The following is a 72,089-nucleotide window of genomic DNA, read 5'->3' on the forward strand; positions in this document are numbered from 1 at the left end:
GTTGGAGGACATGTAGACAGTACTGATGTTATCACAATAAACCAAGGCTGTGCAGCGCAGGGGGACATGGAGTTCCTGAAGTAACTGGCGCAGCTAGGTGACTTCAGCAACGGCATTTGCAACAGCTCGATATTCAGCCTCAGCACTAGAGCGGGAGACAGTGTTCTGGCGCTTGGAGGACCAGGAGATGAGACTATCACCCAAAAATACAGCAAAGGCTGAGGTAGACCTGCGGGTATCAGGACAGCCAGCCCAATCGGCATCTGAGTAGACCAGCAGTTCAGTCTGTGCGGAAGGCCGAAGTAACAAGCCAAGATGAAGGGTGCCGTGCAGTGCACGTAACAAAGAATGCACTTTAGAGCTGCAAGGTGAGGCTCACGTGGGTCGTGCATATCAGGCCGTGTGAAAGTGAGATACTAGAGAGCCCCTGCAAGACTGCGGAAATCTGTAGGATCAGTCACCGGATTACCAATAGTGCCAGACAGCTTGGGATTGACATCAACAGGGGTGGAACAGGGCTTGCATTCAGCCATGCCAGCGCGGTCAAGGATGTCAATCATGTACTGACGTTGAGATAAAAACAAACCAGCAACCGTGTGTTGGACCTGCATCCCCAAGAAGTGGTGAAGTTTACCAAGGTCCTTCATAGAGAATTCCTGCTGAAGTGAGGTGATGAAGCGACGGAGAAGAACATCGGTAGAAGCTGTCAGAACAATGTCATCAACATACAGCAGTAGGTACACCATATCATCTTTGCGGTGATAAACAAATAAAGAGGCGTCAGACTTGGCTTCAACAAACCCAAGAGAGAGCAGAAAGGAGGCAAACCGATTGTACCAGGCTCGAGGTGCTTGATTAAGACCATATAAGGACCGGTTCAGACGGCACACAAAATCCGGATGAGCAGCATCAGTAAAACCAGACGCCTGTGAGCAGTAAACTGTCTCAGACAAAGTCCCATGTAAGAAAGCATTCTTGGCATCGAGCTGATGTATGGGCCAGTTGCGAGAAAGAGCTAAGGATAGGACTGTGCGCACAGTGGCTGGCTTCACAACAGGACTGAAAGTTTCATCAAAATCAATATCAGAGCGCTGTGAGAAACCGCGGAGACCGGAACCGCCCCACGGGGAAGGCGTGCTGGAGGTGATGGAGACCCAAACGCAGCTGCAGAAGTAGCAGTGCAGTCCGCCGGGAGTAGACGATATTATCGAACCGCTGTGGAGGCGGACCAGCAGGGGCATGGTCAGCGGTCGGCGTATGTCCTGGCTAGGTCGTGTGCGCAGGTGATGAAGATGACGCAGAACAGCCCTGATGGGCTGAAGAGGACCCAGGAAAAGCGACGCGTTGGGCGCCTGCCCTGGAGAACTCCCTGGCGCCGGGACTATACGACACCCGGGTGCTGTTGCAAGCGCTGTAGAGCACCCAGGCGATGTGGTCATGTGGGAGGTGTGCCAGGCGTAGGTGGTAGAGGGGCAGGCGTGGCCACACGTGGCAGTGTGGTGGTCTCCGAAAATCCAACAGGTATAGAAAAATGTGTTATTCCAATTGGAGCAGGCACGATAGGGTTAGTGTCGAGTAAAAATTCGAAAGCCTCGACGGAAGGAGGTGAAGAATGAGTGGCAAAGGGAAAGGAAGTCTCATCGAAAATGACCCGGTTGGAATGAAGGTCGAGACAACGATACCCTTTGTGATGGTCGGAGTAGCCAAGGAAGACACACAAGGTGGAACGAGGAGAGAGTTTGTGAGGGGTTGTGGCTGATAGGTTGGGATAACAGAGGCAACCAAAAACTCGTAGATGATCATAGGTGGGTGGACAACCAAAAAGGGCAAAGTGGAGGGTGGAAAAATTTAGAGTTTTGGTGGGTAGAATGTTAAGAATACGAGTGGTGGTGTTGAGGGCCTCTGCCCAGTAAGAAGGAGGAACACTTGCGTGAAATAGAAGTGAGCGCACAGTGTCGTTGATGGTACGGATGATACATTCAGCCTTACCGTTTTGGGGCGATGTGTACGAACAGGACATCCGAAGATGAACACCATGGGTAAGAAAGAAAGTACAAGCGCTGGGGTTATCAAACTCGCGGCCATAGTCGCACTGGATTCCTTGTATGGTGGTGCCAAACTGAGTATGCGCAAAGGAGAAAAAATAAGTGAGGGTAGAAAAAGTGTGGGATTTAAGTCGTAAGGGGAATGTCCACAAATAATGTGAGCAATCATCGGAATGACTAAGTAATATTTGAACCCAAAAATGCTTGGGACGGGTGAGGTCCAAAGGTCACAATGGATTAACTGAAAATTTCGTGTGGCACATGATGAAGACACATGAAATGGAAGACGGGTGTGGCGACCTAACTAAAAATTTCGTGTGGCACGTGATCACTAGCAGTTTTATTACATGAAATCCCGGAATCTGCTAGTTTGGATAGGGCTTCATGACCGGGGTGCCCGAGGCGCTGATGCCAAAGTGACGAGGATGTGGTGGCATGGAAGGTGGAGGCCCGCAGCTGTAGAGGATAGAGCGGGCCGGAGCTGTCACAGCGGACGATCTCTCTACGGGTGCGTAGATCCTTCACAGAGCAGCCAAGAGGGTCAAATTCCACATAACAATTATTGTCAGAAGTAAACTGGCGTACAGAAATTAGGTTCTTGATGAGACTTGGTGAGACAAGAACGTTATTAAGACGAAGGGAGTCAGAAAGAATGGTGGAACCAGTGGAGGTAACGAGAATGGAGTTCCCGTTACCGACAATAATTGAAGAAAGGGATGATGTGAAGGAAATAAATGGGAGTACCAGCATCAGAGGACATATGTGTGGTGGCGCCGGAGTCGAAAAACCACTCGTTTTGGCGCGGTGGTTGAAGTGTCATGGTGCTGAAGCTGGAGAGGAGCGCCTGCTGATCCCAGGATGGAGTGGTGGTAGTCGGAAATCCTGGCGGCGATGGTGTAGACCATGGTTGTTGTGGCGCCCCTGGCCAGGGACCTTGAATGCCAGCGATCAAGGATTGAGGCAGGGGAGTGGCCGACTGTTGATGTGGCGCTGAGGGAGCAGTCGGCATCCTGGGTCCGGGCCACATCTGAATAGACCCGGACCAAGGATTGTAGAAGCTGGGCCAGGTGTTGGTCGATGTAGACCCCGGCCCATGTTGTTTGGTGGGAGGACCAGAGCGACGCCCGCCTTTCTTGCCGCCACGCGTCCCGCACTTGGGGTTGCTGGGGGGATGATGTGGAGGCGGTGGCTCCGGCTTGTTGGTCGGGGGCTTGTCGGTGGTAGTGGCAAGAAGAACAGAAGTTAGGACTATGGAGTGATGCGCAAAGGTGAGCTCCTCAAGCAGCAGATCATTCCGTACCTCCAGGAAGGTGGGGAGAGATCGCCCGCGTCGAAGATGAAAACCAATGCTGGCGAAACGCTCATTGAGACCGCGGATGACGTTGAGGACGAGAGTGCGATCAGGGACCGGCTCGCCGGGATCGCTGAGGGCGTCAGCCATCCCTTTGAACTTGCGGCAGTAGTCGGTGATGGAGAGGTCGCCTTGGCGGAAGTTGCGAAACTCCGCGTCGAGGAAGAGGGCCCATGTCTCGCGATTTCCGAGAAACTGGGACTCAATGGCAAGCCAGGCGCCGCGAGCAGGGACGTCGCAGATGAGCACGGCATCGGCAAGTTCGGTAGTGATGGTGTCAACGATCCACGACTTGACGACGCAATCCATCTGCACCCAATCAGGAGAGGAGGGCACAAATGTGTCGATGAGTACGTGGTCGGTCAGCGTGTACCTGCCGACGACGAGAAGGAAGTAATCGCGCCGTTAGGATCGGACTGGGTGGAGTTAACAGCACCGCCGTCGTCGAGAAGAGGCCCAGCAGCGGCGCGAGCCTGGGCTGCGCACGCTAGGGCAGCACGGATGCGGGTGTCAACAGCGTCGCGCTCCCTGGTGGCTTCAGCGGCTTCGCGCTCGGCCTCGCGAGCCAGCAAAAGAGTCGCGTCGCGAGCCCGTTGGGAGGTGAGGATGCGCAGGTCATCTTCGGGGCCACCAGTGGTGTCCATGGCAGGGACGCTGCTAGAGGCGTCGATGACACCAGCCATCGCGAGATAGTAGAGGTGCAGCGATGAATGTGGGGGCGCGTAGAGGGTTGCAGCGCTGGGGCGGCGCGCTAGAGAGCGAAAGAGTGAGCGGGAAGAACCCGGACTCGTGATACCATGAGAGAAGGAGATGTGTTGTGTAGGCAATGTATTGAGTGAATATGGAACCAGCCGGTTACAGAATATATAGGGAGGAGAAGCTCATATGGCTTATAGAAATAGTGGCAGGAGTGATCTCCTCAATCAATCAAGGATCAGACCTTCCTAATGTGTCTGATGTTGATTGATCCCTACATCAATCAAGGCATCTCCTACCATAACAGCCCTGGATCCTATCTATGCAATCACACGCCATTACAGGAAGGGAATGATGCATTACAGGAAAGGAATGATGCACTACTAACAAAAACAGTTCACGTTATCACAACATTTTATGGGAACAAATTCAATTTGTGAATTTTATGTAGAAAAAATCCTTTGAGCAGCCTTAAAAGAACGAGGTCTTGACAGAACAAGTTTTCTGAAGCAAAAAACAAAAGAAAAGAAAAGGAGATGGAGGAAAGGGATAATCATACATTGCCTCAAGATTGGCAAGAAATTTCTGTCCTGCGGTGACATTAGCCAGTTCAAAAGTCAAAAGCTACCAAACCGAGTAAAACAGTTTACTGTTTCTAAATGCCCAAACACGTCCAAATCTTTGGACTCAAACTACAGTGGCGCACACCAAGGTTTGTTTTTTATCTTTTTCTTCTTTTGAGGAATCTGGTCAAACCCAGCTCATTCGCTCACCACAAGTTGGCTATTTTCCACAATCACCGTCACTTTGAGATGCATCCAAAGGGGATAGATATTCCTAAAATAGAAACAGACTATTCTTCCTTTTTTTTCTCTCACCAAGCTCTCTTTCTCTCGGGATTAAAGACTATATTATCCACACGGTAGCACGATAGATTGTACTAAAGCAATTGGGGATTACCTCCTCGACGGCTTTCTCCCGCGCCCTCTCCGACAAGCGCAGTGCGCGTATCTCCGTCTGTGCCTCCCCAAGCTCCCTCTCCTTGTCTGACACCAGCAAAAACCGCACACAAATAAATCCTCGCTCCAAAACAAAACACTAGATACCACTGCAATGAAGAAAATCAAAGCACGAAATGAACAGACAGATCAATAAACCGACCCCTGAGCTCGTTCTCCAGGCGGGTGAGCTCGACCCTGACGGGATCCGAGCCGTGCATCAGCGCCATGAACTCGTCGGCATCGAGGCTGGCCCGCACAGGTCCCCTTCGGCGCGAGGGGGCCCTGGGCGCCGCCGCATTCCCGTCTTCGCCGCCGTCGGTCATACCAGATCTGAGCCCCCGGCGCCGCGCCTCAGCTCCCCAACCCGCCTCGCGTCCGCCGTCCTCGGAGACACCGATGCCGCGCCTCCGGCGCCGAAATCGAGCAACGGTTTCCGGCGGCTCCCCGGCCCTGCCGGATCAGGGAAACCCTAGCTCCGGCGCCCGCGTGGCCGCGTCACTGTGCCCGCCCGGCGGCTGTGTGCGAGAGTAGAGTGCGTGTCGGTCTAGCTGCTGCGGTTGCGGTTGTCTTGTGGAGCTGTTAAGATGCGGTTTAAAAAAAAACTCGGGTGGCGAAGGAGCAAGGGACGGGACAGGTGGAACTTTTTGGATTTATCTTAAGAGAAAAGAGTACTGTAGTAGGGCTTAGACAGGGATTAGGTCCGAGCTAATCAGTAATCACGAGTTCACGACAGGACTAGACGCATTTCCACGACCCACTGTTTGACTAGGCGCTTTTTTACTGTCGCTTGCAACATAAACAAGGGTTTAAAAGCACGCTTTGAAAGTTTTTTTAATAATGAAATAAGATTTCAGCTTCTACTTTCTTGAGGAGAAAGTAAACAGCTCTTCAAAACAAATAAAGCAAGGTTTCAATTCAACTCCACAAGTGTTCAAACTCCACCTAAAGAAAGGAGGAAAAGAAGCTAAGCTTTAATTCTGTATGTGAATTTTGAATTGAACTTTACAAAAACCTTAATGATTAGGCTATCTCCAATCACATCCCTTATTCCACCTCATATTTCAAACTACACTATGCTAATAGTGTCATTTACAGTGCAAAACAGTGTTTTACACGACCAAATACACGATCGGTTGGATACATCCTTACGAACCCCAACAATGTGCATCCATTCTTGAGGTTTGATCTCGCTTCTTCTTTATGTACTAGGGAACATTATCGAATTCAAACTTTTCCCCCGAAGATAACCTACAAAAAACATGTTAAATGTAGGATTATCAAATGTTGTATTATTTCTATTCAACCACACAACCCAACATAAAACCAATAACTCCTACATATATTTGGTTTCTAAGTTTCGAACATTCAACCAAGAACCAAACATGTTCGTAAAGCTAGAGAGGGACTAAATTTCAGAAGGTTATATAAATTGTATTCTAAATAGATCTTGTAAGGTAGTAATCGAAGAAAACATGTTGTATTGTTTCCATTAAACTAAAAACAACAATTAATGCACCTTACTTGTCAGGGTTTGGGAAAAGTCATACCCTCATATACTAACAAAACATCTTTCAAATATGCCAATAGAAGAAATTACTAAGAGGTTGGCTATTATCGGACGCGTGATGTGGAGGTCGTTCGTCCCGGGACCTATCTTGGCTACCTTAGCTCTAACTAAGGTAGGGGTCCACCAAGCTAGAACACTTGATGTCAGGGGGCAGGTATATAAGGTTGTTCTAGCTACCACATCCAAACAAACGGCTAAAGCCTAGGACTCTAGGGCCTCGGTACACTCTAGAATTCGGGTGCTCCTAGATTTAGCTCTCTCATTCGCTTGGGTGCTATTATAGGCCCTTAGGTCTGTAGGCTTAGGAATTACTACTAATGGCCTTATGGCCAGGTCTCGAGGCCCTCTCGGGCTCGGCCCATCTTGAGGACAGTAAAAACTCTTAGTTCAGCCAATCCTGAGATCAATAAAAACTCTTGATTCAGCCAAGTATGGAAGCAATCACAAAACAAAAATAATATGGTTGGCCCCTACCACTAGGGCAGGATGACCCCTGAAGGTATGGTGTTACGTTCAAACTCTACCCTAGACAACCTTGTGGATGTGGTGGTCGAGATAAGGCTCTCATCCAACACATTGAATGTGATGGATGATGTTATAGTCAAATAGGCACAGTGTTGCCATGACATAGGTAGCAAGTGTACTCAAGACCACTATTATGTATGTGTCATCATCCCTGTAACCACATTTGAACACTCCATAGTACCAAGAAGCATTATAAAGACATGCATCTATGACAAGTCATATCTGCCACTACAACAAAACACCCTCAACATCATGGCATGAGCAAGACATTGGCACTGAGTACGATTGGACAACCATGACAAGATAGGAGCTATTGAGTCTATTAGGCTGGACCTACCATCTAGTAGACATGTAACCCTCTTTATTTCTTTGATCTATGAAAAGAGTGGAGAAACATAGAGAAAAGAATCTAGGCAAGAGAGATTTGATCCGATCATGGTTGAATTTGATCAACTTTTAAAAGGCAGACATAAAGCTGAACTAGAGACCGATTTTTCTAGAACTCTCACTAAAAGCAAACATGGAGGGAGAGTTAGGAGGTCATGGTTCTTAGTTGATATTTGAGCTTATAATCTTCTTGGCCTTTGTGATCATCAATCTATTATACACAAGAGAACATAGGATACTACATGTATCATGATCTGAACCTTTATAAATTGTTTGTGTGCCAGTAGCCAGGTTGCACTTAGGATTAGCATCCATCCAACCTACATGCCTTGCTCTATCCATATACTTTGTCCACTCTTTTTGGTATGCGCAATACCTTGGTGTCGTACCACCATGACATTTAGTGTGCAGGTTGGGGCAAACCCCTTTCTTGGATTTTGGTGCACTTTGATGGGCTATGCAACCATGGAGTCACTATCACATTCAATCAACAAAGCAGTCATTTGTAACACATACTCCACCAACTCTAATTGTGAGTCAAGACACATACGGTGTTGCAATCCTATTTAATTTTGTCGTGTGGTGTTGTAAACCCTAGAATCTAACCTCTAAAACTCTAGACACTTGAGAAATAATAAAGGGGTCATTTTAATTATGTATCTTATTAAAAAGGCATATTTCTTTTAAATAAATACCAAATAAATACATGGAATTGTGATCATGCTAGGACTCCCTTGTTTGTGCACCAAGCTCAAACTTAGGTTTAAAACAAATTTAGCTTAAAATTCAAATTTGAACCCTGAAAAAATATGGGAGAAAAAGAGTTAAAAGAATGGAATGGTAATAATAATAATAATGATGAATAATAATATTATGGCAAGCAGTAGAAGCATTATTCCTATTAGATTTGTGTTTGATATTTGAAGCTGAAGTTCAAACAGGAATTTAAATTTGAATGGAAGTTTTGAATTTGGAAAAGAAAGGATAAAATAAGAAAAGAGAAAAGAGAAAGGAAAAAAAGGAAAAGACCACCTGGGCCGGTTTCCTCATACCTATGCCCAGTTCAAAGCCACCAGCCGCACGGTCCCAGTCGGCCGCTCGGCCCAACTCCCTTCCACGCGCGCCTGTGGCACCCTATCACCTCTGCGTTGACGGGTGGTCTCGCCTCGTCAGAAACCCTTCGCACGCGCCGGTGAGAACCCGGACACCGACCGGTGGGGCCCTGGTGTCATCCACCCATCCTCACACATACGCATCGGACTTCTGCCTCTGTCATGGGGGCCCACTGTCCAGATTCTTCATCTCCACTCAACAACAAACTCCGTCGCTCTGTTCAATCCGCAAAACTCGGATCAAAGCCGGTAGGATTCCCTAGATCCGCCTCGGACTCTCCTTGCTCCTATATATGCCTGCCGCGACCGCGCCTCCGTTGTTCCGCCTTGCCCACCCCATAGCTCAGCCCTTGACCTTGGTACGCCATTGTCGTTGGTGGGAGTAGCCGAAGCCGCGAAGCCCATGATCATGCCCACGAAATTCATGTGGCCTCGGTAAGTGGCCGTGGGAATTCACCTACAAGTTTGGGTGCTCGACTTGAAGACCGCAGGCAGGGAACAGGGGTGGCACTGGAATTTCTCGCCGGAAGGCGGGCATTGCCCTGTTTCTGCCTTTGCCGTGGTTGGGATTCTCTGCTACGTTAAACACCGGTGAGTTGTCCCTAACCTATTCGCAAGAAGCTCTATGTTGTGTTGCGCTAGGGCCATATGGGATGGTTCATCAAGCGCCAGGATGTATGGTCGCTGGTGCTGCGTCGCAGCGGTCAACGTGTGCCATGGAGCTAGGCAGCCAAGGGAAGAAGATGAGTCCCTAGCCATCGATCGGCTAACGAATGTCCTGGAAAATAGTGCAGGGATGCCCTTGGTCAAGTAATCAGGAAAGCTAGGTGAAAGTCGCCTAGAGAAGGGGTGAATAGGCGAAACCTGAAAATTATAAACTTTGAACACGCGCTTTACCCGGGGTTAGGGTTAGAAATAAATAATAGTGAATTTGGAGTGCGAAAGATAGTTCTTCTTGCTATGAGTTGCTCAATTAATGCGAATAACTTTGGGAGCCAACTCAAAAGATTGTGAGCAAGAGAACTTTAAAGGGGAGAGGGAAGAAACAAATCGAATGATGAAGATCAACACAAATGGACAAGGTGATTTGTTTCTCGAGGTTCGGTTCCAAAGAACCTACTCTCCGTTGAGGAGGCCACAAAGGCCGAGTCTATTTCAACCATTTCCCTCTCTCGATCGGTCACTTAGACCGGTTGCGTGCTTCTTCTCAATCTCATGGGTCACTAAGACCCCGCAAGGATCACCACACAATTAGGTGTCTCTTGCAAACTTTACAAAACACTTAGAGAGTTTAGAGAGAGAGATGAAGAAAGCAACCAAGCAGCAAGAGCAACAATTGAAACACAAATCACCCTCTCTCAAGTCACTAAACACTTTAGATCACTTGACTTGATTTTGGCACTTGGAGAGGATTGGAGGCTTTGAGTGTGTCTTTGGAGTGTATTGGTTGCTCTTGTATTAAATGTACCGAGTGGAAAGCTTGGATGGCTTGAATGGTGGTGGTTGGAGGGTATTTATAGCCACATCCACTATTCTAGCCGTTGGGTGAGTTCTCTGTCGATGGGCACACCGGACACTGCATTGTTCGCTGTCCGGTGAGTGCCACGTCAGCCGATCGTTAGGGTTTGGAGTTGTTGACCGTTGAAGTCGTCTGTCCTTTTGGTGCACCGGACAGCCCGGTGGCACACCGGATAGTCCAGTGCGATCTGACATCGTAGACTGTCTTCTGACTTCTGATGCTTTAGACTGCGGCGCAGTCGACCGTTGGGCGAAGATGACCGTTGCTCGTGGTCTCACCAGACAGTCCGGTGCACACCGGATAGTCCGATGAATTTTAGTGGACGAGCGCTGAGAATTCCCCAGAGTGGCCAGTTCGCGGAGTGCTCTAGCTTGGGCACCGGACAGTCCGGTGTGCGACATGCTGCAACAAGTCTATTTTGCTTCAAACTTGTAGAATTGCCCCAAGGTCTTTTTATTTGTATGTGTATATGAACTTTATGCACCTGTGATAATATCAACTAGGCAAACTAGTTAGTCCATAAGGTTTGTGATGGTCATCAAACACCAAAATAATAGTGAATTCGGAATGCGGAAGATAGTTCTTATTGCTATGAGTTGCTCAATTAATGCAGATAACTTTGGGAGCCAACTCAAAAGATTGTGAGCAAGAGAACTTTAGAGAGAGGGGAGAGGGAAGAAACAAATTGAATGGTGAAGATCAACACAAATAGACACGACGATTTGTTTCTCGAGGTTCGGTTCCAAAGAACCTACTCCACGTTGAGGAGGCCACAAAGGTCGGGTCTATTTCAACCCTTTGCGTCTCTCAGTCGGTCACTTAGACCGGTTGAGTGCTTCTTCTCAATCTCACAGGTCACTAAGACCCTGCAAGGATCACCACACAATTAGGTGTCTCTTGCAAACTTTACAAAACACTTAGAGTTTAGAGAGAGATGAAGAAAGCAACCAAGCAGCAAGAGCAACAATTGAAACACAAATCACCCTCTCTCAAGTCACTAAACACTTTGGATCACTTGACTTGATTTTGGCACATGGAGAGGATTGGAGGCTTTGATTATGTCTTTGGAGTGTATTCTTTGCTCTTGTATTGAATGTAGAGAGTGGGAAGCTTGGATGGCTTGAATGGTGGTGGTTGGAGGCTATTTATAGCCCCATCCACTATTCTAACTGTTGGCTGAGTTCTTTGTCGATGGGCACATCGGACAGTCTGGTGGTGCGCCGGACACTGCACTGTTCACTGTCCGGTGAGTGCCATGTCAGCCGACTGTTGGGGTTTGGAGCTATTGATTGTTGAAGTCGTCTGTCCTTTTGGTGCACCGGACAGTCCGGAGCAATCTGCCATCGTAGTCTGTCTTTTGACTTTTGTCGCTTCAGATTGTGGCGCAGTTGACCATTGGGCGAAGCTGACCATTACTCGTGGTCTCACCGGACAGTCCGGTGCACACCAAACAGTCCGATGAAATTTAGTGGACGAGCGCTGAGAATTCCCGAGAGCAGCTAGTTCGTGGAGTGCTCCAGCCTGGGCACGGGACACTGTCTGGTGCACACCAGACAGTCCGATGCGCCACAGGTTGCAGCAAGTCTGTTTTGCTCCAAACATGTAGAATTGCCCCAAGGTCTTTTTCTTTGTATGTGTATATGAACTTTATGCACCTGTGAAAAGATCAACTAGGCAAACTAGTTAGTCCATAAGGTTTGTGATGGTCGTCAAACACCAAAATCGATTATAGAAAATGTTGAGGCCATTTCCCGTTCACTAGGGATAGATTACCTTACCCAAAAGGGGCAAGCGGGGAGGCGTCGCTGCTAGAGTATAGGGAGGTTCTTGGGTCGAACTGCTGCAATGGCAATTTGGACGAGGGATTCCTATGCTTCCTTCATCCTGAAACAGTAGTGGGTATTCTCGAACTAGTGGAACTTTGAAAAGTCCTCGTAGTGCTACCCTGCTTAGCTACCTCGGTAGAGGTGTATGGGGTCCGATCAACCATGTGGAAAATGGGTAACGCGACTTGTGGGTAAATATGTGCAACCTTTACAGAGTGTAAAACTGGTATATCAGCCGTGCACACGGTCATGAGCGGCTCGAACACTCACATGATTAACTTATGGAATTAAACTCAATTTGTTATTGCATTGCATTGTGGGTGTTATTATCAATTGTGATCTCTTATGTAATTGGGTTGGTATCTACTTTTACCTAGTAACTGCTAATAAATTTTTGACCAACTCTAAAAGCAATGCTCAGCTTTAACCATCTCCTTTGGTAAGCCTTACACTTCACATGAGCTCCCACCTTTGGTGAGTTCATACACATTATTTCCCACAACTTGTTGAGCGATGAACGTATGTGAGCTCACCCTTGTTGTACTCACATCCCCCAGGTCAAGGACAGGTACCACAGGATGAGGCACATGAAGGATGCTGTGATGAGTTCGTGAGTGGTCCAGGTCATCGTCTCCCAGTCAACTATGGTTGCTGGATCGTTGTCTTCGTATGATGTAATTATTTAACTATTTTGTATAGAACTTTGTTATATATTAAAGATGTGACATTCGTTTCTGTACCATGAGTCATCATATATGTGAGACTTGATCCCAGCACACTTGGTGAAGTTCGTGCCTGGGTTTTGGTACCCCCTAAAATCCGGGTGTGAGAGAAGTGGTATCAGAGGAATGTTGATTGTAGGATGAAACCTAGATAGAACTGGATAACCCTTACCTACTTACCTTGCTACTCTGATTCATTCTAATTTTTTCTTAATCTTTTCTCATCTATTGTTGCTTTACTCTGATTATTCTTACCTTTTCTCTTCCAAAGACAAAAGTGGATTTCACACTTTGAAATCATGTACCTAAAGTGACCTTTAGGAATAGGAGACCTAATCTTAAGAACAAAAACAAAACTATTTTTGTAGATATCTATACGCTTGGATGCTTGTTCTTATGATAACTATTTGATTTGGTTCTTTGATCGAGTGTGATGAGTTGTGGAGTAATGTCCATAATTGCATCTGCATATACATCTAGGCATAAAAAATGTTTATAAAATAAGTAAACAACCTATATTATTCCCCAATAAAATGTATCTAGTATCAGATTCATCTCATCTTAACAAATTCTATCTTATCCTTGAAAATTCATCTTAAAAGCATGGTCGTCCCGAGACACAAAATAACAGATCAAAGCTCTGCCTAAGATCCTTCAGTTTATGACCAGCTATTAGGCTATCTATTCTACCTACTAAATTATTCCCCCTTGCAAAACTATCTTACCATACGTCTCTAACTCAAATGGTTAATACCAGGAGGGGAGGTGTTTATCTACCCGCACGAATTCGTCGAAGAAGGGCTGTAGCTAATCCGGAACCAGAAATGAATCCTCCTCCGAATTCCTCGCCTGTTGATGACGTGACTGCTGCTCAAATGTGATTATTACAATAAATGACTAACACGATGACAGAAATGCAAGCACAAATCCACCAAGAACGACAGGAAATGCGGCAAGAACATCAGGAAATGCGCCAAGAGCGGCAGGAACGACAGCAACTACCACCTCCACCACCACCAGCTCCGCCCAGGGATAAGCACCAAGAGTTATGAGTCATAAGCCACCTACATTCTCTAATTCCTCGGATCCACTACAAGCTGATGAATGGTTAAAGTCCATGGACAAGATGCTCAATATAGCTCAGTGCACTGACAGGGAGAAAGTGCTATATGCATCGGGTTGCCTTACTGGCCCCGCTGCGGATTGGTGGGATGCATACTGCGCTGCTCACGCTGCTGCAAACACCATTACCTGGGGCAAAATTCTCCACTCACTTCAGGAATTACCATATTCCTGCTGGTCTTATGAAATTGATATATCAGCCGTGCTCACGGTTATGAGCGATCTTGGGAGCTCCATTGATTAGAGACACATTGATCAGAGATACTTTGTTCAAGGATGATGATGAGGATAATGCTGGTTTCTATGGTGATTATGATTATGATTATGATTATGGTTTCTAGTATTCTTTCCGTTTGGAAAGAGTACTTTTGGGTTAACAACTTGGGTTAATGCTAAAACCTGGCTCTCTACTAGTAATAATTACCTAACCAACTAAAAGCAATTGTTTGATCTTAACCACACATAAAGCTAGTCCACTACAGTCAAACGGGACAATTGTTGAGTATGTTGATGTGTACTCACCATTGCTTTACACACCAATCCCCAGGTTGTCCACATTGCAACCACTGCTCAGGAGAAGATGAAGTCGTGGTGGAGGATTTCCAGGAGTTCCAAGAGTATGAGGAGTTCTAGGCGTGGGTTAGCGGCAAACCCCCAGTCGGCTGCCTGTGAAGGTCGTGTTTAGCTACGTTTTGTTTTCGCACTTTGATCTATGTTAATGACTATGTGGATGTCTCAGACATCATGATGTAATCATACTATTACCCTCTTTTATATTATTATTATTATTATTATTATTATTATTATTTGAGCATTGTGTGATGATGTCCGGTTATGTAATTGCTATGTACGTGAATTGCTGATCCTGGCACGTACATGCTTCACATTCGGTTTACCTTCTAAAACTGGGTGTGACATAAGTGGTATCAAAGCCGTGCTGACTGTAGGACCACTAACCTAGAGTAGAATGGTTGTTCTAAGGATTATAGACCCCTATTCTCACCTTGACCTTGGCGCCACTTCAAAAGTTGGTCATTTCAACCAATTCTATGTTCTATTATATATATTATGCCTTGTTGAAAATTTTGTTTTATTCTATTTCCTAATTTTTTATAGTCTACTTGTTGGTCGTATTAGTTCTGTTCTTACTCTTTTGCTTACGATGTCTTTTGTAGATGACTCGTCTTAGACACACAACATGGAAGTCAGTCATTTCTTTCTTGCCATCTTGTCTCGCGGAGTGTCCGCTTTGTCGCCTGGTGACTGGCTAGTCTAGCCATTTAGAGAGGTTGCACCACCGCCTGCACGAGGAGCAGGAGTGTCGACGACACGAGCTGGAGCAGCATGGCTCTTCTTCCTCGCCTCAGCAGAAGGTAGAGTCTACGAGGCGCTGCTCTCCTGTGCCCCCGCTGGAGGCACCCCCTTCACCACCATTGGGCGTCCCGACCTCTAGAGTAGCTACTAGAGGAGACCCCGACGACGGAGGCGACGACGACAGCAGCTCGAGCCACAACACCGACTGTTGGGGACTTGCTCTCAAATGCTATAAATTGAGAACAAGACAACACCAAAACAAGTTATTTGTTAATGCCCTTCGTACTTCTAAGCATTATTTCCCCAAGGATATAATGATCTTCGGACGAAGGTCATGAAGGACATACCTTCATCATCTCATCATACATATATGTATTAATATTAGCAACGAATGGAGCATGTAAAGCATAAGAAACAATGTAAATAATAACATTATCATATATATTTCTCAGTACATAATTGTAAGTTAACATAAGGACAATATTGAATAACATTTGGTGCCTTCAGCTTGACAGAAAACAAAGGTACGAGCGTGACGCAAAAGCAAATGCCAAATCAGCGTGAACAGTACGGGGGTACTGTTCATCTATTTATAGGCACATGATGCAGCCTGTGAGAAATTACATTCATGCCCTTTACATTTATTATTAACTCATGTACAATTCTATGAGGACTAGATAGCCTTTTCCCTATTTAAGTCGGTTCCTTTTTTCGCCATTTAGCCAAAGCTTTCTTGCACATAGCTTCGGGATTGACTCGACCTTCGTCCCGGTCATGCTTTCCGTACTATATATGCTTTTGACCCAAGTCCGAAGGTACCTGTTTATATATCACACTCGGAAAATATTGTTAAATCACATTTTTGAGGACCTTCGGAGAACGAAGGCCCCCAACAGTAGCCCCTCGCAATATTAATTTGTTTAGAATAACAAATTCAGATTGCGATATGGACGAAGGCCCTAAGCCGAAGGTCCGAAAAAACACCTTCCCTTTGCTAGAATAGCAACAGTCAATGACAGACGGGGCCCTCCAGCTTGGAGCGTGCTGGGCGTATAAATAGGATCTCACACTGCTTGCATTTGATACACTGCTTGTGCCATTTGCCTTATTTTCTCAATTTGTTAACTTGTGCTTACTTGCGCTTGATAGCTCTCAAGCTTTTTAGCTTCGGTATGAAGGACACATTTTCGTCATTTCCGAAGATAAGATGTCTCAAGACAAGAAGACAGTTGCTGAGACGAAGCTAGCCGAAGAGGAGAAGCTTCTTGAGGAGAAGACTGCTAGATTTGTTGAGTCAATAACGAAAACGAATACAAAGAAGATTACTAAAGAAATTCTAGAAGGCTTGTCTGAAGATACTGATGATAGTGACAACTATGATGTGGAGAGTGGGGGCGAAGACTCTGAAGATCGGCCCTGGCAACCAAGTCATGCAGTCTTCGGGAAATCAACTATCAAACAGAGTCATCTTGATAATATGAGAGGAAGGTATTTTCGAGATATGTCTATTGTGAGGGCTGATGCAGACAGAGTCATTCCTGCTCCCGAAGAAAACGAAGTTGTGATCTTTCGAAGCTTCTTCAAAGCTGGACTTCGGTTCCCGTTGAGCAGATTTGTGGTTGAAGTTTTGAAGACGTACCAGATTTTTCTTCATCAGATCACTCCTAAAGCAGTTTATAGAATGGGGATCTTCGTCTGGGCTGTGAGGAGTCAAGGTCTAGAGCCAAGTGTAAAATGTTTTTGCAGCATGCACGAACTTACGTACGAGACGAAGCCCTAGGGTAAAGAACAATATCATAACAATTTTGGGTGCTAAAGCTTCATTGCTCGTTCTGGCGCCAGCTACCCGGTGCCAACGTTTCAGAAGAGGTGGCCCGTGGCCTGGATGGAAGAGTGGTTTTACATGAAAAATGATTTGAAGGCAAGAGAAGATATTAAAGAAATCATCATGCGACCCATTTGGTCTCGCTTCGGCCTCCGAAAGCCGAAAGTAGAAATTGATGAGGCAGCCGAAGCATGCCAAAGGGCCTTCAGCACAGTTTGCTCTTTTATTGGGACAAGAGACATAGTTAAAGAACATGTAGCCTACAGGATACGACCACTGATAGACAACTGGGAAATGCCAAAAGAATCCATCACTAACCCTAGCGAAGGTGGTCTGGTTCGATTGAAATATACCTTCAGGTTTGGAGACCAGTTTATTGAACCAGATGATGACTGGCTGAAGTGTGTTGAAAATACTAGTGATGAGCTACTTGGAGCATACTCCAAGTCTAAAGATAATGCACTATCTGCGGTCTTTGGGAGCCGAAAAAAGAAAAGATTAAATAGGGTTTTTGATGCTATTGGATTTGTGTACCCTGACTATCGCTACCCGCCACGGGGGCAGAAAAGAAAGGGTGCAACTTCTGGAAAGGTTGCTGCTTCGGCTGCTCTAAGCGAGCCTACGCCGAAGAGGAAAAAGTTGAAGGTCCTTACCCACCGACCGCGCTACATTGTATCGGCCATAGTGCCTGAGTTTGGCAGGGAAACTTCTTCAGCTGCTATTCCAAAGGAACCAATTCCTTCACAGAAAGTTGAGGAACCGGCCACCTTGCCGAAGGCAACTTCAGCCAAGTTAACTGAGCCAAAAACTAATAAAGCTGAGGAATCAAGAATCGAGGGAACAAAAACATTAGAAGTTTTAAGCCTTTCGGTAGAAGTGACAATGCTGAAGGCACAAAAAAGGTCTTGTGGTGACTCCCAAGAGAAAAAGGATGGCCAATGTACTAGATGTGCTGGAGACGATAAAGGCTTCAAGCTCTACTCTAGGGAAAATTGCCAAGGCTTCGAAAGTGCAAATTGAAACCGAAACAAAACCGACCAAAGCCGAAGCTACAATGAGCCAGGCTAGCGTCGAAGCTGGGCCTTCAGAGCCTGCCAAGGAGAAACCCTTGGAAACTGGAGAAAAGGCACAGGAGGAAGAAGCTATAGAACAGATTTTGCCTGAAAAAGCTGCAGCTCCTACTCCCAAAGCACCTTCCGAAGACCTTGATTATATTATTCGACATGCTTCGGGAAAAAGATTATCTGAAGAAGAAATTTTTGAAGCTAAACACTATGCCCGAGAACTAAAGTACTCGAAAGGGGCCTTAGTGTTTAATGGTACAGATGAAGATGATTTCTTGTATTGCCTCCCAAACAGCAAAGAATTATCCGTCTGCCGGGAAATGGCCAGAAGTATGGGGTTTCCGAAGCTTGAAGCTGGCCTCTGTGCCATGACGAAGGACGATCTTGCGGATAGCCTTGCATACAATAGTCTGAAGGTACAAAAATTGTGAATTTTGAAGTTTATGAATTTTGAATTAGTCTTTTGTTCTTATGTTAATCCATTCATTCTTTTGTATAGGGCTTAATACTTAGCAACGTCTTAAGGGCACAAAAGAATGCTGCAGATGAGAGCTGCATTATTGCTCTCAACAATTTTCGAACAGAGGTTATCAAGCTGAGAAACGAAGCCTTGGAAAAAGACAAAATTATACTTACATTGGTGGACAAAGTAAAGGTGGATGAAGCTAACTTCAAGGCTCAATCTAAAATCCAAAGGAACGAGATTGAAAACCTTTAAAAACAACTGACTGAAGCCAAATTAAAATGCGCTGTTGCCGAAGCTGACCGAGATGCCAGTGAGTACTAGAAAAATTATTTTGAAAAAACAGTTGCAGAGCTTCGCTCATCAAAAGAAAGATGTTTTGAAAAATCTGTAGAATGCGTTAAAAAGATAAAAACTAGCTTCGCCAACGTGGGCGCGTACTCGAGCGAAGACAATTTCATAAGGGGCGATCCTGAGGGCGTAATCGAGTGGATCAGCGGTGAAGCCGAAGCTTTTGAAGAGATATTGAGTGACCGCAGGGACGTCTGTGCTTTTCTGGAGCGAGGGGAATTACAACTATTTTGGAGAAGGCATGGTGCGAATGAAGCGTCCCGATCCTTTGGGACTCAAATGTGATACAATTACTAGTCCCAGGAGGCTAGTAATCACATTCATTACTTCAAATAGTTACAGAGTCTGAATAATGTTATTACAATACCGGGGATACAAGCTCGAAAGTGAGCCGAAACAAAATAAAGCGCAGTGGAAGATAAAATAGCCCAGGCCACAGGCAGAACTGGGTGAAGACACAACCCCATCAATCAAGCATAGCAGAAAAGAAGTCTTCAGCTGCTGAAAAACATAAATAAATCTGGGTGAATACACTAGGTATTCCGCAAGCCCACCCGGCTCCCGTAAAGAGAAAGTGACATATATTGTACATGCTTATTGTGGTGGAGTTGAAGTCACTCATACTTTTTCAGAGAAAGGCAGTACTCAATAGTTAGGGTTTTCCCAAAACAATAGAAGTAACACTTGCTTGACTACCACTGGGCTTCCCGCTCCCGTGGTACTACTTTCTTTCCAGAACATACACACACATTTCCCTGTTCCCAGTTGTAGTAGAAAACACTAATTGTCATACCATACCAGACTCGTCCATACCAGTGGACACGGACTATTCGAATAGGTTTAGACTCTGCGCAGAGGGGTACACTTTACCCACTAGTCCGGCTCTGCGATCTCATGGCCAATGAGACCCGAATCCGAAACTCTTTCCTTCCTTGTACGTCCGAACCTTAATGGTTATACCGGAAGGAGTCAGGCCACCACCATGTCCAAACCGGACAAAACATTCCCCTTCCTTATCCTCCTGGTGCTACCCCAGCCTTCATAACCCTGGGGTGGGACCGTACGAGTTCAGATTGAGTGGCTGCCCACACAACCTCGAGTGGTTGTACTTTTTGGGAGTACAGGTAATGAAAGATGACAAACCGGTCCTTATATGAGAGGACGATCCTTCTGCTCACGCCTAAACCAGCTGAGCCAACACCTTAGGCCCTCCCCTAAACCAGGGAGTCCCTGATCATCCCACTTCACTAGGTGATGAGGGTGAGTACCCATCATCGCACTCTTTTTGGAAAACATTTCACTTATACCCCTTTTTACTTGTCCCATATCTTTAATCGAAATAATAGTTAATGCGGGCTCTCTCATGCTTACCATGCAATTCGATTCCCATCCCATAATCCAGGCATAGGCAGTGGTAGAGAGAAATAGGTAAATAATGCATCAAGGGAAGGATGGACTTGCCTTCGTCGAAGCTTTCCTGGCACAAAAGGTTAATCTCGGAGGGGTCGGGTTCCTGCCCTTCTTCCGGAGCTAAGAGTTCCGGAGGATCGGATCCCTCTTCCACTAATTAAAACATAGCCAAAAACAATACATCAAACATGGTGACTTTTGTGGAGTGTGCAAATTGTTATACTTTATTATTTTTGTGCCCTAATAATTTATTTAAACTATTTTGGGTGCATAAAATATCAGCATATAAGTATATATGGGAAAATGGGAAAAAGAAATGGGAAAAGAAAGAGAAAAAGGATTTCCTTTCCTTGTGGGCCGGGGGGGGGATTTTTGGCCCACATGGGCGCGGGCGCTCGCGCGGGCGAGGCTGGCGGCCCAGCTGGCCCAGCTGTGTGGGGGAGACGGCAGGGGACGGCGTGGAGGCGCGGGCCCACCAGCCAGCGAGAGAGGAGGGGGCTGACGGCGTTGGCGACAACGGAGGGGGGAAGGGGCTCGACCGGGGCCGACCGGCGGTGAGGATCCGCGGCGGTTCTCCGCCGTCGGTCCGGTTTTGCGACGGGGAGGCGGTGGCGGAGCATGAGTGGTAGATGAGGATCACAGGGGCGGGGCTAATTTCGCCTGCGGGGGCCTAGGGCGGCCGGTCCGCGGCACGGTGGCGGGCTTCCGCGACGGCGAAGCCGCCGGTGAGTTTTCCGGCCGAGATAGAGTGGGGAAGGTGGCGTGTCGTGAACGTGGAAGTGTGGCGGAACTCTTGGCACTATTTGATTGAATGGAAGGTCGCCAGGGAGGGAGAGGGAAGCTTACCGGAGCGGTGGAGGGAAGCACGGCAGCGCTGCTAGCTCGATTGAGCTCGGGGAGGTGTGGAGGAGGAGGCCGGGGCTGCTGTGGAGTGCTCGGGCTCGGCTGTCCCTTTTATAGGCGCCCGGGAGGGGGAGAGGGATGGAGGGGACGGCGAGCTCCGACGAGCTTCCATGATGGCGGGCATGGAGCAAACGGCGACGAGACGGCTCGGGCAGGCTGAGGATGAGGGGACGGCTCGGGCACAGTGGCGGGGTTGTCGCGGAGGGGCTGGCGAGCATTAATGGCGAGGCGACGAGGCGAGGGGTGCTCGGCGGCGATCGCGCCGGGGAGGGATGGGCGAGGGAGAAGGAGCTGACAGGTGGGGTCGGGCTGCCAGTGAGAGAGGGCCGCGCGAGAGAGAGAGGGGCGGGGCGCTGACGGGTGGGGTCGGGCTGTCAGCGGGCGGAAGTGGCGCGCGGTGTGGGCCGCCTGGGCCGGAAAGAGAGGGGAGGGAGGCGGGTGCGCGCGAGTTGGGCTGGAAGTCGGCCCAGCCGCGAGAGGGGAGAGGAAATTCCTTTTTCTTTTCTTTTTCTAATTCTTCCCTTTTTCTTTTCTACTTTTGTGACATTTTGTTTCTTTTTGTAACGCCCCGAATTTTGCAGTTGAATTTTTTTTCTTTTCTTTACTCGCCAAAATTCGGGCGTTACCTTTCCTTTTCTTTTTCCCTCGCTAAACCTTGACCTTTTCCAAAGTTCTAGCGGGATTCGGTTTGGAATTCCCGTATGTATAAAAACCCTAAATACTTTATGTTGTTTGATGCACCATGCCGAACCTTGCATTTCTTTTGATTGCTTTGAAAGTGCAAATGCATTCATGTAGAAAGATCGGATTTCGAAAATGTTTTCTTTCTCTTTTCTTTCTCTTTTCTCTCTCTCTTTCTCTCTCTTTTTTTTTTCTCTCTCTCCCGCGCCGTGGGCCGACCCCGGCCGGCCCAGCCGCCCCCTGGCGCCCCCCTCTTGGGCCTAGTAGGCCCAGCCGCCCCCCCCTCTTTCCCTTATCCCCTAACCCTCTCCCTCTCCCCCCTCATTTTCTCCCTCCCCACCCAAGCCGCCGCCCCCCCCGCCCCCCCGGTTCGGCCGCCCCTGCGCCCAGCGGCTCGGCCGCCCCGCCCCCTGCTCGGCCGCCCCCCTGCGCCGCCCGCGCCCGCGCCCCGCCTAGGGCCGGTTCAACCGCCCTAGGGCCGGTTCAACCGCCCCCCCCCCCTTCTGTTTTTTTTTATTTTTTTTATTTTATCTTATTTACTTTCTGTAATCATGATTACTGTATTTTAAGTAGGCTAATCACTGTTCATGCTATGGGAAAATAGGAAGTTTAATTTAAAATTCCGTTATGCTATTGATGCACGTAGTTAATTGTTTACCCTGTGCAATGTTGATCAACTAAAAGTGATTAGGTTTCCATTAGTGTATATGTAACAGAATTATTTTGTTAAAAACCAATGGTAATTGATCGTTAGCGCATAAGATTTAACCCCCTGCGAGACCTTTCCCGTTTCTTTCTAACCATAACAAATGCGTTATCGAATGTCATACTTGATGCATATTCGCTTTATTTGTTATCTTGTATGGTGTACTGTTCTTTTGTATTAAATATGTGGATGTATGTATGTATGTTTGCGCTCGCATAGAGAACGATCCGGTCGAAGAGCCCGAGGAATTCGCAGGAGAAGCCCCTGAGCAGCAGTCGTTTGGTGGAGGCAAGTGTCCTTTGACCTATCTATGTCCTATTCATTCTTTAATTCACCCCCCCGCATTACACATTTATACCTAAGGATTGACTAGCTTTTGTTATCCATGTCCTTGTTTACCTATTTGGGTCGGATTATTACTACTTAGTCTGATGCTATTGCTCAACTCTAATCAATGAACATGATGTGATTATCTATGATACGCTGTTTTCCCGTTCTTCTTTATGATATACTTGTGGTTTTCAAGGGGACTCGAGCGGTTTCTCGAGTGCCTCTCCGTAAGGACCTGTTCTATGGATGACCGCCCGGGAAAACAGTGCAACCATGAGGGTGGAATGGGGTGCCCTTAGCTGAATAATTAGAGGATCCGGGGTGTAGTTCACTTAGCCGTCGTGCCGTCAATGGGGCTCGGTGTATGCGGCTCGCTCTGCCAAGTTTGGGTTCGCCCCTTGGGGAGGAGTGCGGTGCATTTAGGAAACCTAACGGGTGGCTACAGCCCCGGGGAATCTTTGTAAAGGCTTCGTAGTGATGCCCTGCTGGATCACCTTGGTAGTGATCAATGGAGAGTCATGATCTCCGGGCAGAATGGGAATCACGGCTTGTGGGTAAAGTGCACAACCTCTGCAGAGTGTTATGAAACTGATATATCAGCCGTGCTCGCGGTTATGAGCGGCCAAGGGAGCTCCAATGATTAGTGGTACTTGATCAGAGACATTGTGGTACAGGTGGTTATGAGATTGATGGTTCTGGTTATGGTTATGGTGCTGGTAAGTGGTATTCTTTCCGTTTGGAAAGGATACATTGGGTTAATAACTTGGGTTAATGCTAAAACTTGGCTTTCTACTAGTAAGTAATAACCTGACCAACTAAAAGCAACTGCTTGACTTATCCCCACATAAAGCTAGTCCACTACAGCCAAACAGGATACTTGCTGAGTATGTTGATGTGTACTCACCCTTGCTCTACACACCAAACCCCCCCCCAGGTTGTCAGCATTGCAACCACTGCTCAGGCGAAGATGAAGCTGTGGAAGGAGACTTCCAGGAGTTCCAAGATTACGACGAGTTCTAGGTGTGGGTTAGCGGCAACCCCCAGTCGGCTGCCTGTGAAGGCCGCGTTATCTACGTTTCTTTTCCGCACTTTGATTTATTGTAAGAACTATATGGACGTCTCAGACGTATGATGTAATCGATTATTTCCCCTTATTAATACTATTTTGAGCACTGTGTGATGATGTCCATATTATGTAACTGCTGTGTACGTGAATAACTGATCCTGGCACGTACATGGTTCGCATTCGGTTTGCCTTTTTAAAACCGGGTGTGACATAAGTGGTATCAAAGCCGTGCTGACTGTAGGACCGCTAACCTAGAGTAGAATGGTCGTTCTAAGGACTATAGACCTCTGTCTCTTCCTTGACTTTGATATCCCTTCAAAAGTTGGTCCTACTGACCAAACCTATGTTCTACTATATACTATACCTTGCTGAAAATCATGTTTTATTCCAATCCTTCATTTACTTATGATTCATTACTTGCTGGTCATATTAATTCTGTTCTCACCCTTTTGCTTGCGATGTCTTTTGTAGATGGCTCGACTTAGACACACTGCACGAAAGTCAGTCATCCCCTTCTTACCCTCCCGCCTTGCTGAGCGTCCGCTTCGCCGTCCCGTGGCCGGACAGTCCAGCCACTTGGAGAGACTACACCACCGCCTGCGTGAGGAGCAGGAACGTCGACGACAGGAGCAGCGGAGCTCTTCCCTCTCGCTCCACCAGGAGATAGAGTCTGTGAGGAGCTGCTCCCCTGTGCTTTCTCTGGAGCCGCCCCCTGCACCACCACTGGGCGCCCCAGCTTCTGGAGTAGCTGCTGGAGGAGACCCAGACAACGGAGGAGGCGACGACAGCTCGAGCCACGACACCGACTTCTCTGCTAATCCTGAGCCGGAAGGATGGGTTGCTCGACCCATCACCCGCGACGCTGCTCGCGGGTGTCACTTCCATGATGCGCTCGACACCCTGCTACGTCGGGCATTTGACCGGCATACTTGGTCCGTCGAGTATCGCTGTGTGGTCTACCAGCATAGTCGCGGGGTCTACCCGGACCGCTGGGAGGCAACCTGCTTGGTGCGCTGCCCGGAGAACAGTCTCCAGGGTGCAGAGGCCTGTTCAGAGCACTATTCTATCTCTGAACGGGACTCAGCTGAGGCAGCCATGCAAGATGCTGCACGGCGTGCGCTTTCGCACTACTGCTCGGTTTTCGGTGGGGCAGCTGACGGTCTTGACCTGAAGTATTACCCCCGCCGTTCATCTGGCAGCACAGGAGGCGTGATTGTCTCACCTGTCGGTGAGGGCAATCCTAGGTTGAGCAGCACAGTCAACCTAGCCGCCGTGCTAAACACGGAGCTGGACCATGCATTAGACGAGCTGAGTAGGGCTCGTGCTGAGATCGCCCTGCTGCGGGCTGAGCGCGCGGAACGTCGTTTTCTGGACGGTGGTTCCCCCGCTCCCGTTGGGACTCAGCACCCGTACCGCTCACCTCAGCGTGGACACCAGTCTTATGGCAATCCCGCCTGCAAGACCAAGATCAACCTAGAACCATAGATCGTTAGAGTTGGATCTTGTAATTAATACGAAATAAATATATACATGGAAGCTTCAGTCTTAGCGTTAGTCTCGGTCTTAGTTAGTTTTAGTTAGACAGGGTAGTTTGCTATATCCTGTGCATTTATGTTTGTCATGATGAACTATGTTTGGTTTGGATCTTTGTAATGATTGTCACCAGAGTGTGGGTATCCCCTGCATTTTGGTTTACATACTATGTCAATAAAGTTAGTTATATAGTTGGGAAACCCATTATTCTCCTTTCCTCTTTATCTGAGAAGCTGTGTGGTCTGTGTTGGAGATCAGTGAAGATGCTCATCTGTTCAGTGCTGTTGGAGAATTCTATACTCTTTCCTTATGCTGCAAGATTTGCCAGATCAGTTCTGATGTGTGGTTGCGTTCTGCAGATGTCAGAGAACAGGCGTAGAGGAGGAAGGCGTGCTCAGCAGGAGCGAGCCGCTCCGCAGGATGAGGTGCCCCAGCAGCAGCACCTGCCGCCCCCGCCCCCGATGTCCATCGAGCAGATGTTTCTGATGCAGACTCAGGCAGTTCAAGCCATCGGTCAGACTCTGGCCGCCATTCAGCAGCAGCAGCAGCAGCAACAGCAGCAGGCTCCACCCCAGCCTCAGATGCCTCAGATGCCTAGAGATAAGCGTGCTGAATTCATGAGAGGTCATCCACCAACGTTCGCTCATTCTTCTGACCCCATGGATGCTGAAGATTGGCTGCGCACTGTGGAGCGGGAGTTGCATACCGCTCAGTGCGATGACAGGGAGAAAGTTCTGTATGGTCCCCGTCTGTTGAGAGGAGCAGCCCAGTCATGGTGGGAGTCTTACCTCGCCACCCATGCCAACCCCGACACCATCACCTGGGAAGAATTCAGAGGTAGCTTTCGTCAGTACCATGTGCCTGCAGGTCTGATGACAGTGAAGAAGGAGGAGTTCCTGGCCCTTAAGCAAGGGTCATCGTCTGTCAGTGAGTATCGAGACAGGTTTCTGCAATTGTCTCGCTATGCTCCTGAAGATGTCAACACCGACGCCAAGCGACAGTACCGTTTCCTGAGAGGCTTGGTTGACCCTCTGCAGTATCAGCTGATGAATCACACCTTCCCGACATTCCAGCACCTGATTGACAGAGCAATCATGACAGAAAGGAAGCGCAAGGAGATGGAAGATCGTAAGCGCAAGATCAGTGGACCGCAGTCTGGAAGCAGCAGTCGCCCTCGCTTTTCAGGCAATCAACCCCAGCAGTTCAGGCAGAACCAGCGTCCACCTCAGCAGCATCAGCAGCGTCAGCAGTATCAGCAGTTCCAAAGGCAGTATCCTCAGCATCAGTACCAGAACCGTCAGAGCAATCAGTCAGGAGGTCAGTTTCAGAGGCAGAATCAGCAAACACCTCGTCTTCCTGCCCCAGCAAATCAGCAGAACAGTCAGGCAGCACCAGCTCAGGTTGGAAACAGGGCATGTTTCCACTGTGGAGAGCAAGGCCATTGGGTGATGCAATGTCCGAAGAAGGCAGCCCAGCAGCAGTCAGGCCCCAATGCCCCAGCAAAGCAGAATGTGCCTCAGCCTGGAGCAGGCAATCGCTCTCAGCAGCGCTATAATCATGGAAGATTGAATCACTTGGAAGCTGAAGCAGTTCAGGAGACCCCCGGCATGACAGTAGGTATGTTCCCAGTCGACTCCCATATTGCAGAAGTGTTATTTGATACTGGAGCAACACATTCTTTCATTACTGCATCATGGGTAGAAGCACATAATCTTCCAATAACTACCATGTTAACCCCCATTCAAATTGATTCAGCCGGTGGTAGAATTCGAGCCGATAGCATTTGTTTGAATATAAGTGTGAAAATAAGGGGGATAGCGTTTCCCGCCAACCTTATAGTAATGGGTACTCAGGGAATAGATGTCATCCTAGGGATGAATTGGCTAGATAAGTATCAGGCAGTTATCAGTTGTGATAAAAGGACAATCAAGTTGGTGTCCCCACTAGGAGAGGAAGTGGTGACCGAGTTAGTCCCGCCTGAGCCAAAGAAAGGAAGTTGTTATCAGATGACTGTCGATAGCAGTGAAGCAGACCCGATTGAGAGTATCAAGGTTGTGTCCGAATTCCCAGATGTGTTTCCAAAGGATTTACCGGGTATGCCACCAGAGCGGAAAGTTGAATTTGCTATAGAGCTTCTTCCTGGAACCGCCCCCATCTCTAAGAGAGCTTACAGAATATCTGGACCAGAGTTGGATGAGCTTAAGAAGCAGATTGATGAGCTGTCAGAAAAAGGTTACATCCGGCCAAGCACCTCGCCTTGGGCCGCCTCTGTCTTGTTCGTGGAGAAGAAAGATGGTACTAAGAGGATGTGTATCGACTATCGAGCTTTGAATGAAGTCACGATCAAGAACAAGTATCCTTTGCCCAGAATAGAAGATCTGTTCGACCAGTTGAGAGGAGCCAGTGTGTTCTCCAAGATCGATCTGAGGTCAGGTTATCATCAGCTCAGGATCCGACCTTCGGACATTCCGAAGACGGCATTCATTACCAAGTATGGTTTATATGAGTTCACAGTGATGTCTTTTGGTTTGACCAATGCGCCAGCATTCTTCATGAACTTGATGAATAGTGTATTCATGGATTATCTTGATAAGTTCGTGGTGGTATTCATTGATGACATTCTGGTTTATTCTCAAAGTGAAGAAGAGCATGCAGATCATTTGAGGATGGTGTTGCAGAGATTGCGAGAGCACCAGTTGTATGCAAAGTTGAGCAAGTGTGAGTTCTGGATCAGTGAAGTCCTGTTCTTGGGTCACATAATCAACAAAGAAGGATTGGCTGTGGATCCGAAGAAAGTGGCAGACATTCTGAACTGGAAAGCGCCAACGGATGCTCGAGGAATCAAGAGCTTCATTGGAATGGCCGGATATTATCGGCGATTCATTGAAGGGTTTTCGAAGATTGCGAAGCCAATGACAGCGTTACTAGGCAACAAGGTTGAGTTCAAGTGGACCCAGAAATGCCAAGAGGCCTTTGAAGCGCTGAAAGAGAAGTTGACTACAGCGCCTGTCCTAGTCTTGCCTGATGTGCACAAGCCCTTCTCGGTGTATTGTGATGCTTGTTACACAGGTTTGGGATGTGTGTTGATGCAAGAGGGAAGAGTTGTGGCTTACTCGTCCCGACAGCTGAAGGTTCATGAGAAGAATTACCCAATCCATGATCTAGAGTTGGCAGCAGTGGTTCACGCACTGAAGACATGGAGGCACTATTTGTATGGACAGAAATGCGATGTTTACACGGACCACAAGAGTCTGAAGTACATATTCACTCAATCAGAATTGAACATGAGGCAACGAAGATGGTTAGAATTGATCAAAGACTATGAGTTGGAGATTCATTACCATCCAGGCAAAGCAAACGTAGTGGCAGATGCTTTGAGCAGAAAGAGTCAAGTCAATCTGATGGTCGCTCGTCCGATGCCTTATGAGTTGGCCAAGGAGTTTGACAGGTTGAGTCTCGGATTTCTGAACAATTCTCGAGGAGTCACAGTTGAATTGGAACCTACCTTGGAGCGCGAAATCAAAGACGCGCAGAAGAATGATGAGAAGATCAGTGAGATTCGGCGATTGATTCTAGATGGCAGAGGCAAAGACTTTCGAGAAGATGCAGAAGGCGTGATATGGTTCAAAGACCGCTTGTGTGTTCCCAATGTCCAGTCTATTCGGGAGTTGATTCTTAAGGAAGCTCATGAGACAGCCTATTCGATTCACCCTGGCAGTGAGAAGATGTATCAGGATCTGAAGAAGAAATTCTGGTGGTACGGAATGAAAAGAGAAATCGCAGAGCATGTGGCTATGTGCGATAGTTGTCGAAGAATTAAAGCAGAACACCAGAGACCAGCTGGATTGTTGCAACCGTTGCAGATCCCTCAGTGGAAATGGGATGAAATTGGTATGGATTTCATAGTCGGATTGCCTCGCACTCGAGCCGGCTACGATTCCATTTGGGTAGTAGTGGACCGCTTGACCAAGTCAGCCCACTTCATACCTGTTAAGACCAACTACAACAGTGCAGTATTGGCAGAATTGTATATGTCTCGGATCGTTTGTCTTCATGGTGTGCCAAAGAAGATAGTGTCAGACAGAGGAACGCAGTTCACCTCTCATTTCTGGCAGCAGTTGCATGAAGCCTTGGGCACGCATCTGAATTTCAGTTCAGCTTATCACCCGCAGACAGATGGTCAGACTGAAAGAACCAATCAAATTCTTGAAGATATGTTGAGAGCCTGTGCGTTGCAAGATCAGTCCGGATGGGACAAGCGATTGCCTTATGCAGAGTTTTCCTATAACAACAGTTACCAGGCCAGTTTGAAGATGTCACCGTTTCAAGCGCTGTATGGAAGGAGTTGCAGAACTCCGTTGCAATGGGATCAGCCTGGGGAAAAGCAAGTGTTTGGGCCAGACATTTTGCTCGAAGCCGAAGAGAACGTCAAGATGGTTCGAGAGAATCTGAAGATAGCGCAATCAAGGCAGCGAAGCTATGCAGACACAAGAAGAAGAGAGCTGAGTTTCGAAGTCGGAGACTTTGTCTATCTGAAAGTGTCACCGATCAGAGGAGTCAGAAGATTCGGAGTGAAAGGCAAGCTAGCACCCCGCTACATTGGTCCGTATCAGGTTCTTGCAAGACGAGGAGAAGTGGCTTATCAGCTCAGTTTGCCAGAGAATTTGTCTGCTGTGCATGATGTCTTTCATGTGTCTCAGTTGAAGAAGTGCTTGCGTATGCCAGAAGAGCAGTTGCCAGTGGAAGGTCTGGAAGTCCAGGAGGACTTGACCTACGTTGAGAAGCCAGCTCAGATCCTTGAGGTTGCAGATAGAGTCACCCGAAGGAAGACCGTCAGGATGTGCAAAGTCAGATGGAGTCACCACTCTGAGGAAGAAGCAACCTGGGAGCGTGAAGATGATCTGATGGCCAAGTACCCGGAGCTCTTTGCTAGCCAGCCCTGAATCTCGAGGGCGAGATTCTTTTAAGGGGGATAGGTTTGTAACGCCCCGAATTTTGCAGTTGAATTTTTTTTCTTTTCTTTACTCGCCAAAATTCGGGCGTTACCTTTCCTTTTCTTTTTCCCTCGCTAAACCTTGACCTTTTCCAAAGTTCTAGCGGGATTCGGTTTGGAATTCCCGTATGTATAAAAACCCTAAATACTTTATGTTGTTTGATGCACCATGCCGAACCTTGCATTTCTTTTGATTGCTTTGAAAGTGCAAATGCATTCATGTAGAAAGATCGGATTTCGAAAATGTTTTCTTTCTCTTTTCTTTCTCTTTTCTCTCTCTCTTTCTCTCTCTTTTTTTTTCTCTCTCTCCCGCGCCGTGGGCCGACCCCGGCCGGCCCAGCCGCCCCCTGGCGCCCCCCTCTTGGGCCTAGTAGGCCCAGCCGCCCCCCCCTCTTTCCCTTATCCCCTAACCCTCTCCCTCTCCCCCCTCATTTTCTCCCTCCCCACCCAAGCCGCCGCCCCCCCGCCCCCCGGTTCGGCCGCCCCTGCGCCCAGCGGCTCGGCCGCCCCGCCCCCTGCTCGGCCGCCCCCCTGCGCCGCCCGCGCCCGCGCCCCGCCTAGGGCCGGTTCAACCGCCCTAGGGCCGGTTCAACCGCCCCCCCCCCTTCTGTTTTTTTTTATTTTTTTTATTTTATCTTATTTACTTTCTGTAATCATGATTACTGTATTTTAAGTAGGCTAATCACTGTTCATGCTATGGGAAAATAGGAAGTTTAATTTAAAATTCCGTTATGCTATTGATGCACGTAGTTAATTGTTTACCCTGTGCAATGTTGATCAACTAAAAGTGATTAGGTTTCCATTAGTGTATATGTAACAGAATTATTTTGTTAAAAACCAATGGTAATTGATCGTTAGCGCATAAGATTTAACCCCCTGCGAGACCTTTCCCGTTTCTTTCTAACCATAACAAATGCGTTATCGAATGTCATACTTGATGCATATTCGCTTTATTTGTTATCTTGTATGGTGTACTGTTCTTTTGTATTAAATATGTGGATGTATGTATGTATGTTTGCGCTCGCATAGAGAACGATCCGGTCGAAGAGCCCGAGGAATTCGCAGGAGAAGCCCCTGAGCAGCAGTCGTTTGGTGGAGGCAAGTGTCCTTTGACCTATCTATGTCCTATTCATTCTTTAATTCACCCCCCCGCATTACACATTTATACCTAAGGATTGACTAGCTTTTGTTATCCATGTCCTTGTTTACCTATTTGGGTCGGATTATTACTACTTAGTCTGATGCTATTGCTCAACTCTAATCAATGAACATGATGTGATTATCTATGATACGCTGTTTTCCCGTTCTTCTTTATGATATACTTGTGGTTTTCAAGGGGACTCGAGCGGTTTCTCGAGTGCCTCTCCGTAAGGACCTGTTCTATGGATGACCGCCCGGGAAAACAGTGCAACCATGAGGGTGGAATGGGGTGCCCTTAGCTGAATAATTAGAGGATCCGGGGTGTAGTTCACTTAGCCGTCGTGCCGTCAATGGGGCTCGGTGTATGCGGCTCGCTCTGCCAAGTTTGGGTTCGCCCCTTGGGGAGGAGTGCGGTGCATTTAGGAAACCTAACGGGTGGCTACAGCCCCGGGGAATCTTTGTAAAGGCTTCGTAGTGATGCCCTGCTGGATCACCTTGGTAGTGATCAATGGAGAGTCATGATCTCCGGGCAGAATGGGAATCACGGCTTGTGGGTAAAGTGCACAACCTCTGCAGAGTGTTATGAAACTGATATATCAGCCGTGCTCGCGGTTATGAGCGGCCAAGGGAGCTCCAATGATTAGTGGTACTTGATCAGAGACATTGTGGTACAGGTGGTTATGAGATTGATGGTTCTGGTTATGGTTATGGTGCTGGTAAGTGGTATTCTTTCCGTTTGGAAAGGATACATTGGGTTAATAACTTGGGTTAATGCTAAAACTTGGCTTTCTACTAGTAAGTAATAACCTGACCAACTAAAAGCAACTGCTTGACTTATCCCCACATAAAGCTAGTCCACTACAGCCAAACAGGATACTTGCTGAGTATGTTGATGTGTACTCACCCTTGCTCTACACACCAAACCCCCCCCAGGTTGTCAGCATTGCAACCACTGCTCAGGCGAAGATGAAGCTGTGGAAGGAGACTTCCAGGAGTTCCAAGATTACGACGAGTTCTAGGTGTGGGTTAGCGGCAACCCCCAGTCGGCTGCCTGTGAAGGCCGCGTTATCTACGTTTCTTTTCCGCACTTTGATTTATTGTAAGAACTATATGGACGTCTCAGACGTATGATGTAATCGATTATTTCCCCTTATTAATACTATTTTGAGCACTGTGTGATGATGTCCATATTATGTAACTGCTGTGTACGTGAATAACTGATCCTGGCACGTACATGGTTCGCATTCGGTTTGCCTTTTTAAAACCGGGTGTGACACTTTTCCTCTTAACAAAAATTCTCTAAATGAACTTGGTGATAAATGTGGTCTATGTGAAGTGCTTCAAATCATTTTAAGTATATGCAAATGATTGGGTGACCTAGGGGTAGGGTTAGGGAGAAGAATAAAACCAAGGGGGGAGATTAGGGGGGTTAGGGTTTCAAACCTGGGTTGGGATTTTGGGATGTTACAAACCTACCCCACTTAAAGGAATCTCGCCCTCGAGATTTAGACTGGATTTGGGAAAAGGTAAGGGTATTCCCTCCTCAAGAAGTCCTCACTCTCCCAGGTGGCTTCCTCTTCTCCTTTTCTGCTCCACTGAACTTTACAGAGCTTTACTTCTGAGGTGCGGGTCTTTCTGACTGCTGAATCAAGAATCTTCACTGGTTTCTCACGATATTGAAGGTCTTTCTGAATCTGCACTATCTCTTCCTCGAGGTGACTTTCTGGTGCTTGCAGGCATTTGCGGAGCTGGGACACGTGGAACACATTGTGGATGTCGGACATGGATTCTGGTAGTTCCAGGCGGTATGCGGCGGGTCCTACCTTGCCAATGATGGGATAGGGACCTACAAAACATGGGGCTAGCTTCCCTTTGACTTGGAACCTCCTGACACCACGCATTGGAGAAACCTTAAGGTAGACGAAGTCTCCTTCCTCAAATCGGAGTTCCCTCCGCCTGTTGTCTGCGTAACTCTTCTGTCGACTCTGAGCTTCAAGCAACCTTCTGCGGATCAGTGCAACTTTCTCCTCTGCCTCCTTGACAAAGGCAGGTCCTTCTAGTGCTTTTTCCCCCACGTTGGACCACATGAGAGGGGTCTGGCATTTTCGTCCATACAGTGCTTCGAATGGTGACATCTTGATGCTGGACTGATAGCTATTGTTGTAGGAGAACTCTGCGTAGGGTAGACTGGACTCCCAACTTCTATCAAAAGCTAACACACATGCTCTTAAGAGATCTTCAAGGACTTTGTTGACTCTCTCTGTCTGCCCATCTGTCTGAGGGTGATAAGCGGTACTGAAATTTAGCTTGGTGCCCATAGCTTTCTGAAGGCTTGTCCAGAATTTGGATGTGAACTGGGTTCCTCTGTCTGATACTATCTTCCTTGGGATGCCATGGAGTCTGACTATCTCCTTGAGGTAAATTCGGGCAAGGGTGGCTCCTCCAAAGGTAGTTTTCACTGGAATGTAATGGGCTACCTTGGTGAGGCGATCTATTATTACCCAGATGGAGTCATTCCCTTTCTGCGTCCGGGGTAGTCCGGTTACGAAGTCCATGCCTATTTCTTCCCACTTCCATTCAGGTATCGGGAGGGGTTGTAATAGGCCAGCAGGTTTTTGGTGTTCGGCCTTCGTCCGTTGGCAGATGTCACATCGGGCCACATACTGAGCTATTTCTTTCTTCATCCCCTTCCACCAGTATCTGGTCTTGAGGTCCAGGTACATCTTGGTAGTTCCGGGGTGGATGGAGTAGGCCGAGTCGTGAGCTTCCTTGAGTAGGACTTCTCGGGCCTCCCCTTTTGGTACACACAGACGGTGTTTGAACCAAAGGACTCCTTGGTCATCTGTCCTGAGGTCCGGGAGTTGTTCCTTGCGGGCTTTCTCCACAAGCCTTGCTGTCTCTGGGTCTAGATGTTGAGCCTTGCAGATGAGGTCTTCTAGCATTGGCTTGACTTCGAGACTGTCGTTGTTTCCCAGACATGCATTTAGTTGTGCTGATTCTTCCTTCCAGTCTTCTAGAAAGTTGGTCCCTTTTATTCCGAATGGCTTTCGACTGAGAGCGTCGGCTACCACATTGGCCTTCCCGAGGTGATAGTGAATTTCGAGGTCATAATCCTTGATTAGCTCTAACCATCTTCGCTGACGGAGGTTGAGATCAGGTTGAGTGAATATGTACCTCAGACTCTTGTGATCGGTGAAAATGTGGCATTTGTTTCCGATTAGGTAATGCCTCCATATCTTCAAGGCATGCACTATGGCTGCCAATTCCAGATCATGGGTGGGGTAATTCTGCTTGTGCGGCTTGAGTAGGCGTGATGCGTAAGCGATGACTTTCTCGTTCTGCATTAGCACACACCCTAAGCCTTGCCTCGAGGCATCACAGAAGACGACAAAATCTTGATGAATATCTGGCAGTGATAGAACGGGTGCCGTTGTAAGTTTTTCCTTTATGATTTGGAAACTTTCTTCACATTTTGGGGTCCACATAAATTTATGGTCTTTCTTGAGAAGTTCTGTCATTGGCCTTGCGATGCTGGAGAATCCTTTGATGAAGCGGCGGTAATACCCTGCCATTCCTAGGAAGCTTCGAACTTCACTGACGTTGGTTGGTTGCCTCCATTTTGACACTGCTTCTACTTTGGAAGGGTCCACTTCTATTCCTTCTGCGGTTAAGATATGCCCAAGGAAGGCTATCTTTTCCAACCAGAATTCACATTTACTGAGTTTGGCAGAAAGTTGGTGTGCTCTGAGTTTTCCAAGGACGATCCGAAGGTGACGCTTATGGTCTTCGCGGTTCTTGGAGTAAATAAGGATGTCGTCGATGAAGACTACGACAAACTTATCTAGCTCTTCCATAAACACTTTATTCATGAGGTTCATGAAAAAGGCGGGTGTGTTTGTCAGTCCGAACGACATTACCGTGAATTCATATTGCCCGTACCGGGTGACAAATGCAGTCTTTTGGATATCCGCTTCCTTGATCCTCAATTGGTGGTAACCAGACCTTAGGTCTATCTTGGAGAAGTACTTGGCTCCTTGAAGCTGATCGAAGAGGTCGTCGATCCGAGGAAGTGGGTACTTGTTCTTGATGGTAACTTCATTTAACGACCGGTAATCAATGCACATTCTCATGCTTCCATCCTTCTTGGAGACAAACAGGACTGGTGCTCCCCAAGGTGATGAGCTGGGACGAATGTACCCTTTTTGCTGAAGATCTGAGATTTGAAGCTTCAGTTCTGCTAACTCGGTTGGAGCCATGCGGTATGGTCTCTTTGCGATGGGTGTTGTTCCAGGAATCAGATCTATGTAGAACTCCACTTCTCTTTCTGGCGGCATTCCTGGCAATTCTTCGGGAAACACATCCATGAATTCTTCTACTACTGATATACTTTCCATTGTTATACTGAACATCATTGGGTCACTGGCGGGTAGCTGTGCCTGGTAAGAGACTGACTTTCCCTGCTGGTCGGTGAGGAGGACTGTCTTGTCTGCGCAACTGATGATGCCTTTGTGTTTAGTTAGCCAATCCATCCCTAGGATTACATCAATTCCCTTGGATGGCAAGACGGTTAAGTCTGCCAGGAACACTACCCCACTTAAAAGGATTCTGACTTGGGAACATTTTAGCTGGCATAGGAGGTCGGACCCTGGGGTTCGGGTGACCAAAGGAATCTCTAGGGGAGTAGAGGGAATGCCATATTTTTCCACAAAGCTAGTGGCTATGAAAGAGTGGGATGCTCCAGAATCGAAAAGTACGGTAGCGGGAGTAAATTCAACAAGGAACTCACCGAGTACTACTCCCGGAGCCTACTGAGCTTCCTGGGCATCGACGTGATTTACACGTGCCCTTCCTTGGTACAGAGTCTTGTTCTGCTGGCTGACGGCGGAGGGCGCCTTGGGGGCGGGTGCCGAGGTATTCTTCGGGCCATTCACCGAGTTGGAGTAGGCGGGTCCCTGCAGCTTCAGCTGCGGACAGTTGTTCTTGAAGTGACTTGGATCACCGCAGTGCCAACATGCATTAGCCGGAGGTTGGTTGCTTGCCACCGAGGGAGAATGGAAAGAGCTCTGACTCTGCTGGCTGAATCGTGACGGAGTGGGTCCAGCTGGCCTACTGAAGTTGGGCCCCTTGGGTGGAAACCCAAATGATCGAGTCTTCTGGTGCCGGTCCTGCTGTTGTGCCCGGAGAACCTGGAACTTCCTTTTGAGGTGTCCTTTTTCTTCCTCCTTAGCTCTTTCAACTTGCATGGCCTTGTTGGAAAGGTGAGAGAAGTTGAGGAAGTCTTGGCTAGCCAGAATTGTCTTGAGTTCTGGCCTGAGTCCCTTGAGGAAACAGGCCATCTTCTTGCTCTCAGTATTGACATCATCTGGCGCGTAGCGGGCTAACTCCGTGAACTTGTGCACATATTCGCTGACAGATCTTCCGTCTTGAGTCAATTCTCGGAACTCGTCCTCCTTAAGCTGTACCAATCCTTGGGGCACATGGTGCTCCCGGAAAGCTGCTTCAAATTCCGCCCAGGTAGCATCTCTGATGGTGACGTTGAAGGTGTCCCACCAGGCTAAGGCCATCCCAGAGAGTTGGTGGGCAGCCAGTTGAACACGCTAATTTTCTGGGCAACCAATGGCTTCTAGCTTCCTTTTGATCGTTCGCATCCAATCGTCTGCATCGAGGGGGTTGCTTGATCCGGCGAACGTGGGAGGTTTGAGTCTCAGGAAGTCCCCCATTCTGTCTTGCGGTCTTCCACCATTTGGCCGCTGATTATCCAGATTTCGAGTGAGGACCTCGATGAGTCGGGTCTGATTGGCTAGAACTTGGGCTAGGTCTAAGGGTAGGGGTGGAGGTGCGGGGAGGTGGGTTTCACTTTCCTCTCTAACGACTTCCCCTTCAGCTCTTCGGGGGAAACCTGCTCCAATCCCTGAGGCGGTAGGCGTGGTTTTATCCGAAGCCATCTGCCAGGGAAGAGAGTCACTATTATGCACATGCAAATTGTTCTCAACCAAGTTATTTTATTCATTACACCATCACATTACAAGCATAAGACTACTACAGAGGAAAACTACACGAGGGCGTTCTTCGAGGTGCTAGCGAGTTCCTTGTCTAAGGTGTCCCCAAATGCCTTGAGAAGATCATCGAGGCTGGCTAGGGATACATCTTCTTCGTCGGACCAGTCATCGATTCTGGGGGGAGGTAGGGCTAGAGGGGCCTTCTTCTTCTTCTTCTCTGTCTGGCATCCTTGGTTAGTGGTCTTCTTCTGGATCTTCTTTTTGGGGGCGAGTGCCTTCAGCTTCTTGTCAAAGTCTTTCTTCAAGGTCCGATAGGCCTCACGGGTGTTGGCTTCCTCGCCTTCCACTATGCTGAGACTCTCCTGGAGAGATGCCTTCTCTTGCGTAAGCTCTTTGACTTGCTGCTCTAGGCTTTCCACTCGGGAGTTTAGGTGGGTACAATGGGAGGAGAGCTCATCGTAGTGGTTGTCGAGGGTGTGGAGGTATCCGGCCATGTAGACGATAGTGGGATCATCTTCTATGGGATCTCCTCCTGACAGAGCCTGGAGTCTTTTCTTCCAGGTTGGGGCGTTTTTGTTGCTGGGTGGGAAATATCGGAGGGGAGTCTCAAAGATCTCTCGGCCATAGTTTTGGCACAGTTGTTTGAGGGCTTTTCGAGCAACACTCTGGCATGTGTCTGGGAAGCGGTGCCCGATGAAGGTAATTTGGAAAGGAGGGTGGTTTGGGTAGTTTCGGCTTTCTCCCAAGTAGACCGCCATAGAGCACTTTTCCATTCCATTTTCACGGTACTCTTTCCAGACGTATTCGGGCTTCTTGCGGATCCCCAAGCGCAGTGCGCAGCTTCGAAGAAGGTGAGGAAAGCCTTCCTCCTCTGAGCAATAGGAAGTCCTAATCACCCAGGGGGTTTCCATCTGGTAGACGAAAAGAAAGGTCTATTAATATCGGGGAAAAGGGGAAAGAGTGTTTCTTGGAGGTAAGAGGTGTTTTCTTGTTAAGGCAACTTTTAAGGTCAGGGCTGTGGTCTACGGCCAGTCCTATAGGCTCTGATACCACCTGAAGCGTCCCGATCCTTTGGGACTCAAATGTGATACAATTACTAGTCCCAGGAGGCTAGTAATCACATTCATTACTTCAAATAGTTACAGAGTCTGAATAATGTTATTACAATACCGGGGATACAAGCTCGAAAGTGAGCCGAAACAAAATAAAGCGCAGTGGAAGATAAAATAGCCCAGGCCACAGGCAGAACTGGGTGAAGACACAGCCCCATCAATCAAGCATAGCAGAAAAGAAGTCTTCAGCTGCTGAAAAACATAAATAAATCTGGGTGAATACACTAGGTATTCCGCAAGCCCACCCGACTCCCGTAAAGAGAAAGTGACCTATATTGTACATGCTTATTGTGGTGGAGTTGAAGTCACTCATACTTTTTCAGAGAAAGGCAGTACTCAATAGTTAGGGTTTTCCCAAAACAATAGAAGTAACACTTGCTTGACTACCACTGAGCTTCCCGCTCCCATGGTACTACTTTCTTTCCAGAACATACACACACATTTCCCTGTTCCCAGTTGTAGTAGAAAACACTAATTGTCATACCATACCAGACTCATCCATACCAGTGGACACGGACTATTCGAATAGGTTTAGACTCTGCGCAGAGGGGTACACTTTACCCACTAGTCCGGCTCTGCGATCTCATGGCCAATGAGACCCGAATCCGAAACTATTTCCTTCCTTGTACGTCCGAACCTTAATGGTTATACCGGAAGGAGTCATGCCACCACTATGTCCAAACCGGACAAAACATTCCCCTTCCTTATCCTCCCAGTGCTACCCCAGCCTTCATAACCCTGGGGTGGGACCGTACGAGTTCAGATTGAGTGGCTGCCCACACAGCCTCGAGTGGTTGTACTTTTTGGGAGTACAGGTAATGAAAGATGACAAACCGGTCCTTATATGAGAGGACGATCCTTCTGCTCACGCCTAAACCAGCTGAGCCAACACCTTAGGCCCTCCCCTAAACCAGGGAGTCCCTGATCATCCCACTTCACTAGGTGATGAGGGTGAGTACCCATCATCGCACTCTTTTGGGAAAACATTTCACTTATACCCCTTTTTACTTGTCCCATATCTTTAATCGAAATAATAGTTAATGCGGGCTCTCTCATGCTTACCATGCAATTCGATTCCCATCCCATAATCCAGGCATAGGCAGTGGTAGAGAGAAATAGGTAAATAATGCATCAAGGGAAGGATGGACTTGCCTTCGTCGAAGCTTTCCTGGCACAAAAGGTTAATCTCGGAGGGGTCGGGTTCCTGCCCTTCTTCCGGAGCTAAGAGTTCCGGAGGATCGGATCCCTCTTCCACTAATTAAAACATAGCCAAAAACAATACATCAAACATGGTGACTTTTGTGGAGTGTGCAAATTGTTATACTTTATTATTTTTGCTGCATAAAATATCAGCATATAAGTATATATGGGAAAATGGGATAAAGAAATGGGAAAAGAAAAAGAAAAAAAATTTCCTTTCCTTGTGGACCGGGGGGGGGGGGGATTTTGGCCCACATGGGCGCGGGCGCTTGCGCGGGCGAGGCTGGCGGCCCAGCTGGCCCAGCTGTGCGGGGGAGACGGCGGGGGACGGCGTGGAGGCGCGGGCCCACCAGCCAGCGAGAGAGGAGGGGGCTGACGGCGTTGGCGACAACGGAGGGGGGAAGGGGCTCGACCGGGGCCGACCGGCGGTGAGGATCCGCGGCGGTTCTCCGCCGTCGGTCCGGTTTTGCGACAGGGAGGCGGTGGCGGAGCATGAGTGGTAGATGAGGATCACAGGGGCGGGGCTAATTTCGCCTGTGGGGGCCTAGGGCGGCCGGTCCGCGGCACGGTGGCGGGCTTCCGCGACGGCGAAGCCGCCGGTGAGTTTTCCGGCCGAGATAGAGTGGGGAAGGTGGCGTGTCATGAACGTGGAAGTGTGGCGGAACTCTTGGCACTATTTGATTGAACGGAAGGTCGCCAGGGAGGGAGAGGGAAGCTTACCGGAGCGGTGGAGGGAAGCACGGCGGCGCTGCTAGCTCGATTGAGCTCGGGGAGGTGTGGAGGAGGAGGCTGGGGCTGGTGTGGAGTGCTCGGGCTCGGCTGTCCCTTTTATAGGCGCCCGGGAGGGGGAGAGGGATGGAGGGGACGGCGAGCTCCGACGAGCTTCCATGATGGCGGGCATGGAGCAAACGGCGACGAGACGGCTCGGGCAGGCTGAGGATGAGGGGACGGCTCGGGCACAGTGGCGGGGTTGTCGCGGAGGGGCTGGCGAGCATTAATGGCGAGGCGACGAGGCGAGGGGTGCTCGGCGGCGATCGCGCCGGGGAGGGATGGGCGAGGGAGAAGGAGCTGACAGGTGGGGTCGGGCTGCCAGTGAGAGAGGGCCGCGCGCGAGAGAGAGGGGCGGGGCGCTGACGGGCGGGGTCGGGCTGTCAGCGGGCGGAAGTGGCGCGCGGTGTGGGCCGCCTGGGCCGGAAAGAGAGGGGAGGGAGGCGGGCGCGCGTGAGTTGGGCTGGAAGTCGACCCAGCCGCGAGAGGGGAGAGGAAATTCCTTTTTCTTTTCTTTTTCTAATTCTTTCCTTTTTCTTTTCTACTTTTGTGACATTTTGTTTCTTTTCCTCTTAACAAAAATTCTCTAAATGAACTTGGTGATAAATGTGGTCTATGTGAAGTGCTTCAAATCATTTTAAGTATATGCAAATGATTGGGTGACCTAGGGGTAGGGTTAGAGAGAAGAATAAAACCAAGGGGGGGGGGAGATTAGGGGGGTTAGGGTTTCAAACCTGGGTTGGGACTTTGGGATGTTACAGCGAACATGTTAAAACTTTGGCCCGGGCTGAAGCTGGCTTCTCTATTAACGATACGAAGGACCCCTCGGCCGAAGCAAGTTCAATAGGCGGAAATTTTTTTACTGATATCTGGGAAAATGGCGGTCGAGGGATGGCCCATGAAATAATGAAGAAGAGCGAAAAAGATATTCATGACGCTCGAGAGGCAACAAAAGCGGCTGAAAAAGCCGTGGAACTTGAAAGACGGATAGGTATATCTTAATGACTTCTAACTTTGTTGTGTATTTTTGTAACTTCGAACTAAGTTATATCTTCTACTGCAGCTGAACTATCTCCTCCCCCAGAACCATTCGACCCACTGGCCGACCCAGAGACAAAGAAGACAATAGTAATTATTAATATGGCTGAAGCTATTGTAGATGAAGTTGTTATGAAGCTGCTAACCGAAGCTGCAGAAAAATTCTGAAGGAAGAAGAGTAGCTATTGTAAAAACATTTTCTAGAATATTGATGTAATATTTGCTAAACTATGTTTGTAATATTCAGTGCTTATAGATTTGAATGTAATATATGAGTGGTTTGTAATTCAGTTCTTTGCGATGCATGAAACTTCTTGTACATACCGTTTTTAGCCTGCGGCGAAAAAACACCTTCCCTTCTTTTCATGCTTCGTAAAGAAGAGCTTTTACGCTTCGTAAAAATCATCGATACTTTGTAAAACATCAATACTTCGTAAACAATAGATCCCTTTTTTCGCATCAGAACTGATGAAGCTGTGATTCTCAGCTTACTTTGTAAAGCATTGCCCGAAGATCGGCCTTGTTTTCAATTGATACCATTGTTGTGATATGATGTATGATGTGATGCTATGCGATATGATAAAATGAATGATGCTAATGTATCGTGCAAATGAATGCCCAAACACACACATCTGAAGCTTCTTCCACAACCTTCATTCCCTAAGGAATGACTGAAATCTCTTTGTCGTTTACTTTTCGGCTGCATCGTTTATTTTTCGGTGTAAGTTCTGCATTCCCTAAGGAACGTCTTTTGAACTTCTTCGCCTTCTATTTCAGCGGTATTCGCGTTGACTTTTTGCGCTTCGCCTTATATTTCGGTGGTATTTGGCTCTGCATTCCCTAAGGAACGACTTTTGAGCAGAAAACTTACGCTGCGCTCCCTTAGGAACGGCTTTTCGAAGCATCGGCAAACTTACGCTGCGTTCTTTAAAAACGACTTTTTGTAGCTTCAGTGAAACTTTTAGTGCGATTTTAGCACTGCATTCCCGAAGGAATACCTCTTTGTAGCTTCGACATTCTTCGTGAGTCTGTGACGAAGGTATATTTCATTTTGACATAAACGAAGCTAGTACAAAAAGTTTAAAAAATAGCAAGAAAACTAGGTTTACATTGATTGTTCCTTATTAAAAAGAAAACGACAGTGAATGTAAAACTGTGCCAAATGTAGGATATCTCTCAATATATGTGTTTTGATTCTGGCACAGTGCTGTTAACTGTGCGAGCTTCGGACCCCTCCCTGAAATCTCGCTGTTGATAGGTCTGTTGGCTCCCTTCTGGCTACTGACCTCATGAGTAGGCAGGCTGTAGTGGCGGTGGAGGAGGAAGCTGTGGCCAAGAAACTTGTGGCTGACTAGCCGAAGCAACAGAAGCTGCGAGATGATTACCCACATATTCTGGTATGTAGGGTGAATGACACGAAGTAGTGTGCAGGACCTGCTTCGGCTGATTTTTCTAGGCTTCGGCTTCTGCAATTTCTTTTTGCTTTTGGATGGTGATTTGACACGTTCTTGTATTGTGGCCCTTGTCTTCTCCACAAAATAGGCAGTAGATTTTCCTGGGCTGGTCCCCATATCTTCCTCCGAAACCTCTGGCGCCTCTACCTCTTGGAGCTGGCGGCCGGAAAGAGCTTTGTTGCTGTCCCGAAGCTTGCGAAGAATACTGCGATCTCTGCTGTTGACTTCCTCTGTCATCATTCTGGATGGAGTTGTGAATGGACCTGACATGCCTCGGGTGGATTCTTCCTCCGAAGCCCTTGGTCATTTCAGAGAACCTATATGCTTCCTCCCTTCTTTGGCGGAAGTCATTGTCGGCCTGGATGTACTCATCCATCTTCTGAAGCAGCTTCTCCAAAGTATGTGGAGGCTTTCTAGCGAAATACTGAGCAGTAGGTCCTGGACGAAGCCCCTTAATCATGGCTTCAACAAAAATTTCATTAGGCACTGTAGGCGCTTGTGCTCTGAGACGCAAGAACCTTCGGACATATGCCTGGAGGTACTCCTCATGATCTTGCGTGCACTAAAACAAGGCCTGAGCTGTGACCGGCTTCGTCTGGAAGCCTTGGAAACTTGTCACCAGCATATCCTTGAGCTTCTACCACGAAGTAATGGTCCCTGGCTGAAGAGAAGAATACCATGTTTGGGCCACATTCCGAACTGCCATGACGAAGGACTTGGCCATGACAGCTGCATTGCCTCCATATGAAGATATAGTTGCTTCATAACTCATCAAAAACTGCTTCGGGTCTGAATGCCCATCATACATGGGAAGCTGAGGTGGCTTGTATGATGGGGGCCATGGGATAGCCTGCAGTTCTGCTGCCAAGGGAGAAGCATCATCAAAAGTAAAGGTATCATGATTAAAATCATCATACCATCCATCGTTGTTGAACAAGCCTTCTTGATGAAGCTCCCTGTGGTGGGGCCTTCGATCTTGTTTGTCTTGAACAAGATGGCGTACTTCTTCGGTGGCTTTGTCGATCTACCTCTGAAGATCAGCCAGTCGGGCCATCTTCTCCTTCTTCCTTTGCACTTGCTGGTGGATTATCTCTATGTTTCTGATTTCTTGGTCCAACTCCTCCTCCTGGAGTGTTGGACTAGTGGCCTTCCTCTTCTGGCTTCGGGCCTCTCGAAGAGAAAGGGTCTCCTGGTTCGGGTCTAGTGGCTGCAGTGCGGCAGCCCCTGTCGCTGAAGCATTCTTCGGTGGCATGGTGAAGGTCAGTGCTTGCCGAAGGTGGTCGAAAAGGGTTCACCGGAGGTGGGCGCCAATGTTGGGGACTTGCTCTCAAATGCTATAAATTGAGAAAAAGACAACACCAAAACAAGTTATTTGTTAATGCCCTTCGTCCTTCGAAGCATTATTTCCCCAAGGATAGTGATCTTTGGACGAAGGTCATGAAGGACATACCTTCGTCATCTCATCGTACATATATGTATTAATATTAGCAACGAATGGAGCATGTAAAGCATAAGAAACAATGTAAACAATAACATTATCATATATATTTCTCAGTATATAATTGTAAGTTAACATAAGGACAGTATTGAATAACATTTGGTACCTTCAGCTTGACAGAAAACAAAGGTACGAGCGTGACGCAAAAGCAAATGCCAAATCAGCGTGAACAGTATGGGGGTACTGTTCATCTATTTATAGGCACAAGACGCAGCCTGTGAGAAATTACATTCATGCCCTTTACATTTGTTATTAACTCATGTACAATTCTATGAGGACTAGATAGCCTTTTCCCCTTTAAGTCGGTTCCTTTTTCCACCATTTAGCCGAAGCTTTCTTGCACATAGCTTCGGGATTGACTCGACCTTCGTCCCGGTCATGCTTTCCGTACTATATATGCTTTTGACCCGAGTCCGAAGGTACCTGTTTATATGTCACACTCGGAAAATATTGTTAAATCACATTTTTGAGGACCTTCGGAGAACGAAGGCCCCCAACATCGACCTTTCAGAGGAGCAGGAGCCGGAGGGATGGGTTGCTCGACTCAACCCTCGTGACGCCGCTCGCGGGTGTCACTTCCACGATGCGCTCGACACCTTTCTGCGTCAGGCACTTGACCGGCGCACTTGGTCCATCAAGTATCACTGTGTTGTCTTCCAGCATAGTCACGGGGCATACCCAGACTGCTGGGAGGCGACTTTCTTGGTGCGCCGTCCGGAGGATAGTCTCTGAGGTGCGGAGGTCTGCTCGGAGCATTATTTTATCTCTGAGCGGGGCTCAGCTGAGGCGACCATGTATGATGCCGCACGGCGTGCACTTTCGCACTACTGCTCAATGCTCGGTGGGGTGGCCGATGGTCTTGACCTAAGGTATTACCCCCGCTGTTCATCTAGCAGCACAGGAGACGTGGTTGTCTCACCTGTTGGTGAGGACAATCTTAGGTTGAGCAGCACAGTCAACCTATCCGTCGTGCTAAACACGGAGCTGGACCACACTTTAGACGAGTCGTGTAGGGCTCATGCCGAGATTGCCCAGTTGTGGGCTGAGCGCGCGGAGCGCCATCACCTAGCGGATGGCTCTCCCGCCCCCTCGGGACTCAGCACACTTACCGCTCGCCTCGGCGTGGGCGCCATGTCTATGGCAACCCCGACTGCAGGACTAGGATAAATTTAGGACCATAGATCGTCAGTGTTGGATCTTGTAATTAATGTTTAAAATAGAAGTCTTAGTCTTAGTCTTATTCTCAGTTAGTCTTAGTTAGTCAGGGTAGTTTGCTTATCCTGTGTTTTTATGCTTGTCATGATGAACTATGATGGATTTGGATCTTTGTAATGATTGTCGCAGAGTGTGGGTACCCCCTGCATTTTGGTTTACCTGTTAATGTTAATAAAATTAGTTATTTAGTTGGGAAGCCTCTTTATTTCTACTTTCCTCTTTATCTGAGGATATGTGTCTGCCTGTGTTGGAAGTCAGTGAAGATGTTTATCTGTTCAGTGTTGTGGAAGAATTCTATACTCTTTTCTTATGCTGCAAGATTTGTAAGATCAGTTCTGATGTGTGATTGCCTTCCGCAGGTGTCAGACAACAGGCGCAGAGGAGGGAGGCGTGCTTAGAAGGAGCAGTAGGCACTGCAAGATGAGGCACCTCAGCAGCAGTTGCCACCACCGCCCTCGATGACAATATAGCAGATGTTTCTGATGTAGACCCAGGCAGTCAAAGCGATTATTCAGACTCTGGCCACCATGCAGCAAGTGCAACAGCAGCCCCCACCTCATCCTCAGATGCAAATGCAGATGCCTCAGATGCCCAGAGATAAGCATGTTGAATTCATGAGAGGTCATCCCCTAGTGTTTGCTCACTCTATTGACCCCATGGATGCTAAAGATTGGCTGTGTACCGTGGAACGGAAGTTGCACACCACTCAGTGTGATGATAGAGAGAAGGTTCTGTATGGTCCCCGTTTGTTGAGGGGAGCAGCTCAGTCTTGGTGGAAGTCCTACCTCGCCACCCATGCCAACCCCAATGCCATCACTTGGAAAGAATTCAAAGACAATTTCCGTCAGTATCATGTTTCAGCCGGTCTGATGACAGTAAAGAAAGAGGAATTTCTGGCGCTCAAGCAACAGCCCATGTCCGTTAGTGAGTACATAGACAGGTTTCTGCAGCTGTCCCGCTATGCTCCCGAAGATGTCAACATAGATGCCAAGAGGCAGTATCATTTCTTGAGAGGCTTAGTCGATCCCCTGCACTATCAGCTGATGAACCATACCTTCCCCTCATTTCAGCACCTGATCGACAGAGCAATCATGATAGAGAAGAAGCTCAAGGAGATGGAGAATTGCAAGCACAAGATTGGTGGACCTCATCCTGGGAGCAGCAATCGCCCCTTTTTCTCAGACAACCCACCTCAACAGTTCAAGCAGAATCAGCGCCTGCCTCAACAACAGTTTTAGAGGCAGTACCCTCAACATCAGCAGCACTATCACCAGAACAGTCAAACAGGAGGAAGTCAGTTCCAGAGGCAGAATCAGCAGGCACCTCGTCTTCTTGCCCCAACAACCAACCAGAGCAATCAAGTAGCCCCAGTGGAAGGAGGAGGCAGAGGATGCTTCCATTGTGGAGAGCAAGGCCATTGGGCGATGCATTGTCCAAAGAAGGTAGCTCAGCAGCAACCAGACCCCAGTGCCCCAGCAAAGCAGAATGTGCCTCAGCCAGGAGCAGGCAACCGTGTTCAGACACACTACAACCATGGGAAACTGAACCATTTGGAGGCTGAAGCAGTCCAAGAAACGCCAGGCATGATTGTAGGTATGTTTCCAGTCGAATCCCATCTTGTAGAAGTGCGTCTCATATGTGCGCCAAATAAGAACATCAAATGTAATGACAAAGTGTATAGAGATAAATGTCACAAGTATCATTATTACATAGCGGAAGTCTTACAAAATAAATAATAACAACAAAATGAACTAAATATTATTCCTTGCCGCCATCAAGCTGACTGGGAGACACCACCTAGATCAACTCGTACTCCTCATTATAGGGCCCCTCTTGGACCACCTGCTCTTCACGTGTGGGAGGGGTTTATATATCGCAAGAGTGAGCTCACAAAAGATCATAGCTCAACAAGTTGTAGGGAATAATGTGCATGAACTCACCAAAGGTTGGAGTTCATGTGAAGTGTAAGGCTGATCAACAAATAATGGTTAAAGCTGAGCATTGCTTTTAATAAGTTGGTCAATTTTTATTAGCAGTTACTAAATGTAAGTAAATACCAAATTAGAGTAATAAATAGATCAAATTAATAATAAACCACAATGTGATGCAAATGACAAATTGAATTTAATTCCATAAATTAATCATGTGAGTGTCCGAGCCGCCCATGACCGTGAGCACGGCTGATATACCAGTTTTACACTCTGCAGAGGTTGCGCATCTTTACCCACAAGTCATGTTACCCATTTGCCAAGGGATCACGACTTCCCATACACCTCTACTAAGGAAACGAGGCAGGGTAACACTATGAGGCCTTTACAAAGTTCCACTAGCTTTAGAAAACCCGCTACAGTTTCTAGGAAGTTCCAATGCAGGGATCCCTCGCCTGACCGCCATCGTAGCAAAATCAACCCAAAGACCTCCCTACACTGACCACTCCCCTACTGCCCTTGCCCCTTTCAGGTAAGGTAGTCATCCACTAGCTTTCCTAATTAGTCAGCCAGGGGTGTCCCATACCACCCTTGTGGTAGCATTGTTTTCCTGGGTGGTTCTCCATGTTCCAATTAACAATATGATCTTATCATGAACAATCAATAACAATTTGATAATAAAAGCATGATCTTGAATAGTGTGTATCTCCATATCGAAAACCACATAAAGCAATAGCAGGTACTACCCAAAAATTCAGTGGTAAACAAGGTATTAAGATAGTCAAACTAGGGTAACCTATTGGGTCCCATCAAAATTAACTTATGCAGATCATAATGATTAAAAGGAATATTATTGGGTAAATAGAAGTGATCAAGGGCACAACTTGCCTTCAACGAGCTCCTGCTCAGCAGTCTCCACCTGCTGAACACCGGGATCCTCTGTGGCTTGCTCGTCTACTTGCAACAATACAAACAAGCACAAGATAGCAGAAATTAACATCACACCAAACAATAGAACAGAATGCGTGATAATATTCTACGCATCGTAATGAGATCGTAGGAACAAGAATCACTAAATTCGGAGTTATGGTTATCAAGTTATGAATTTCCAAAGTTATTAAGTGCTTGGTATGGAATAACTCAAGTGAATAATTTTATCTAAGTTTCATGGCTAAACAGAGTTACTAGATGATTGACAATATTAAAACAAAATTAATACAACTAGAATGGATTAAAAAGGAGCTAATATGAATTTTCTAGGGATTAAACAAGATTCTGGAATTATTTTTTTATTAAAAATCATTTCCTATATTTCTTTTCCCCATTTTCTCATGGCTCTGGACTGCGCACAAAATTACTAAAGAGTATAGGGGCTATCGCGCAAAAGTTCTAAGACTTAGGTTAACCCGAGGTGGACTGCGGGTTAAATGCGAATAAATCCAGGGTCTCTTTAGTAAAGTGGTTGGGCCGAAGGGGTATTTTCTGTTGTGAGCCGCTAGATCTACATCGGACCGCCAGGATCAAATCAGCCATCATGTGAACCGGTACCCATTTATGACCGAAGGATCTATGATCAACGACCCGAGAGTTTAAAGTACTCAGATTGCCCCCCATACACACGATTTGAATCGGATGGCACGGACCTGGCCACGAAAGGGTATAAAGACCTTCTAATCACAACCGTTCATCCATTGATCCACGGCGGACGGGTCTTCTCCCCCCTCGACACATCACCGGTGATGGAGAACACCCACCATGTCGGCGCCATTGATGGTGAATCCCGCACGAGCGCTGGCGAGCTCTAAACCCTACGCGATTATGTGCAAAACAGAAAGGGAAAAGTGGCGAGTAACAAGGTGGTGGCCGTACGGCGGATCACACTCAGGCGACACAACCACGACACACGGTGGAAAGCCCAGGGTTCCTCGGTGTCAGCGAGCAATTGAGGAATGAACGGTTGGTTTCCGCCCTCCCGAGGTGGTCGCGCACGAGTGGCACAACAAGGCGAACCTCCTGGACGGTATCCCCAGGTCACGGCTACAGCGTAGCACGCGGTCGACGGTGGCGTGCCTTCACCACCCTGGACATGGCATTGGCGGCGGTGATTTGGTTTCAGTGTTCGCCCGCGCAAGAGGGCAGTTGAGGGGAGGAAAGGGGCGCAGGGGGGGTGTTCCTACTTATTCCGTGGGGTCTCGGTTTGGGATGGGAGGAGGGCGCCGATGATTTTTGACGATGGCGGCGATCCTCACGCGAGTCGTTGCGGAGAAGGGGAGCGCACTGATGCATAGGCCCCACAAGGCAGCGACGGCGCACACACGTACTGAGGCTGGCACGTGGGTCCGCATACCAGTGAAAGGGTGAGGAGCGAGCGCGAGCGTGCGGCTGACCGGTGGGCCCTACGTGTTGGCGCCAATCGGATAGCTGTGGTGCGCGTATGAGTGGTTAGGTGGGTCGGGCAGGGAATTGGGCCTAATGCCAGTTTTCCTTTTTTTCTTTCTTATTTTTATTTTTATTTTTTATTTTCTTTTCTTTCTTTCCAAATTCAAACTTAAATTTCAATTTAAATTCAATTTTTTTTTGGCAAATTTGTCTTCATGTTAAATGTTCAATTTGAACATAGTATGGGATAAATCTATTTATTTATAAATTTATTTTGTCTTGTATAGTATTTCTCTCTTTCCTTTTCCTAGGTTATTTCAAATTTCCTAATTTACAAATTATATTAAATCCCCATTTTAGGTCTTAACATATAATTATATTAATATTGTTAGTATTAAATGCACAAACACATAAACTTTAGCATGATGCATAAATTATCTTTTGGTGTCCTTAGCTAATTATTCACTCTAAGTATGGTTATTCCCAAGTTATAATGGGTAGAAGACAAAACACCTAATGAGATCAACCCTTTTTCTTATTATTTCCAAACTGGGTATTACAAATCCTACCCCCCTTAAAAAGAATTTCGTCCTCGAGATTAGGAAGGACTAGGGAAGAGGTGGGGAAAGTCTACTCACAGCTCTTCTTCTCTTTCCCAAGTAGCTTCATCTTCACCATGGTGACTCCATTGCACTTTGCACATTTTGATCACTTTACTTCTTGTGACACGAGTCAAAGTATCAAGGATCTTGATAGGGTATTCTGTATAAATCAGATCATCTTGAACACTAAGATCCTCCATAGGTAACTGCTTCTCGGGTACCTTGAGACACTTTTTCAGTTGGGACACATCGAAGACATCATGTACATCCGCAAGATGGTCGGGTAATTCCAGTTGATAGGCAACTTCCCCCACTTGCTTTAGGATCAAGAAGGGTCCAATAAAGCGAGGGGACCACTTCCCTTTAACTTTAAACCTCCTCATACCCCGGATTGGTGACACCTTCAAATACACGTGATCACCCTCAAACTCTAATAGTCGTCTCCTAGTATCTGCATAGCTTTTCTGTCTTGACTACGCAGTTCTCAAGTTCTCCCTTATCAACCGGACTTGTTCTTCTGCCTCTTGTATAATTTTTGGCCCAAAGATCTGCCTTTCACCAGTTTGATCCCAATATAGAGGAGTCCTGCACTTTCTGCCATATAGAGCCTCAAATGGGGACATTTTCAAACTGGCCTGGTAGCTATTATTGTAAGAGAACTCCGCATAGGGCAAACTCTTATCCCAACTGCCACCATGTTTAAGAGCACATGCTCTTAACATATCTTCCAGTACTTGGTTGGTTCTCTCGGTCTGCCCATCAGTTTGAGGATGGTAGGCCGAGCTAAAATTCAACAGTGTGTCCAAGCACTCATGTAATTTCTGCCAAAACTGAGAAGTAAACTGTGATCCTCGGTCTGACATGATCTTCTTAGGCAATCCGTGTAGACAAACTATCCGAGCCATATACAACTCTGCTAGCTTGGCTCCCGTGTAATTAGTTCTCACAGGAATGAAGTGAGCTACTTTTGTTAGTCTGTCCACAATCACCCAAATAGAGTCATACCCTGCAGGAGTGCAGGGTAGACCTACAATGATGTCCATGCCAATTTCTTCCCATTTCCACTCAGATATCTTAAGCGGGTACAACAAACTAGCATGCCTTTGATGTTCAGCTTTTACCCTCTGGCAAACATCACAACCCGCCACATGTGCAGCAACATCCCTTTTCAGTCCATACCACTAATACTTCTGCTTCAAATCCTGGTACATCTTGGTACTGCCCGGATGGATGGAGTAAGCTGAGTCATGTGCTTCCTTCAATATGGTTTCACAAAGACTGACAATCTCAGGAACACAAATCCTATTCTTGAACCAGATCGTGGCTATCATCTTCCGTAAAGTCTGGGCCTCTGCCTTCTGTTATCAGATCTTTGATCTCTTGAATTTTGACATCACCAATCTGACCCTTTCGTATTTCTTGTTCTAAGGTAGGTTCCACCTCTATGGTCATTCCTTCAATATGAACACCTATCCTCAGATTGAGCTTCTCAAAATCTTCTGCTAACTCATCAGGTAATTGGGCTATAATAGCTACATGAACATGCTCTTCCAACTCAAGGCATCTGCAACCATATTAGCCTTGCCCGGATGATAGTGAATCTCCAAGTCAAAATCCTTGATGAGCTCCAACCAACAGCGTTGCCTAAGGTTGAGATCCTTCTGAGTGAAGATATACTTTAAGCTCTTGTGATCAGTGTATACTTGGCACTTAGTCCCCATAACGTAATGCTTCCAAATCTTGAGAGCATGCACTACGACTGCCAGTTATAAGTCATGAGCGGGGTACTTCAACTCATGTTTTCTCAACTGGCGAGACGCGTAGGCGATGACATGTCCTTCTTACATAAGAACACATCCCAAGCCCTAGCGGCACACATCACAATACATGTTAAATCCCTTCTGCAGATCTGACATAATCAACACTGGGGGTGACATTAACTTAAACCTCAGTTGGTTGAAACTCTCTTGGCATTCGTGAGTCCACTTAAACTCTTTCCTCTTCTCTAATAGTGAGGTCATAGGCTTCGCAATCTTGGAGAATCCCTCAATAAAATGCCGGTAATAACCCGCGAGTCCCAGGAAACTCCGAACCTCAGTGACTGTTTTTGGTATCTTCCAACCCACTATCTCCGTTACTTTAGCTAGATCCACTACGATTCCACCTTTAGAGATGATATGTCCAAGGAATGGTACTTCATCAAGCCAGAACTCACACTTGCTAAATTTGGCATAGAGTTGATTATCTCGTAGCTTCTGTAGCACCATCTGTTGATGTTCCTCATGATCACTATCATTCTTGAAATAAATGAGAATGTCATCAATGAATACCACAACAAATCTATCAAGATACTACATGAACACCTTGTTCATCAGACTCATGAAGTAGGCTGGTGCATTAGTTAAGCCAAACGACATGACTGTGAACTCATATAGACCATATCGGATAGAGAAAGCCATCTTGGGAATATCAGATGGCCTAATCTTCATTTGGTGATAACCCGACCTGAGGTCAATCTTAGAGAACACCCTAGCACCTCTCATCTCATCAAATAAATCTTCAATACAAGGTAGAGGGTACTTGTTCTTAATCTTGACATCATTAAGTGATATATAGTCCACACACATCCTTTGTGAACCATCCTTCTTCTGTACAAACAGAACCGGTGCTACCCAAGGTGAGGAACTCAGAAAAATGTACCCTGCTTCTTGCAACTCCATTAATTGTTTCTTAAGTTCTTTTAATTCTTCCACTGATATCCTATATGACCTTTTTGAAATGGGAGCGGTACCAGGTAAGAGATCAATGACAAATTCAACTTCCCAATCTGGTGGCATTCTAGGTAACTCTTTAGGAAAGACATCTGGAAAGTCTCTAACAACTCGGATGTTTCTTCCCACAAATTTTCCATCAACTAAATATATGGCGGGTCTGGTAGAGGCGGTTATGGTAATCTCAACTTCAAATCTTTCACCTTTGGAACTGGTGAGTTCTATAGTTCCCTTAGGTGTATAACTGCCTTTGCTTTCCTTAACCAGGACATACCAAGTATTAGATCTATACTGCATTCCTCTAATAATATAGGTGTAGACCAGAATTCCCTTCCCATAATTGTCAGTGTTAATTTGTGTGTCATATAATTTGCTTCAACATGCCCTTTATGGGTAATTACTACCAGTGGCTTTTGTATAATTTGAAGTGGTAATTCATTGGTGGTGGCATAGTGAGTAGAAATAAACGAATGTGTAGCTCCAGAATCAAATAATATGGCTGCAGGAATTGAATTAATGTAAAACATACCGATAACGATGTCAGCTCCATCAGCAGTAGCCTCGACACTGACTTGGTTGACTCTAGCAATGCTGAATCCCTTGCCAGAGGTGGGAGTCTGTTGCTTGTTCTTAGTGGGTGTGTTGGGATTCCCCATCGGACAAGCATTTGCATAGTGCCCAACCTGACTACACTTGAAGCATGTGGGGCTTGTTCTCTGTCCTGCGGGTCTCGTCGGGGTGCTAGTTGGGGCAGCCCGACAAGTGTCTGTGGAGTCCCCTGAGGTGCATACTGAGTCGGGCGCGGTCCTCCTCAAGGATGAGCTGGTGTACCTTGGGGCGGAACATAGCAAGGACGAATACTGCTGCTCCCCTGCCCCTGAGTAATGGCCTTCCTCTTTATTTCTCCCAGTTGAACACGCTTATGTTCAATAGCTAGAGGCTTGTCTAAGAGTCTCTGAAATGATGGGAAAGTGTGAGCAACCAGTGAATACTGACGTGGTCCATTGAGTCCCTCCATGAAGTGTTCTTGCTTTCTCTCATCATCTGCAACTTCATCTGGAGCATACCGTGATATCTGAATGAATTTGTCACGGTATTCACTAATTGACATATTGCCCTATTTTAGTGACAGAAATTCCTTCTTCTTAATCTTCATCAGTCCAGCAGGAATGTGATAATTTCTGAACTGTGTAGTGAATTCTGCCCAGGTGATAGTATCAGCAACATCATGGGCAGCAGTGTAAGAATCCCACCAATCAGCAGCGGGTCCTTTAAGACGACCAGAAGTATAGAGTACCTTCTCTCAGTCAGAGCATTGAGCAATATTTAACATCTTCTCTACTGAATTTAACCAATCATCAGCATGTAATGGATCTAGAGAGCTGGCGAATGTAGGAGGTGCTCATGAACTCCCGGTGCTTGTCCCGGGGTGGAACTGGTGGTGGTGGAGGCATTGGTACTAGTTCCTGTCGAACCATTCTCTCTTGCCTCATTTCTTCCCACATCCCTTGCCTCTCCTGGCGCATCTCTTGGCGTTCCTGCCTCATCTGAGCTTGCATATCCATCATAGTATTTGCCATTTGTTGCAGCATCTGCATCTGGGCTGCAACCACTGGATCAGTCCTAGCCGGTGGAGGATTTGGAGGATTCATCTCTGCTTGCTATTGTCTAACAATCCTCCAGTTGTGGGGGTTGTCATGTAGATCGATTCCGTCTCCCTTCCTGGTATTCACCATCAGGGTTAGAAATACATGGTAAGATAGAATTGTAGATAAGACAAGTTATTGTGAGGCATAATCTTTTGGGGTTTTATTAACTAGGTAGATTAGTGTGTCACCTACTCATACTAATTACCTTATGGTGGTACATGCTAGAATGCCCTGCTATACTATTTCAATCAATCAAAGAAGCAAATCAACCATTTACCATCAAAACAAACATCCAATTACTTCAAGTAGAGAAAATAATTTTAATTTTGTCTTAGGTCCCCTATCTCTTTAGAGGGTCCTAAATGTAGGATTCCAAAGTGTGAAATCCTCCTTGTCTTAGAATAGAAAAGGTAAGAGTAATAAGAGTAGAACATTAGAAGGTGAGACAGGATCAAGAAAAGTATAGAAAGAATCAGAGTAAGGTAAGTAAATGAGGGTTTTGTCCAGGTCTATCTAAGTTTAGTCCTACAACCAACATTTCCTCTCTACCACTTCTGTCACACCCGAATTTAAGGGATAAAGCCGAGTGCGTCTCATATGTGCGCCAAATAATAACATCACAAATAATGACAAAGTGTATAAACATAAATATCACAAGTATCATTATTACATAGCGGAAGTCTTACAAAATAAATAATAACAATAAAACAATTTAAATATTATTCCTTGCCGCCATCAAGCTGACTGGGAGACGCCACCTAGATCAACTCGTACTCCTCATTATAGGGCTCCTCTTGGACCACCTGCTCTTCACGTGTGGGAGGGGTTATATATCGCAAGAGTGAGCTCACAAAAGATCATAGCTCAACAAGTTGTGGGAATAATGTGCATGAACTCACCAAAGGTTGGAGTTCATGTGAAGTGTAAGGCTGATCAACAAATAATGGTTAAAGCTGAGCATTGCTTTTAATAAGTTGGTCAATTTTTATTAGCAGTTACTAAATGTAAGTAAATACCAAACCAGAGTAATAAATAGATCAAATTAATAATAAACCACAATGTGATGCAAATTACAAATTGAATTTAATTCCATAAATTAATCATGTGAGTGTCTGAGCCGCCCATGACCGTGAGCACGGCTGATATACCAGTTTTACACTCTGCAGAGGTTGCACATCTTTACCCACAAGTCATGTTACCCATTTGCCAAGGGATCGCGACTTCCCATACACCTCTACTAAGGAAGCGAGGCAGGGTAACACTATGAGGCCTTTACAAAGTTCCACTAGCTTTAGAAAACCCGCTACAGTTTCTAGGAAGCTCCAATGCAGGGATCCCTCGCTTGACCGCCATCGTAGCAAAATCAACCCAAAGACCTCCGAACACTGACCACTCCCCTACTGCCCTTGCCCCTTTCGGGTAAGGTAGTCATCCACTAGCTTTCCTAATTGGTCAGCCAAGAGCGTCCCATACCACCCTTATGGTAGCACTATTTTCCCGGGTGGTTCTCCATGTTCCAATTAACAATATGATCTTATCATGAATAGTCAATAACAAATTGATATTAAAAGCATGATCATGAATAGTGTGTATCTCCATACCTAAAACCACATAAAGCAATAGCAGGTACTACCCAAAAATTCAGTGGTAAACAAGGTATAAAGAAGTCAAACTAGGGTAACCTATTGGGACCCATCAAAATTAACCTATGTAGATCATAATGATTAAAAGGAACATTATTGGGTAAATAGAAGTGATCAAGGGCACAACTTGCCTTCAACGAGCTCCTGCTCAGCAGTCTCACCTGCTGAACACCGGGATCCTCTATGGCTTGCTCGTCTACTCGTAACAATACAAACAAGCATAGGATAACAGAAATTAACATCACACCAAACAGCAAAACAGAATGCATGATAATATTCTACGCATCGTAACGTGATCGTAGGAACAAGAATCACTAAATTCAGAGTTATGGTTATCAAGTTATGAATTTCCAAAGTTATTAAGTGCTTGGTGTGGAATAAGTCAAGTGAATAATTTTAATCAAAGTTTCATGGCTAAATAGAGTTACTAGATGACAAACAATATTAAAACAAAATTAATGCAACTGGAATAGATTAAAAAAGAGTTAATATGAATTTTCTAGGGATTCAACAAGATTCTAGAATTATTTTTATATTAAAAATCATTTCCTATATTCCTTTTTCCCATTTTCTCATGGCTCTGGACTGCGCACATGATTACTAAAGAGTACAGGGGCTATCACGCAAAAGTTCTAAGACTCAGGTTAACCCGATGTGGAATGTGGGTTAAATGCGAATAAATCCAGGGTCTCTTTAGTAAAGTGGTTGGGTCGAAGGGGTATTTTCTTTTGTGAGCCGCCAGATCTACATCAGACCGCGAGGATCAAATCAACCATCATGTGAACCGGTACCCATTTATGACCGCAGGATCTGAGATCAACGACCCGGGAGTTTAAAGTTCTCTGATTGCCCCCCATACACACGATTTGAATCGGACGGCACATACCTGACCACGAAAGGGTATACGGACCTTCTAATCACAATCGTTCATCCATTGATCCATGGCGGAAGGGTCTTCTTCCCCCCGACACATCATCAGTGATGGAGAACACCCACCACGGTGGCACCATTGATGGTGAATCCCGCACGAGCGCTGGCGAGCTCTAAACCCTACGCGATCATGCGCAAAACGGAAAGGGAAAAGTGGCGGGTAACAAGGTGGTGGCCATACCGCGGATTATGCACTCAGACGGCCCGACCACGGTTCCTTGGCGTCGGCGAGCAATTGAGGAACGAACGACTGGTTTCCGCCTCCCGAGGTGGTCGCGCACGAGCGGCACAACAAGGCGATCCTCCTGGGCGGTATCCCCAGGTCACGGTTACAGTGTAGCACGCGGTCGACGGTGGCGTGCCTTCACCGCCCTGGACACGGCGTTGGCGGTGACGATTTGGTTTCTGTGTTCACCCGCGCAAGAGGGTAGTTGAGGGGAGGAAAGGGGCGCTGGGGGTGTTCCTACTTACCCCCTGGGGTCTCGGTTCGGGATGGGAGGAGGGCGCCCACGATTTCCGACGATGGCGGCAATCCTCGCGTGAGTCGGTGCGGAGAAGGGGAGCACACTTTTTGTACGGGCCCCACAAGGCAGCGATGGCACGCACACGTACTGAGGCTGGCACGCGGGTCCGCATACCAGAGAAAGGGTGAGGAGCGAGCGCGAGCGTGCGGTTGACCGGTGGGCCCTACGTGTCGGCGCTAATCGGATATCTGGGCTGCGTGTATGAGTGGTTAGGTGGGCCAGGCAGGGAATTGGGCCCAGCTCCAGTTTCCTTTTTCTTTCTTCTTTTGCTTTTTATTTTCTATTTTCTTTTCTTTCTTTCCAAATTCAAACTAAAATTCCAATTTAAATTCAAATTTTGTGGCAAATTTGTCTTCACGTTAAATGTTCAATTTGAACATAGTATGGGATAAATCTATTATCTATAAATTTATTTTGTCTTGTATAATATTTCTCTCTTTCCTTTTTCATATGTTATTTCAAATTTCCTAATTTACAAATTATATTAAATCCCCATTTTAGGTCTTAACATATAATTATATTAATATTATTAGTATTAAATGCACAAACACAAACTCTAGCATGATGCATAAATTATCTTTTGGTGTCCTTAGCTAATTATTCACTCCAAGTATGGTTATTCCCAAGTGATAATGAGTAGAAGACAAAACACCTAATGAGATCAACCCTTTTTCTTATTATTTCCAAACTGGGCACTACAATACTGTAGCAACACATTCATTTATTACTACATCATGGGTAGAAGCGCATAATCTTCCAATAACCCCCATGTCAACACCAATTCAAATTGACTCAGCCGGTGGAAAAGTTCGAGCCGATAGTGTATGCTTGAATGTAAGTGTGGAAATAAAGGGAATAGAGTTTCTCGCAAACCTCATAGTGATGAGTACTAAGGGAATAGATGTTATCCTAGGGATAAATTTGCTAGATAAGTACCAAGCAGTTATCAGCTGTGATAAGAGGACAGTGAAGTTGGTGTCTCCACTTGGAGAAGAAGTGGTGACTAAGCTAGTCTCACCCGAGCCAAATAAAGGAGGTTGTCACCAGATGGCTATTGATAGCATAGAGGTTGATCCACTTGAGACTATCAAGGTTGTGTCAGAATTTCCGGATGTGTTCCTTAAAGGTCTACCTGGTATGCCACCTGAGCGGAAAGTTGAGTTTGCCATAGAGCTTATTCTTGGCACCGCCCCCATTTCTAAAGGAGCCTACAGGGTATCTAGACCAGAGTTGGTGGAGCTCAAGAAGCAAATAGATGAGCTGTCTGAGAAAGGTTACAACAGACCGAGTACCTCACCTTGGGTTGTCCCTGTCCTGTTCGTGGAGAAGAAAGATGGCACTAGGAGGATGTGCATTGATTACCGAGCTCTGAATGAAGTCACAATCAAGAACAAGTACCCCCTGCCCGGAATATAAGATCTATTCGGCCAGCTGAGAGGAGCCATCGTGTTTTTGAAGATAGATTTGAGGTCAGGATATCTCCAGCTCAGGATCCGACCTTTGGACATCCCAAATACAACATTTATTACCAAGTATGGGCTGTATGAGTACACAGTTATGTCTTTGGGCCTGACGAATGCATAGTCTTCTTCATTTATCTGATGAATAATGTATTCATGGATTATCTCGACAAGTTTGTGGTGGTGTTCATTGACGACATTCTCATATATTCTCAAAGTGAGGAGGAGCATGTGGATCATCTGAAGATGGTATTGCAGAGTTTGCGAGAGCACCAGTTGTATGCAAAGTTGAGCAAGTGCGAGTTCTAGATTGATGAAATACTATTCTTGGGTCACATTATAAACAAAGATGGATTGGCTATGGATCCGAAGAAAGTGGCAGACATTCTGAACTCGAAAGCACCAACAGATTTTCGAGGAATCAAGAGCTTCATTGGAATGACTGGATATTATCAGTGATTCAATGAAGGGTTTTCAAAGATTGCGAGACAAATGACAACTTTGCTAGCAAACAAAGTTGAGTTCAAGTGGACCTAGAAGTGTCAAGAGGCCTTTGAAGCGCTGAAAGAGAAGTTGACTACATCGCTTGTCTTAGTCTTGCCTGATGTGCACAAGCCCTTCTCGATGTATTGCGATGCTAGCTACACTGTCTTGGGATGTGTATTGATACAAGAGGGAAGAGTTGTGGCTTACTCGTCTCGACAACTGAAGGTTCATGAGAACAATTATCAAATCCATGACCTAGAGTTAGCAGCGGTGGTTCATGCGCTGAAGACATGGAGGCATTATCTGTACAGGCAGAAGTGCGGTGTTTATACAGACCACATGAGTTTGAAGTACATATTCACCCAGTCGGAGCTAAATATGAGACATCGAAGATGGTTAGAGCTAATTAAAGACTATGAATTGGAAATCCACTACCATCCAGGCAAAACAAACGTGGTTGCAGATGCTTTGAGCAGAAAGAGTCAAGTCAACATGGGTCGCTCACCTGATGCCTTATGAGTTGCCCAAAGAATTTGATAGGTTGAGCCTTAGATTTTTTAATAACACGCGAGGAGTAACAGTTGAATTAGAACCCACCTTAGAGCGGGAAATCAAAGAAGAGCAAAAGAATGATGAGAAGATCAATGAAATTCGGCAGCTGATTCTAGAAGGAAGATGCAAAGATTTTCGGGAAGATGCAGAAGGCGTGGTATGGTTCAGGGACCGCCTGTGTGTTCCCAACGTTCAATCCATTCGGGAGTTGATCCTCAAGGAAGCTCATGAGACATCTTATTCCATATATCCTAGAAGTGAGAAGATGTATTAGGATCTGAAGAAGAAATTCTGATGGTACGCAATGAAAAGAGAGATCGCAGAGCATGTGGCTATATGTGACAATTGTTAGAGAATCAAAGCAGAGCATCAGAGGCCCGTAGGTTTGTTGCAGCCATTGCAGATTCCCCAATGGAAATGGGATGAGATCAGGATGGACTTCATAGTCGGGTTGCCTCGCAGTCGAGCCGGCTATGATTCCATTTGGGTAGTGGTGGACCGCTTGACCAAGTCAGTCCACTTCATACATATCAAGACTAGCTACAGCAGTGCAATATTGGCAGAACTGTACATGTCCCGGATCGTTTTTCTTCATGGTGTGCCAAAGAAGATAGTGCCAGACAGAGGAACTCAGTTCACCTCTCACTTCTGGCAGCAGTTGCATGAAGCTTTGGGTACAAATTTGAGTTTCAGTTCAGCTTATCTCCCGTAGACAAATGATCAAACTGAAAGAACTAATCAAGTCCTAGAAGATATGTTGAGAGCCTGTGCGTTGCAAGATAAGTTCGGATGGGATAAGAGGATACCTTACACTACAGGAAACGACTAAATTTTCGTGGGCCAAAAACCCACGAAAATAAGCCTAAACCGACGAAAATAGCCTATTTTCGTCGGCAGGCCGACGAAAATAGCCGCCGAAAATAAGTTCGACGAAAATAGGGAATTATTTTCGTCGGTACCGACGAAAACGACTTATTTTCGTCGGTTTCCCTAAGGCCGACGAAAATAGTTGGTCGGCTGACTATTTTCGTCGGCCACTGAGGCCGACGAAAATAGGGACATAATTTTCGTCGGCCCTGGGTGGTGGCCGACGAAAATATCTGGGCACGTATTTTCGTCGGCCACCACCCAGGCCGACGAAAATTCATGATACCCCCCAAAAACAGATTGTTCTGCACCTTTTATTAATTCACAGCAAAATAAACATATACACAATCATATATACAGATTTCACAAACAATACAGTTTTCACAAACAACATTCACAAGCAATTACATAATTGTTTCAAACATATTCCATACATATAGTCCATATATAGTCCATACATAAACAAAGTCATTCCCTCCAGAACCATAAACAAAGTCTATACATATCCATACATAGTCCATAAACAAAGTCACTACTCACTCCGGCGGGCTATGTGAGTTTTGGCCACTCCCTCCTCCGCCACCAGGAAGGTGGCCACTCCCTCCAGAACCATGGACGAGGAAGTCTTGGACGTTGACAGCACCCTCCGATCCCTGAGCATGTGACGCTGAACCCTGCAATTCATCAATCATTCAAATAAGGCTGTGTTTGGTCAATATTTGTATAAAACTAAACATGGAACGTCACCTGTGATCCATGGTGAGGAGGAGGCTGTGCATGCATCCACGGGTACTGTTGTGCTGGCCACCCCTGAGGTGGTGGCACCCACCCCGTCGGTGGCGGTGCCATCCACGCTTGAAATGGTTGAGAGCCCGCCGGTGGCTGGAAGACCGGTGGCACCCATCCCGGGACTGGCTGCGATCCTTGGGGTGGTGGAGGTGTCCAAGTGCCTGGAGGTGCCTGCGTCCACCCAACACCAGTCCACTGTGGCTGCGACGCTGGAGCTTGTCCTGGCCACTGTCCCCATCCTTGTGCCTGCGAGCCATTTTTGATAATAAAAAAAGAGTTGCTATGGAATTGAAGTGTTCAGATAGTGTTACCTGGGGAGGGCGAAAAGCTGGCAAGTTCATATCAGGGCCGAGTCGAGTAGTCATTTCCTGCAAATGGATGAAACGTTAGAATCGCAACATTATACTTTGAATTCAATGACACGTGATGAGATAGATGAATTACCTGAAAATAAGAAGTCATATACTGCGTCAGCTGTCCGACCTGCTCCTGCGCTGCTCGAGCCTGCTCCTGTGCTGCTCGAGCCTGCTCCTGTGCTGCCCGAGTCTCCTCCTCCAGCTGAGCCTCTCGAGCAGACTTGGAGGAGCGAGAACTCCCTGCCGAAGATGATGTTTTCCCTTGACCTAATGTCCTGTTGTACTCCACAACGCCGGTGCCAAAGGCAAACCTGCATGATACACATAGTTGAGCCATTAAGTGGACACATTCTTGTTAATGAAATTGTCGAATCACAGACAACCACCTCACCTGCCATGCTTTCTACCCCCACCACTGTGGTACAACGCCGAGGCATCTAAGTCTGAATGCATCCAGTCGAAATCAGGCCCATGGCGTTGAGTCATTTCCTCCCCATATGCATTCTGCAAAGAAAGTTAGAGTTGGAGTTAGACACAAAACATGCAATTTAATTCGTAAATACAACTTGTTTACCATTTTCTCCCTTGCCGCCTCGCTGCATAGCTCATCAGGGTTCGCCGGATCAGGGCCACGGTGACCACGGACGTAAACCTCCATAAAACTTGGAGCAACTCCACTTTCAGCTTCCTGCATGAAAAAGAAGAGTTAAACCATAGAATTGTAATAGATGTAACATACAAGTTTGATTTATATACTTACCATGCGGCGTGCGGTACCAAGGTGTCCATCGGCCCCGTATCTGTGCCCCGGTCCTTCAGTGCCACGGTTGGCACGGTGCTTGTTGGACTCTGCAATCCACTCAGGCGACGCCCATCTCTTAGCCAACCACCTCCAGGCTTCCATGTCCTTCGCCAGCCAATCCACAACGCTCTCCAGGTACTGCTCCTCTGTGAGGTAGATCTCATTGGCCCCTAATGCTTTGCTCATTTTCTGCCCCTTTATCTTCTTGTAGTAGTAGTTGACGGCCGCGATGCGAGCATTGTACATGGCATCCTTGATTACCTTATCAGCGCACTTCCGAAAGTGCCTCTTCACACGTGCCCACTGAGCCTGATCCTCCTCGATGTCATCCGGCAATTGGAACCTCCCCTACATATCAATGGAGAAGTTAAGTTAAAGTAAGATTAGGAGAAGCAATAATTCAGTGAATTGCTTATATACGAAAGTAAACTCACCCAGAACTCGTCCCACACAGCCACCTGACAAGTCCTTCGTTTTTTTTCCGAACTTCCCCCTCCGCTACTGCTTTCCCCTGACTCCCCTGGCTCGACATAGTCCTTTAGACCCCAGTCAGCCCACTGCATAGCCGCGAACCTCTTGCCATTCAGCTCCACCATGCCAGGGTAGTAGAAGCGACAGAGGCTACCCAACACCGCGTTCACCTTGGGACGTCTGCCTGTACCGTCCCAAGTCAAGTCTTCCCATGACCTACAAAAATTAATAAAACAAGTAAACTAGTGCAATCACGTTCACATTAAAAAATTAACACAACAGAAATAAGCCCCACCATTCTCCATGCGGCCGGATGAGCCTCCTCTCGGCAGGTCTCGGACCAAGCGCATTGCTCTTCTTATACCTAAGTATACAAGTAAATTCAATATGATGAAATGATTAGAAACTAATATCAATTAAACTAATATGCATAATAATACCTAAAGGACGTAGAAGCATCTGACGCGTCGCCCGCGCTGCCTGCCCCCATTGGGTCAACCTCCTCATCCTGCTCACCCTCCTCATCCTGCTCACCCTCCTCACCCTGCACATGAGCATCCTGCTGAGGAGTCTCCTGCTCACCCTCCTCACCCTGCACTTCGTCTAGACAGTCGAGAAGTTGCTGCTGCCTCTGTCGGCTCTGTGAGGTGCCCTGAAAAAGCCCACTGCCCGAGCTGTCCTCGCTGGCCGCGCTGCCCCCACTCCTCCTCGATCTCCTATGCTTGAACATGTTCAACTGTAGATAAATTAATGTCAAACCACAGTATATGAAACAAATAATATGAAAATTAATAATGTGGAAATTGGAATACATAGCTTAATTGATTAACTAAAAGAAACATACTAATCAAAAGTCATCCGCATCCGATGATGCTTCTTCGGCTCGTTGTTTATTCATACGCTCTTGATTTCGTTGGATCCTTACTGATCTTCTAACGATGACAGGTCGTTTGCGCTTTGACCTAGGTTCTTCAATTAAGTCGCTTGAATTGCAACAGAGATTTTCAAGTCCTTCTCCATTGGTCACATGGAATCGGTGAGCTATGTCTTGATTCGACGCCGCTTCTGGTTGAAAAACAGCATCATCGTTGTCCCTGCTCGTACTCACGTAGTCAGCACTCTCTGGAGCGACGACTTGTGGGTTGACTTTGATTGCAACCCACCAAGCCCTAAGGCTTGGGTGAGGATATGGCAGGTAGTACACCTGTTTTGCCTGATTTGCAAGGACAACATCGCTCATACTGCTCGGAATCCTAGAGCTATGCTTCACCTCGACATTACCATACTTGTCGACACGAGTCCCACTATGAGCATCAAACCAGTCGCACTCGAAAAACACGACTTTAAGTTCTTTGGGGCCATCGAAAATCAACTCTACAATGTTTTGAAGAACACCGTAATAGTCCACTACTTTGTCATCGTCAACATATGAACTTGCCAACACACCACTATTGGTGGTGGCTGCCAATGGTCGACTCTTCTCCAATTTCGCAGTTCGGAAGCGATATCCATTTACATCATAGCGAGTATAGTTCCGGACGGACACAGAGGTATGTGCCATTTGCTGCAAGTCTGGGTGCACAGAGTTTTTGGAAACCTATACAAGGAATTAGTATATGCATTATATCTTCCAAGTCCAAAATTCAAAGATTAAGTATGGACAATGAGAGAACGACAATTACTAACATAATTACGAAACCACTGCACGAAGTTTGGTCCACCTTTCAACCCATCACGTCGAAGATTTTCTAATTGGATGGCCGTAGGTTTACTAGTAGATTTCCAACATTCTTCATCAAACATGCTGGACATATTAGAAACATGGACATTACACACTATAGAAATTATGAGATGAGAAAATGGAAGTAACTATGAGGAAAACTTACTCGAACGCCTCCTGTGTGCTGTCAATATTGCTATACATATATAGCATTAGCGTGTTCAAATCTGATCCTTCAATGTGACGTACACTCCCTTTTCCAACTGCTTTACCCGGATTCGCAAAAATTTGAAGGGTGCTTTGGGGCGATTCATTTTCGACATGAAGTCGCACTGAAGGAGCAAATACATTGTTGGCTCGAGCGAAATACCTGGTTGAGAATTGAGATATCTCCTTAAGGGCAAAAGCCTCCGCAATACACCCTTCGACTCTAGCCTTGTTGCGAACAGACGCCCTGAGCTTTTTCAACGCCCTTTCTATAGGATACATCCACCTGAATTGCACTGGTCCGCCTACCAAAGCTTCCCAAGGCAAATGCACAATTAGATGTTGCATCACATTGAAGAATCCTGGCGGGAAAACCTTTTCAAATTTACAAATAAGAATTGGAATTTCTTTCTCAAATTTCTGCATCAACCTCTTCGATACCGTCTTTGCGCATACTTCCCTATAGAAGTAACTCAGCTCTGCAAATATGCTCCAAAGCTCATCCTTAAAATAGCCTTGAAACATCACGGGCATCAGCCTCTCCATAATAATATGGCAGTCATGGCTTTTCAAACCGATCAATTTACCGGTCTTCAGATTGACTGTCCGTTTCAGATTTGCCGCATATCGATCTGGAAATTTCAGATTCTTCAACCACTTAAATATTTCTTTCCTTTCATCTGGCTTGAGGCAGTAATCAGCTCGTGGCCTACTCTCATGCCCTTTATCGCTTACTTTCAACTCGAGCATCGGTCTCTTACAAATTTCAGCCATGTCTTTTCTTGCCTTCATATTATCTTTCGTTTTATCAGTCACATCGAAACATGTGCTTATGATGCTTTCCGCAACGTTACGCTCTTGGTGCATCAAGTCTATGTTGTGCGGCATGATCAAGGCTTTTGCATACGGAAGCTCCCATATTGATGAAATATGGGTCCAGTTGTGGTCCTCCCCGTAGCCTTGAAACCTATCATTTTCTCCTTGCTTCAGACAAGCATGCCATGCCATTATCTGCGGTGCAGTTTGCCTCTTTGGTGGCCCATTTCTGATTTTGGCTCCACTTCTGAATGCAGTAAGCGAATTCCTGAAATCATGCTTGAATGGAGTCCAACGTCGATGAGCATCAAAGAATGACACTTTCCCACCATGCTTCAATCTGAATGCATCCGTATCATTCATACATATGGGACAGCACAACCGACCATGAACACACCATCCAGACCAATCTCCATACGCTAGCAGATCATGCACTGACCACAAATAAGCAGCGCGCATGGTAAACTCCTTTTCAGTATGACTGTCATAAGCCTTCACACCTCTCCACAATTGTTTCAGCTCTTCAATTAAAGGGCGAACAAACATATTCAGCTTTGGCCCTGGATGCTCGGGGCCTGGGATGACTAGTGCAAGGAACATGAACTCTTCTTTATTGACCAACTCAGGAGGAAGATTATATGGCACAATGAAGACAGGCCAACACGAGTAAGGGCTTGCACTGGTATTGAAAGGTGTGAATCCGTCCGTCGATAGACCAAGCCGTACACTCCTAGGGTCGTTTGCAAATTCGGGATCAAACTCGTCAAATGCCTTCCACGCATCACCGTCCGACGGATGGACCATTATGTCTGGATCAGTGACGAGACGTACACCATTCTTTGGCCACGTCATATGTAGAGCTATTTCCTTGTTGAGGAACAACCTTGAAAGCCGAGGAATGATGGGCAACCGACGAAGTTGCTTAGCTGCGACCTTCGTAACTACCAATTCACCCTCATCATTTGTCACCTCGACATATCTAGAAGCTTCGCAATGCTTACAACGGTCCAGCTTGTCATCCTCCTCAAAGAATAGCATGCAACTGTTGGGACACACGTCGATCTTCTCATATGTCATCCCAAGACCAGCCAACATCTTCTTTGCGAAGTACATATTCTTTGGCAACTTATGATTCTCCGGGAGAACCTCGCCCATCAGTTGGACGATGTCGTTGTAAGCACTGTTTGAAATGTTGTGCTTCGACTTTATCGCCATTAGTCTTGTGAGAGTCCCAAGAACTGACATCTGAGTGTGCTCGTGCAGTCTCTCTTCTCCTGCGGCGAGTAGCCGGAAGAATTCCTGAGCATCGCGTGGAAGCTGGCCCGGCTCCTCAGCGTTCATTTCAACATCCCTACCAAGATCATGCAACATGTCATCCATCCTATCATGATCGTCATCAAGTTCCACCTCCGCGTCAACGTGTTTAATAGACTCTCCATGCCGGTACCATACAAGGTACTTCGGCATAAACCCACTTTTGCAAAGGTGTTTCTCCATTTCTTCCTTCTTCTGAGGCCACTTGTTCTCGCATCGATTGCAAGGACACTTCACTAGACGACCAGTTGCATCTTTGAAAGCGTGCTCAAGAAAAGCCTTTGTTACACCCATCCATTCATTCGAATGTGCCCCATCCTTTCTCCACCCGTCATACATCACCCTCCGATCACCGTCCATTTCAAAGGCTAAACAAAAGACAAAGAACATCAACGATCGTCCGTGGCTTAGGTGAACTCCCTATTAGGTAAAGGTCCTAAACCCACCCAAGAGTTTAGGCCGATGCTTGTGATTTGTGACGTGTATCCTACGATTGCCGCGAAATTTCGGCAGCATAACCTCGCTGCTCTCCAAGCACACGCCTGAACATGGTGTGTTGGAGAACAACTGGGTTACACAACCGAAATTCCGCGTCAATCGTAAGGCACATGTCACAAATCACAAGCATCGGCCTACACTCTCAGGCTGTCCAAAATACGTGGACAATTCCGGAACGGCAAACCTCACAAGCCAATGTGACGTTCGCCGTTCCCGAACGGGTGACGCATACGGTTCGCTATGGTTAACGATTAAAACTAAACTCTAAACATTAAAAAAAATCGGAGATTAAACAAAAGACATCACCCTCTGATCACATTGAGGATTAGACAAAGAATGCAACGACACAACCATAAGATAGAAGTGCCCTATACGCCAATGGCACAACCATAAGACAGAGGCTCGTCACGGCCGCCACGGCATGCCACGGCCGCCACGACCGCCATGAGCATCAAATGTGGTGTGATAACAATCTTACAAACAATCTTACAAACAATATTATATACGGGGAGGCTCACCGCGGTGAACGAGGGCGGCGTGGACGAACGGCGTGGACGAACGGCGAGCGCGGTGTGGACGAACGGTGGGCTCTCTTCTTCGCGACGGCGGCCACGGGCTCCCTTCGCGGACGGCGGGCTCTCTTCTTCGCGGGCGGGCGTGGGGCTCGACAGGCGTGCAGGGGCAAGGGGCGCGGCGTGGCTGCCGGGGCGGCGTGCAGGCGTGCAGCACGGCGTCGTGGGGGCGCGGGAGCTCTGCGGGCGGCGTCGTGGGGCCGGGCGCGGGAGCTCTGCGAGGGGCCGGCGGTGCGCCGACGTCGTGGGGCCGGGCGCGGAGCTCTGCGAGGGGCTGGGCGGCGCGGCGGCGTCGTGGGGGCCGGGCGTCGTGGGAGCCGGGCGCGGCGGCGTCGTGGGAGCTCTGCACGGCGGTGAGGGGCGGGAGCTCTGCACGGCGAGGGGCGGGAGCTCTGCACGGCGGCGCGGCGGCGTGTTGGCGTGCGGCGGCGCGGCGCGTGGTGAAAGAACGGTTTGAAACGAGCGAGAGAAGGCTGGGTCCGACGATGTAGGGCTTTATTTTCGTCGGCCTCAGTGAGGCCGACGAAAATACTGGTCGGTCAACGACGTATTTTCGTCGGTTTGGGCTCGGCCCACGAAAATAACGTTATTTTCGTCGGCCTAGTGGCCGACGAAAATAATAAAACATATTTTCGTGGGCTTGCCGACGAAAATATTAATGGGCCCACGAAAATACGTTTTATATTCGTCGGCCCTTAGGCCGACGAAAATAACTTCCTTATGTTCGTGGGCCGGCCGACGAAAATATACCGGCCCACGAACTTTTAGGCTTTTCCTGTAGTGTTATGCAGAATTCTCCTATAACAACAGTTACCGGGCCAGTTTGAAGATATTACTCTTTTAGGCGTTTTATGGGAGGAGTTGTAGAACTCCGTTGCATTGGGATCAGCCCGGAGAAAAGCAGGTGTTTGGACCCGACATTTTGCTCGAAGCCAAAGAAAACATCAAGATGGTTCGGGAGAACCTAAAGATAGCACAGTCCAGGCAGCGAAGTATGCAGACACAAGAAGAAGAGAGCTAAGTTTTGAAGTGGGAGATTTTGTCTACCTGAAAGTATCGCCTATCAGAGGAGTCAGAAGGTTTGGAGTCAAAGGCAAGCTAGCACCCCGATATGTTGGTCCGTACTAGATTCTCGTGAAGCATGGAGAAGTGGCCTATCAGCTTAGTTTGCTAGAAAATTTGTCAGCGGTGCATGATGTCTTTCATGTGTCTCAGTTGAAGAAGTGTCTGGGTGTGCTAGAGGAGCAGTTGCCAGTGGAAGGTCTAGAAGTCCAAGAAGACTTGACCTACATAGAGAAGCCAACACAGATTCTTGAGACTGCAGACAGGGTCACTCGGAGGAACACTATCATAATGTGCAAAGTCAGATGGGGTCACCACTCTGAGGAAGAAGCAACTTGGGGGCGTGAGGATGATCTGATGGCCAAGTATCCCGAATTCTTTGCTAGCCAACCTTGAATCTCGAGGGCGAGATTCTTTTAAGGGGGCAGGTTTGTAACGCCCTGAATTTGGGGGTATAAATTTTTGTCTCCGATATTCACCAAATTCAGGCGTTACTCTCTTTTCTCCTCCCGTTTTGCTCCTTCTTCCCATTTTCAAAGTAGTATAGAGACTGGTGTCCGTATCGCGTGTAAACAAAAACCTAAATTGACATGGTTGTTGCATCATGCCGAGGCAAATTTCTTTTGTCTGATGTTGTGTCTAATCGCGTGTTCATCCCGTTTTGGTTTTCGATTTGCAATTTTAAATTCGATTAGAGGTAAGTGCGAGCAGCGGGTTCCCGGCCTGGCCCGTGGCGCGACCCTGGCGCCCTCTCCCCCCCAATGTGTGCCCCCCTCTCTCTCTCATTTTCTTTTCCCGCGTAGCAACTTCCCTCTCTTCCACCTCTCTTCCATCTCCCCTTGCCCTAGGTGGGATTCCGGTTAGCGGTTGTCGCCGATTGTCGAGCCTCGAGGTGAGCTCCCCCTCTCTTTCCCTCTCCTCTCCCTCTCCCTCCCTCCCTCGTGCGGCCCCTGGCCGGCTCTCCGCCCCCGCGCGCCCCCTGCCCGCTCCCTCCCCCAGCGCGGCCCCTTACCGACCGCCACCCACCGCGCCCGCTCCCTCCCCCGGCGCGACCACTCCCCGCCGGCACGCGTGGCCCCCTGGTCAGCCACCGCCCCTCGCACCCCGCCTCCCTCGGCGTGGCCCCTCCCCATCCGCCCGCCCGCCCCGCGAGGCCCTGCTCCGTCTGCACCCCCCACCTGCGTGGCCCTGCCCCCGCCCGGCGCGACGCCCTCACACAACCCTCGGTGCGGCCCCTCGCCCGACCCCTTGCCCCGGCTGGCGCGGCCCCCGATTCGGCTGCCCGACACGGCCCCGGTACGCGCAGCCCCGTCCCCGGCGCGTGCAACCCCATTCCCCCGCGTGCAGCCCTAGCGCGTGTAGCGTTTTAAATTCGGTTTAAATTCTGTTTTAAGTTTAGTTTAATTCATGCGTTGCATCGCGTGCTTCGTCGCACGATGATTTGTTTTAAATTTAGATTTATTAGTGTGTTGCGTCGCGTGCTTCATCGCACGATGTTTTGTTTTAAATTCAGTTTTTATTAGCATGTGTCGTCGCGCGCTTCGTCACACGACGTTTTGTGTTAATTTCATATTTAATTTAAGTGTTTCGTTGCAGGCTTTGTCACGCGACGATTCATTTAATTTCAGTTTAGTCTATGTGTTGCGTCGTGCGCTTCGTCGCGCGACAATCCTTTTAAATTTACCTAGACTTGTTTAGAATAATTAAGTGCATAGCGTAACTTTGGTTTATGCATAGCACGATTATTAAATCAAT

At 47.2% G+C, this 72,089-nt stretch overlaps 1 protein-coding gene and 1 pseudogene across 1 annotated transcript in view; both read right to left on the minus strand.

Moving 5' to 3' along the window:
• Nucleotides 1-5,636, minus strand: part of LOC100304320 (Microtubule-associated protein 70-1) — a 12,939-nt gene extending 7,303 nt beyond the window's left edge. Inside the window, exons 1-2 of the mRNA NM_001165761.1 lie at nucleotides 5,254-5,636; nucleotides 5,053-5,138 (exon numbers count right to left, since the gene is read on the minus strand). Of these exons, the coding sequence (NP_001159233.1) occupies nucleotides 5,053-5,138; nucleotides 5,254-5,416 (249 nt within the window). The 5' untranslated portion in view covers nucleotides 5,417-5,636. The remainder of the gene's footprint in view (nucleotides 1-5,052; nucleotides 5,139-5,253) is intronic.
• Nucleotides 5,637-10,213: 4,577 nt separating this feature from the next.
• LOC109942264 (uncharacterized) lies at nucleotides 10,214-55,268 on the minus strand (annotated as a pseudogene).
• Between the last annotated feature and the right edge of the window lie 16,821 nt (nucleotides 55,269-72,089).

Source organism: Zea mays, chromosome 9 (assembly GCF_902167145.1).
Source record: "Zea mays cultivar B73 chromosome 9, Zm-B73-REFERENCE-NAM-5.0, whole genome shotgun sequence".
NCBI lineage: Eukaryota > Viridiplantae > Streptophyta > Magnoliopsida > Poales > Poaceae > Zea > Zea mays.